Source organism: Gossypium arboreum, chromosome 11 (assembly GCF_025698485.1).
Source record: "Gossypium arboreum isolate Shixiya-1 chromosome 11, ASM2569848v2, whole genome shotgun sequence".
In the NCBI taxonomy this organism is placed as follows: domain Eukaryota; kingdom Viridiplantae; phylum Streptophyta; class Magnoliopsida; order Malvales; family Malvaceae; genus Gossypium; species Gossypium arboreum.
In genome coordinates, this window is record NC_069080.1 from 9,024,902 (window position 1) to 9,096,990 (window position 72,089).

The following is a 72,089-nucleotide window of genomic DNA, read 5'->3' on the forward strand; positions in this document are numbered from 1 at the left end:
CATGGGGTCCATCGTCACTAAATTTGTGGTTTTTATGGCTTCACTTTTTGTTTCATTAATATTGCTTTCACCTTTTCTTCTTCCTTGTTTTCTTTTTTGGTGGTGTAAGTTAAAATGAGTTTTTTGTCTTTTTATTTGATAAAAAAATATTTTAACTTTTATTTTTTATTTTTTTGTTTTTTTAACTCTTAAACTTATATTATTTATCAAATTATCCTCAAATAAATAAAAAAGTTAACACTTATTAACTTTACTGACATAACATACACGTGACAATGCCACATCAACAAAATCATTAACATAGAGTGTCACATCAGCATTGTTAACGACCTTGTCAACACTGTAAGTGTCAAACACAAAAAAAGGCTGATAAAAAAAACTTAATTGATATAATTTGAGAATTCAAAGAGCTTAATTAATCGTGTTTTTCTCGAAAAAATTTAATTAATTTTTTAACCAAATTTCAAGTAATTATATACCCCTTTAGTCTAATTTATATATATAATTATGCATTCATGCATCACATGATTCACAATAGTTCAAAGGTAGTTTTACAAAAGCAAGAATACCAAGTCAAATAAAATGTAATTCTGAACAGAGAGTAAGACATAGCCCGGGACAAAGTTCTATAGTAAAACGGAAAACATCATTACGGCTTTGCTTTTTGAAAAGTAGATTTCTTCAAATCAGCTTTGCATTGAGGGGATTTTTTTTTTCTATTCATTATTACATGGAATAGCAATTGAGATGGATCAATGACTTGTATTCAACATCTATAGATTTACACGGCCTGTCCTGTAATGAGTTATGCACTTGAACCAAATATTTGTTTTTTTATGAACCGCATGACCTATTACACCCAATCAAACAATTATAGATACCGCAAATATTAACTTGGGCGGCCTCGACCGAGTTTACTTTGGGTGGGTGGGTTAGTTAAAGGCTACAACCTACGTCAGCCAAGTCTTCGGGTCATCCTATTTTTTAATTTTTTAATGACACTCAAGCCTAGTTTGTTTTATCTGGTGGGGAGCGTAGTAGCGAGAGATCATATTCTCTGTAATGCTAAAATTATATTTTAATTTTTTAAAAAATAATAAAAATTTAATTTAATTCGATGAAAATTTAATTTAATTCTTTAAAATTTATAAAGATATGAATTATTAAAATGATAAAATTAAATTTTACTATCGTAAAAATATATAATTTAATTTTGACCCTCTAAAAACTTTTTAGGCTCCGACATTTATAAAAGATATAAATTGACAACATTACCCTTAAAATGGTTTAATTTACAATGTAAAGTAAGTGTATTTTTGTTATTACTCAACTGAGTTGATGCTTGACTGGCTTGTGATACCAACTCAGTCAAGTGTTTTATATATAGTATAGATGACACTATTAACACATCAAATATTAACCTATAGATTACATGCCAAAATGAAATTGCAAAAATAAAAAGAGATAATTGTCAAAATTATCCATGAACTTTAGGCTAATGTATAATTTGATAATGAACTTTAATTTAGTACAATTATACACTTAAAGCTTTGACGGTGGTTTAAATTTATACATGAAATTTTAATTTTAATTTAATCGTATACATTTAAAGAAATAAAGACATTAATGTATTTTTATGTTAGATAAGTATGATAATTTGTGTATGGAATATGTAGATATAAAATAGCGGTATATTAAACGCTATGTTGCAGCTTATGGACAAGGTGTTTAACTTCCTCGTAAATAGCCTAGGCTTAAATCATCACTTGTACAAAAAAAAAATTGATGGTATATTGACAATGATGTTCGTTGATTGTGAAATGGAATCAAATCAATATTTCATGTATAAAGTTGCACAAAATTAAAATTTATACATAATTTCACATATATTTTTGACTTTATCCCAAAAATAAAATTTACAATATTACGATCAAGAGAAATTTAATGAAGACATAATATTGAAAAATAAAAATAATTTAATTTAAATAATATTTTAATATAATTAATATTCATATACTTTTAAATGCTTTATAATAATTAATAAATTATTTGTAAAGTTATTAGCACATATATTTTAAAAATTTTAAATATGATAATAAATAATATGTAAATAATTTAATATAATGATATGTAAAATATAAATTCAATACATTTCAAATAATTAATAGAAATAAAGATATTTTGATAATTTACCATTTAAAAAGTAAAATTTAAAAGTATTTAAACCGTAAGTTCAAATTTAGAAGCGGTGTTTGATAGATTGAGTCTTAAATCAATTGATATGAGTATTATTATTAATGTAGGAGATGTAGGTTGAAATGTGCTTGAAACGTATTATTCTCTTATTTATGAGTTGAGAAATGATCATAAGTAATTTTAAGTATTATGTTAGAAAATAGATATGATCAAAATTTATAATAAATTTATTTAAAAAATAAATTTATATGTGGATCAACTTTAAATATTTCTATAAAATATAAATTTGAATATAATATAATTGCAAGATAGAAATACAACATGACACATCAAAATAAATTGAAAATGAACATATAATAATATTTATATATATGACGTAAAATGTTAATATATTAAAATATATAATACCTTGAGAATTTGACATAAGCTAAAGAGGACTCTCCTGTGACACTCAGAGCACAGAAAATGAAATGAGGAGCAGCAATTAATCGATGTAATTTACAAGAAAATAAAATAAGAAGAGAAGGCGGTCAATAAAGGGTTTTGTCGACTCAGTCAACTCTTGTTCATCTACTCTTTCATAGGATAGGTTAAACTTTGCGCGTAAACGTGTCCCGTCTAACTTTTCTCATTTGCATGGCGTTTTAAAGGCACGAAGAACGGCCTTGAAAAATAAGCACGCAACTAAATAGGTTATCATTTGTGATTTTATGGTTTGAAATTAATTTTGTTCAGGGTAGAGATGGTATTTAAATAATTTTTTAATAATAATAATTTTAAAATTAAATTTTAATTCAAATACTTTAAAAAATTTATTTTATTCTTTTCAATCACTTACTGATATTACGAAACTATATCAATTGTACCATGTATGCAATTTGCCAAAATTTAGTACTATAATATGAATTATTATAAACTAATTGTGAAAGATTACTTTGGAAATCTATATCAAATTCTTTTGGAGGCTAAAATGTTAATGGAAGAAGATAAGTTTGTTGTAATCAAGTTGTGACCTATTGATTGAGTATTGATCTATTTCAGAAATAGTTTGAATTGAATTATCATTGTATCAAAAGAAAATTATTTATCATACAAAAACTCGAACAAAGTAATGAAAATTAATTGTTATTTAATTTTAGTAATTTGCACGCTTTATATGTCAAATTTGTGATCATATGTACCAAAGTTCTTGTAATTTATATAATACTTGTGATTGAGTTAGTATCTCAAATTAATTGAATATTAAATATCAACTCATCCGTTAAGAAAAAATTGAAATATTTAAATAAAAATATTATTTTAAAAGCCTTCATGTCTTTTAATATTTTTATATAATATTTTAAAATTTTTATATCTAAAACCTTTTATTTAGTTTGTACCATTGAATTAATTAAACATCAATTCAAATAAAAAAGATAATACACATTTTTAAATTAACAAATATTATCATTATAATATTTTTTCTTTTACATAATATCATTGAAAAGCTTAAATAATTTTTAAGAAAAATCTAGCTTCTAAAAATTTACTATATTTTAAAAATTTACTATATTTTTAAAAATAATTGTCCACTCCATTTTAGGGATGATAGTGGAACAGATGTTGTCAAATCTACCACTACTCCATGAGTGAGATTATACCTGATGGCCCAACTAAAGGCTCATCCAAAAAGAGGGAGGGTTTTGACAAAAATATAAGCCTCAAAAATGAGTTTGGGAAAAAATGAAGCTCATTTTCTAAACAGGTAGGCCTTGGGTAAGTTTTTTTTTTTTTGCCTGACCCCAGCCCAACTCGGTTTGAATTTGCAAAAAAAAAAAATTGATGTGTTTTGTTGTTGTTTTTACTGTTTTCCTTCTGTGTTTTGTTGTTCTTTTGCTTGTTAAGTTATACTTATTTTAATGTTATTTAAGTATAAATATTTTTTAAAATTTATTTTTAACTTGTTGGGAAACATTTATTTTAATGTTTTTACTGTATTTGATGTATTATATTTTTTAAAATTTATAGAAAATGGGCCTAAGATTTTGTTAAGGCCCGACTCGACCCATGATCACCTCTAATTGGCATACTTTGCTCTACCACCCATCCCGCTCCACTATAGATGTATAATTTTAAAAATTATTACCAGCTTTTGTGGATATAGTGGATGTATCCATCTCCCATCTCACTCCACTCTACTCCAACCTAGTCTAATATTTTCAATATTTTTTTTAAATCAAATAAAAAATTTAACATAATTCTTTAAAAAATAAATATAAAACATATGTATTTTTCTATAATACATTATTTTAATTTTACTATTGTAATAGTTATATAGACAAAGGTAAAATGCAGGGGCGAAGCTAGAACAAATTTTTAGGGAGGGCCGAATGAAAATTTAATTTTTTATAGTCTATATCTTTATATTTTTTAAAGGATTAAATCGAATATTTATAATTTTAGGGGGGAAAGTACAATTTTACTTTTACTAATTTAAAATTTTAAGGGTCTAAATATAAATTTTCCATTTTAGGGGGGGCCAGGGCCACTGCCATCCTCCCCGGTATCTGCCTCTGGTAAAATGATAATTTTATATAGTTGATGGTCGAAATGGGGTAAGCATTTACCATAATTGCTGTGTATTCACTATAAAAAAAATCCATTAACTTCACCTTGCATTCAAATTTTTTTTATTTATAATCCGCTCCAATCAAAGTAGATCAATTAGAAATTCATCTGGCGGATTTAGTCTTGCCATCTATAATGTATTATATTGATGTGTGTAATTGAAAATGAAAATAATGAATTGACACAATGTCGATTATTGATTGAGTTATTTTGGGCCCTTACTGCAAACCAGTCTTGTAAGTTCGTTCAATTTAATCTTAATTTATTTTTGTAACATCCCCTAACCCCAAACCGTCGCCGGAATGAGGTTATGAGGCATTACCGGACATATCAGACAACTTACGAATAATTTACAGCCGTGCAAACATTGCTCTTAATTCAATTACAGCTTTTCTGCTTAATGCATCAGCTACAACATTAGCTCTTCTCGGATGATAGTCTATAACACAATCATAATTTTTCAGAAGCTCGATCCAACGCCTTTGTCTCAAATTCAATTCCTTCTGAGAAAGAAGATACTTCAAACTCTTATGATCAGTATAGATGTAGCATCTTTCACCATAAAGATAATGTCTCCAAATCTTCAATGCAAAAATCACGGCTGCTAACTCAAGATCATGAGTAGGATAATTCCTTTCATGTGGTTTCAATTGACGAGATGCATAGGATATTACCTTCCCATCCTGCATCAATACACAACCCAAACCACTCAAAAAAGCATCACTATACACTACAAAATCTTTACCCGATTCTGGCAATGTCAAAACTGGTGCCTCGGTTAACATTCGCTTCAATGTTTCAAAACTTTTCTGACACTGATCATCCCAAATAAAATGAACATTTTTCTGCAGTAGTTTAGTCATTGGTAGTGCTATCTTCGAGAATCCATTTACAAACCTCCTGTAATACCCAGCTAAACCGAGAAAACTGCGTACCACCGATACATTCTTTGGCGCCTTCCATTGAACAATTGCTTTGATCTTTTTCGGATCAACTCCAATTCCATCTGCAGATACTACATGTCCCAGAAATACCACTTCTGATAACCAGAACTCGTATTTACTGAGCTTTCTATATAGCTGTTTCCCTCGTAAAATTTGTAGAACTATTCGAAGATGCTGATTATGTTCTGCCTCTGTCTTCGAATATACCAATATATCATCAATGAAAACCACCACAAATTGATCTAAGTACGACTGGAAAATGCAGTTCATTAGATCCATGAAAGCAGCTGGGGCATTGGTCAATCTAAATGGCATTACCAAAAATTCATAATGGCTATAACGAGTACGGAAGGCAGTTTTAGACACATCACTTTCCTCCACCTTCAGCTGATAATACCCGGATCTCAAATCAATTTTTGAAAATACTGAAGCTCCATTAAGCTGATCAAACAAATCATCTATACGAGGCAACGGATACCGGTTCTTGATCGTCACTTTATTCAACTGTCGATAATCAATGCATAACCGCATAGAACCATCTTTCTTTTTAACAAACAACACTGGAGCTCCCCAGGGTGAAATGCTTGGTCTAATAAATCCACGATCTAGTAAATCTTGTAACTACACCTTCAACTCTTTCAATTCAGTGGGCGACATTCGATACGGAGGTATAGAAATTGGTGTTGTACCTGGATACACCTCAATAGCAAATTCAACCTCTCTGTCAGGTGGTAAGCCCGGTAATTCTTCTGGGAATACATCGAAAACTCACATACGTCCTAATCTGATCAAGACCGACTCTAACCGAATCGAATTAATAACATATGCCAAGTATGTTGGACAACCCCGCTGCAGTAATTTATTAGCCTTCATCATTTGAAATAATGCGTGTCGAACCACCGTACGGATGCCATTCACTTCAATTCTATTCCCATTTTCTGTCTAAATACTAAACCTCTTTTTATAGCAATCTAAAACTACCCCATGTTCATATAGCCAGTCCATACCCAAAATGATATCAAAATCACCAAAAGGCATGATCAACAAGTCCACAAGAAACATTTTATCATGTATTATTAACGGGGACCTCCGACATACTCTATCTACTAACACCGTTTGTCCTAAAGGGCTAGACACTTCTATAGAAACTTTAGACATTTCAGATTCTAATTTCCCCGATTCGACTAGTTTTGAATTTATATATGAATGTGACGAACCCGGATCAATTAAAGCATAAATAGGCTCAGAATACAATAGAAATATACCTGTAACAACATCATGTGCATCGCCTTCCTCACGGGTCCGGACTACGTACACTCGGCGGCGCCCGCCTCGATTGTTGTGTAACTATATCATTGTTTCTCCGACACCCCACCTCTGACACGAACCCGAACCACCCTACTAGATCCTCTCGCCACGAACAAGTAGGTAATCGATCTTTGAGATGTTGCAGGTGTGGCACTTTCACCTTTCGGACAATCTCGAATGAAATAATCTGTGGCCCCACATCGAAAACATCGTCGAGTTATCCTCCAACATTCACCTAAATATTTCTTTCCGCAATGCTCACAGTCTGGAATTTCTATACTTCGGGATGGACCTCTCACACTACTAGTAGATACTGTCATCTGTTTACCTCTGCTTCTACCACCTCTATCTGAATTAAAACCAGATCTCCAGTCACTTCTTGATTCTCTGAATCTCTTCGGTAATGGATTAGAACTAGTAGTTCCCATACGTTTCCCAGCTGATTTACCAATTTCTAATTTTTTTATCCAAACTCAGTACTTGTTATATCATTTTCGCTCGCTCAACCAGATCAACAAGTTCAGTAATTCTGAGACTTACTAATTGAATTTTGATTTCGTCTCGCAGTCCCCTTAGAAATTGTTTACAACTATCAGCCTCGGTTGGAACATATTCTAAAGCATACTTGCTCAATCTAGAGAACTCTCGCTCATAATCCAGTACTGACATATTCCCCTGTTTCAACACTAAAAACTTTTGCTTTTTCTCTTCGATGTACAATTCCCCAATATACTTCTTCTGAAATTCTTTTTGAAATAAGTCCCAAGTTACCTGATCATCCGGCAAATGTCTAACCACAGATTCCCACCAGAGATACGCTTTTTCTTGTAATAGTGATACAGCACATATCAGACTCTCTCGGGGGGTGCAGTCTAATTGTTGCAAAACTCTTTTTGTTGTTTCTATCCAATTTTCAGCAACGGATGGATCAACTCCTTTTAATCCCTGAAATTCCGTGGCACCATATTTTTGTAGCTCTTTAATCGGGGCTTGTCTGACAGTAGGTACAGATGTAGTAGCAAGTATAGCTCTCACTATATGCTGTAATGCATCAGTTATATCTCTTAACACTTGTGAGGTATTTCTTTCTCTCCCTACGTTAGGAGATTGATTATTTAATGGATTCACACCAGGTGTAACAGATTCAGTTTCTTCTAATTCTCGACTTCCAGTATACATTTCCTGTTCAACATTATCCATTATTTCATCTGACATTTTATCTATAAAACAAAATCAAATAAATACATTAGCATCCAAAAATCCCGACTCAATTTCGACTCGATAGTGGCATGTACTTCTAAACTCACTTCCGAGCCCAATTTAGCCCGAAAATCGGCTAAACCTGATAGCTCTGATACCAACAACTGTAACACCCCCTAACCCCAAACCGTCACCGGAATGAGGTTATGAGGCATTACCGGACATATCAGACAACTTACGAATAATTTACAATTAATATAACTTTCATAGTATAATATAATAATTAAGTCCCTATCTTGGACTCTCGAAGTTCAAACACGTATTAAAAGTAGAACGGGACTCGTTCGAGTATTCCAAATTTTTTTTTTATAAAAAAAATTTCGGCAGCATTTCTGCTTATTTTTACCTAAACCTCCTGCAAATTCAAACCAAAATCACCAACACCAATGTTTCACATTCATATAACTAATATTTATATCATTAACATAATTTTAACTTAATACCTATCATAGCATCATTCAAAATTGATTATAAACTTCATTCATTTAACAACTTAATGTTCATGTATCAAAATATCATGTACTTTCCTTACCATTTCATTTAACCATCTAAATCTTATAATTCATCATTCACTACTCAAAGTAATATACATATTCAAGTGACTAAACAGCACTTATGTACATGCCACCTTTACCCAAAAGAAAAATATACATCACCAAATTTGTGTTGGAGTCGAGATTGTTCGGATCTTTGGCGGGACACTTGACTTCTACTAACTTAAGCACGAAACAACCGTCTATTGAGTATGGATATACTCAATGGTATTACTATAAATCAAGACTATTTAACATTAATAAATTACAAACATCAACCATAAATTTTATAATTATTTAAACTACTTTTATATATAATTATTTTACTTCATAAATCTGAAATTCATAATTCATTTTTCTCATACTAACTCAATTCATAATTTAGTTCATACATTCTTTCTCGTACTTTTCAATAGTGCTAAAACAAATAATCTCATTTTCAAAATTTCATTTCAATTATTTACCCTATTAACAAAGCTCGGACTATGACAAATACGCGGATTTCCACCCAAACACACCATAATGTCCAACCCAAACACACCCAGAATATTTTAAATCCTCTATAACACACCAGTAAGGTATTAAGTGCCTCTTCGGATAAATCAAAGTATATAATAACAGAAACATCTTCTCGGCCGAACTACAATCTCCTCATCACATCACAAATCCAATGGCATGCCATTTGTATCAAATCTAGTCCGACAAGTTAATAGGGTATTATTTTAATTTTTCTAATTTCAATTTAATTTAACAAAAATTTTCAATACTCATTCAATTCAAATATCTATTATCTTAATTCATATACAAATTAATTTTCACACAAGTATATACCATCAACACCATACAATTGTCACCATTTATTTATTTTTCAATCAATACACTTTTCAAATAATCACATACTTACCTCAAGTCTTACTTACCATACATAACAATTAAAATTTCAGCAATCAATAATAATTAAATTTTGAATTATAGTAATATACACCGTAATTCTCCTGTTTTAGTCCTCGATGACTTTCTCCTTTCCTTTCGGTGCTGACGTTTCAGGTTCTTTGTTGGCTACGAAAATAATAGTAATTTATATTATTATTTGCAGCATTAATTATAATAAATAATTAAATTTCTAAACAATTTCTACCTTATTCCCAATTTAATCCTAACTAAACTTAATTATTTTCTTAGTCCAATTCACTCTCTTTTTCTATTCAAATTTTGTCTAAACTTATATTTAACTATAAATTTTCCAGCATATTTCCCTAATTTCGAAATTTCTTCAATTTAGTCCCTTCAACATAAAACTTATAGCCTAGTTTACAATTTAATCCCTTAATCAATTCTAACTTAGAATTCATTCAATTAAATCCCTAATTCCATAATTTATCCAACATGAACCATATTTGGAAACATATAAACTCTTGAATTATCAACTTAATTTCATCAAAACTTGTTTTAAAGCTTCTAAAATATCAAAATTAAGAGAAAATGACTTAATTAAGCTTACCAATTAAACTTGAAGCTTTAAAATCCCAATTTCCTTTTTTATTTTCTTTCCCTTTTTCTTCCCCTGTTTTCGTTTTGTTCCCTGCTTTGTTTCTGTTTCTTTTGTTTTGTTTCTTTGTTTCCTTAATTCTTTTTATGCTTTATTATTTTATTAACATAATATAATATTAATATCATATATTAAAATATCTTTTACTTTAATATTAAGTAAATTAATAATTATATAACAAGTGTACATATTTATATTATTCCAAATGTCATTATCTAATTTGCTTATCAAATAAAAATCTCATGATTTAATTAATACAATTAATAATTATAAAATATCTTTATACTTAAATTATAAGTAATTAAATATTTAAATTACAATTGTACCAATACAATTCTTACACATGCATATTTTATTACCATACAATTGTCTTCTATTTAATTTATTTAATAATAATGCTAATAATAGTAATCTAATATAAAACCATAATGTTAATTAATAATTATAATAATTTAATATAAAACCATAATAATAATCATTATAATATATAAAACCTAAAAAAATCTTTGATTTTATTTCACCAATATGCAGCCTCATTTGTAGTCAATGGCTTAATTGTCATTTTAATCTTTTTTATTTTCTATTGCTTTATAATTAAACTTTTACCCTTTATTCAATTTAATCCTTTTTATTACTTACTCTAAATTAAGCTAAAATCACCTAATTAGATCCTAATTAGACACACCACTAGGCTCATAAATATTTTTAATAATTATTTTCGAACTTATTTCACTAAGACGGAGGCCTTATAACTCACTTTTTCGGTGCCCGTGAATTTCGGGTTATTACAATTTTCTTAAATGTTTATTGTATGAACTATATTGTTGATTGTTAGATGATGTATTGACTCCATGAAATTGAGAATTGAAGTATTGGATTGATATAACATTGGTTACTGTTGATATCTCCTGAGCCGATGAACGTAGGATAGAGTACGATTGATATGCCAATAGGTTATTTTGCGTGCGGTACAGGATTGATATGAGATGTGACGATCATTTCTATATATCCTCTGTTCACTGAATATACCAAGGTCCTGCATTTGTTGCAAACTATCGTGTTATATTATAGTATTTTTTGGTGTGTTATGGGGGAGGATGGTAGCATGCGGGCTAGGCACTTAGTGCTGAGGTGTGTTACCGGTTGGTCTGGCTCGTATGTGCATTTGTTGTGCTGGATGGTACTGGCTCTTATGAGCATCTAGTGTGTTGGATGGTTAACCGTGTACTCGTATCTATTTATTGTTCACCGGGCATTATCTCTAATGATTAATTAATGTTATTGAAATATGGAAATTGATTGGTACTATTGATTTGAGCATTACTCACTGGTTCTAAACTATGATTGACAAGGACTCTGTTAAGAACCTTATTGCCAGGAACCCTGTTAAGGACTTTATTGTTGGAAATATTGTTTATAAATTTTATTAATTGAATTAATATGCATAATATAGTAAGTTTTACCGTTCAATCGGCAAACTTACTAAGCTTTAGAAAAGCTTACTCTTGTGTTTGTCTTGTTTAATTGTAGATACATTTTGTGGATTGGGAGATCGGATTAGCACGATAAAATCATACTATCCAGCTAATTATTGGTAACCCTTGAATCTATCTTGGCTTATATGGCATGTAATAGGAAATTTGGTTATGTTCTGTAATGTTCATAAGTACATACATTGTGTTTGATAGTGCATTTTGATGTTGCAGTAGTTCAAATATGGTATGTATGTTTAATTCCTTGTTATAGTATAAGTGAATAATCATGAAGGTGTAAGTGTGACTTGAATTAGGTACGATGTAGTGAATAGAAGGTAAGTTAAATATGAGTATGTTGAAACTTGTATGATGAAACTAAAGTAATGAACTGTTGGGTAATTGAGATGATGTGTCATTATTAACCCATTGGTTAGGTTTTAAATGGATTGAATTACCATGTTTTGATGTTCTTGTATGTGTTTGAAGCCTTGTGATCACATGTTATGTATTGATTTAGGTACTTATGCAATTGGGTGAAATTTGAGCTTGAAGTAGGACATTTTTGGGCTCACATGGCCTGGGACACAGGCTGTCACACAACTGTGTGATGCACACGGGCGTGTGCCCAGAGTGTGTTTAAAGACAGTATAGGTGTCGTTTTCATACAAGCAGACACACGGCCTGTGACACTATCGTGTGTTCCAAATCAAAGAGTTACACGATCCATGCACACGGGCGTGTGAGGTCGTACACGGGCGTGTAAGATAGTCACACGGTCATGTTTGGAGCCACACGAGCTCGGCTCTGCCACACGGCTATGTAACGCCCCCACGCCCGAAACCATCACCGGAGTCAAGCTTGAGGTGTTACTAAACTTATCTTACCTTTTAAACAACTCTAAATCACTTATTTTAATTTTCGGAATAAATTGTTTTTCTGCGTCATGGTTACTTAAAAATTCATTTCTCGAGTTTCAAAACTCGAAATTAAGATCCGTAAATTTTTCATGAAACTAGACTCATATATATATCTACTAATTTTTTTCTAGAATTTTTGACTTATCCAATTAGTACAGTTTATTAGTTAAAGTTTCCCCTGTTTCAAAACTCGACTGCACTGACCTCTTCTTACTACGAACCATTTTTCTTCTTGTACAAAATTCATATGACTAAGTCGTTTGTTTCTCTCAAAACTAGATTCAACAAGCATTCTAACCATATAAATTATACCTTCTAATTAGTTTTGTACAATTTATGGTGAATTTCCAAAGTTGAAACAGGGGATCCAGAAATCGCTCTGACCCTGTTTCACTAAAACTCAGATATATCATAAAATATAATACTTTTACCTGTTTTGCTTATTCCATAAGAAAATATACATAATAAGATTTAATTTCATATATTATTCATCTTCAAACTATGTTTCTACAATTTTTAGTGATTTTTCAAAGTTACATCATTTCTGTTACTTCTCAATTTCTATCTTCTTCTTTATTCCCTTACCTTCTTTCTTACCTGACCTTTCCTTTTTCATAACTATAATCTACTTTTCCTTTGCTGTTAATTCACTGTAATTTAACTCGTATCCTGACCCGTTGAACCACTCGGAATACTAAGGATACTAGGGTCGTTCTGTCTATCAATATCACGCCAATGCCATGTCTTTGACATGGACTTACATGAATTATTCTGTCTCTAATGCCATATATAATATGGACTTACATGGCTCAATCCTGTCTCCAAAGCCATATTTCTAATATGGACTTACATGGCTCATTTCATTACGTCTGTCAACCCTAATATCCTAACATTCCTAGGGTTCAACCGGGCTTTCTAACACTTTTCTCTGTCACTTCACCTTAAATTCGACTTTAAATATTTTCATAACATAATATATAAATGCTGAAATTGACAATAATAATGTAAAATAAAAGAATATTGCATTTATTTACTGTAAACTTACCTCGATACAAAATGTGACTAAACTTTACAATTTAGTCCTTTACTTTTTCTTTTCCCCGATCTACTCTCGAATTTCGCTCTTCTTGATCTATAATAGCAAATTTAGCTTATTTAATATCAACATTTATCAAAACAACCCTTTACTCAAACTTTGGCAAAATTACATTTTGCCCTAAACTTTCACATATTTGCACTTTTGCCCCAAGGCTCGTAAATTAAACTTCATCCTATTTTCTTATGTTTTATGACATGCTGATCATTTTTCCTTCTATGGCAACATCAAATTCACACACTAACATGTACTTATGACTATTAGGTATTTTCTGGATTAAGCCTTTTACTCGTTTTCACTTAAAACCAAGTAGCACAAGTTGTCTAACATAATTTAAAACCTCATATTCCATCATAAAACATCAAAATACACAAATTTCACCTATGGGTATTTTTCCAAATTTGATTCCTAACTTAAATTATTGCTAGCATAAGCTTTATCGAGCTAGGGACTTCAAAACGTAAAGATCATTAAAAGCAGGCTTGGAATCACTTACTATGAAGCTTGAAAGTTGAAGAAACCCCAGCTATGGAGAGAGGTAAGGTTCTGCTGGTAACTTGAAGAAGATGATACAATTTTATCATCTTTTTACCTTTTATTAATGTTAATAACCAAATGACCAAAATGCCCTCCTTACTAAACTTTCAAAATTCCTTCCATGTCCTAATTTTGTCCATGAACTTAAAATTGGTCAAATTACCATTTAAGATCTCCTAATTAATATTCCAAAATAATTTCATACTAAAACTTCTAGAATGCAAGTTTTGTAAATTATTCGATTTAGTCCCTAACCTCAATTTAAGCACTTTATGCATAGCATTTTATCACGAAATTTTCACACAATCATGTAATCATACCATGAACCTCAAAATAATAATAAAATATTTTTATTTTATTTTTTTAACCCCAATTTGTGGTTTCGCAACCCTTTGTTAGTTTAGGCCCTATTTCAAATGTTACATTTCTCCCCCTTTAGGGATTTTCGTCCAAAATCTTACCGTGAAGAGATATGGGTACTGTTTTCGCATAGCCTCTTCGGGTTCCCATGTAGCCTCGTCTACCCCATGTCATTCCATAGTACTTTCACAAGTACAATACTTTTGTTCCTTAATTGCTTTACCTCTCGAGCTAGAATCTTTCTGGGTTCTTCACCGTAAGTCATGTCTGGTGAATCTCAACCTCTGTTTGAGAAATCACATGTGACGGATCTGAACAATAACGATGTAGCATAGACACATGAAATACATTATGAATCTTCTCTAACTCAATCGGTAAAGCTAACCGATATGCTAATGGTCCGACTCTCTCAATCACTTCAAGCGGTCCAATAAAGCGTGGACTTAGTTTGCCTTTCTTGCCAAATCGAGAACTTTCTTCCACGGGATACTTTCAAAAAACTTTGTCACCAACTTGATATTCGATCTCTTTTCTTTTTAAATCGCATCGACTTCATGCATCAAGTCGCTTTTAAACAATTTCGATAACTTTCACTTTTTCTTCCGTTTCTTTAACTAGATCAACCCGTAAATCGGCTTTCTTTAAGCTCATCCAATATAAAGGTGTGCGGCATTTACGTCCATACAAAGCTTCATAAGGTGCCATCTTCAAACTCGATTGATAACTATTATTGTAGGCAAACTCTACTAATGGTAAATATTTTTCCCAAGCGCCTTGAAATTCCAAAGACACAACATCTAAGCATATCTTCAAGTACACGAATAACTCTCTCGATGACCGTCGGTTTGAGGTGGAAAGCGTACTAAAACTCAACTCGTGCCCAAAGCCTTCGTAATTTCTTCCAAAACCGTAAAGTAAATCTTGGATCTCTGTCTAAAATGATCGATAATGGTACCTTGTGTAGTTTGACTATCTCGACATATACAACTCGGCCAACTTGTCAAGTGAATAATCCATACTGAACGGGATAAAATGAGCCGACTTCGTTAACTTATCAATCACAACCTATCTGCATCTTTCTTTCTCGGTGTAAGCGGCAATCCTGTCACAAAATCCATAGTAACTCGATCCCATTTCCACTCGGGGACTAGCACAGTCGCAATAAACTGAAGGTACCGATGTTCGACCTTTACTGGACGAGATCAAACATCTAAAACAAACTCAAATGTCCTTTTCATTCCTACCCACCAGTACATTTTTTTTTAAATCATTATACATCTTTATACTACGGATGAATAGACAAAGAACTACTATGTGCTTCTGTAAAATCTTTCGAATAAGCTCATCATTCTTCTTGGTATGCATACCTGTCTCGGAACATCAAACAACAATCAAAACCGATCTGAAAATCGACTCTACATCCGACTCATGACCGATCTCTTTTGGTTAACAACTCATCGCCATTTTTTTTGAGCTTCACAAATTTCTTCAAGAAACATCGGTTTAGCTCTCAACTCAGCTAAGATAAAACCATCATCGATAAGGCTAGACTAGTGTTCAAAGCTCTTAATGCAAATAAAGATTTCCTACTCAAAGCATCAAGCAACAACGTTTGCCTTACAGGTGATAATCGATCACTAGCTCATAATCTTTAATCAACTCTAACCATCTTCTTTGCCTCAAATTCAAATATTTTGAGTCATCAAATATTTCAAACTTTTGTGATCGGTGAATATGTGGCACTTCTCACCGTACAAATGATGTTTCCAAATCTTGGTAAGAAAAACAATGGCGCTAGCTCTAAATCATGTGTCAGATAGTTCTTCTCATGTGGCTTTAGTTGTCTAGAGGCATAAGCAATTACCTTCCCTTCCTGCATAAGTACACAACCAAGTCCATTCATGGACGCATCACTGTAAATCACAAACTCCTTACCTGGTTCTAGTTGCACTAAAACAGGAGCTTTAGTCAACAATGCTTTTAACTTGTCAAAACTCTGTTGACACTTCTCAGTCCATTCAAACTTGACATCCTTTCGCAGCAATCTTGTCAGCGGGGTAGCTATCATGGAAAATCCCTCTACAAATCGCCTATAATATCCGGCAAGACCAAGAAAACTTCTAACTTTTGATACATTTCTAGGAGGCTTCCAATCAACAATGGCTGAAATCTTGCTCGGATCAACCTTAATACCTTCACCTGAAACAATATGTCCAAGAAAACCAACTTCTCGTAACCAGTACTCACTTTTGCTGAACTTGACATACAACTGATTATCTTTCAGAATCTGTAAAACTGTTCTCAAATGCTCGCATGCTCGGTCTCATCATGAGAATAAATTAAGATATCATCAATAAACAAAACTACAAACTTATCCAAGTGCGGTCGAAAATTCGGTTCATTAAGTCCATGAAAATGGCAGGAGCATTAGTCAAGTCAAATGGCATCACAAGGAACTCATAATGACCATACCTAGTCCGGAAAGCAGTCTTCAAGACATCTGACTCTTTAACTCACAACTGATAATATCCGGATCTCAAATCTATCTTGAAAAACACAGTAGCTCCCTTCAATTGATCAAACAGATCATCAATTCTAGGCAATGGATACTTGTTCTTTACTGTTACCTTGTTAAGTTGCCGATAATTTAAGCACAATCTCATCGATCCGTCATATTACCTTGTTTCAATTCCAGGAATTCCAATAAACCTCTGACTGATGTACTTTTTACGAAATTCCTCCTGAAAGAAATCCCAAGTGACCCTCTCCTTTGGTACAACTGATACAAGTGTCTTCCACCAGTAGTAGGCTGAGTCTCTAAGAAGTGATACTACACATTCCATACATTCCTCGGGTGTACAAGATAACTCATCAAAGACTCTGATAGTATTTTCTAACCAAAATTCTGCTCTTTCTGCATCATCATCTTTTGTTGCTCGGAACTCTTCTGCCCCTTGTTTCCTGATTCTATCAACTGGTGGCTTTTCTCTTATCACTGTACCTGTGATTGGGGGAGCTTGAGCTACATGGGTAGCCTGAGAATCATGAGGGGGTGGAGGTCTAACTACCGGATTCGTACGAACGAACTCGGCAAACAAATCATTCAAAGCTTGGAAGAGAGCTTCTCGAGTCACTCCTCCCTGATTAACTGTTACTGGCCTATTCTCAGATGGCGCTACCCCTTCTACGGGAGCAGGCGCATTACTTTCTACATCATCATCACCAGCTCACTCGGGATCCATTACAATAAAACAAAATATTTAAAAATCGTCAGGAGTCGTCACACTATCAAAATACAAGTATGGCATGTATAGCTAGACTTTTTCTCACACTAACTGTTCCGAGAACCGACTAAACCTGCTCGATACCAATAAATGTAACGCCCCACGCTTGAAACCATCACCGAGTCAAGCTTGAGGTGTTACTAAACTTATCTTACCTTTTAAACAACTCTAAATCACTTATTTTAATTTTTGGAATAAACTGTTTTTCTGCGTCATGGTTACTTAAAAATTCATTTCTCGAGTTTCAAAACTCGAAATTAAGATCCGTAAATTTTTCATGAAACTAGACTCATATATATATCTACTAATTTTTTTCTAGAATTTTTGACTTATCCAATTAGTACAGTTTATTAGTTAAAGTTTCCCCTGTTTCAAAACTCGACTGCACTGACCTCTTCTTACTACGAACCATTTTTCTTCCTGTACAAAATTCATATGACTAATTAGTTTGTTTCTCTCAAAACTAGATTCAACAAGAATTCTAACCATATAAATTATACCTTCTAATTAGTTTTGTACAATTTATGGTGAATTTCAAAGTTGAAACAGGGGATCCAGAAATCGCTCGACCTGTTTCACTAAAACTCAGATATATCATAAAATATAATACTTTTACCTGTTTTGCTTATTCCATAAGAAAATATACATAATAAGATTTAATTTCATATATTATTCATCTTCAAAATATGTTTCTACAATTTTTAGTGATTTTTCAAAGTTACATCATTTCTGTTACTTCTCAATTTCTATCTTCTTCTTTATTCCCTTACCTTCTTTCTTACCTGACCTTTCCTTTTTCATAACTATAATCTACTTTTCCTTTACTGTTAATTCACTGTAATTTAACTCGTATCCTGACCCGTTGAACCACTCGGAATACTAAGGATACTAGGGTCGTTCCTGTCTATCAATATCCTGCTAATGCCATGTCTTTGACATGGACTTACATGAATTATTCCTATCTCTAATGCCATATATAATATGGACTTACATGGCTCAATCCTGTCTCCAAAGCCATATTTCTAATATGGACTTACATGGCTCATTTCGTTACGTCATCTGTCAACCCTAATATCCTAACATTCCTAGGGTTCAACAGGGCTTTCTAACACTTTTCCTCTGTCACTTCACCTTAAATTAGACTTTAAATATTTTCATAACATAATATATAAATGCTGAAATTGACAATAATAATGTAAAATAAAATAATATTGCATTTATTTACTGTAAACTTACCTCGATACAAAATGTGACTAAACTTTACAGTTTAGTCCTTTACTTTTCTTTTCCCGATCTACTCGAATTTCGCTCTTCTTGATCTATAATAGCAAATTTAGCTTATTTAATATCAACATTTATCAAAACAACCCTTTACTCAAAATTTGGCAAAATTACATTTTACCCCTAAACTTTCACATATTTGCACTTTTGCCCCAAGGCTCGTAAATTAAACTTCATCCTATTTTCTTATGTTTTATGACATGCTGATCATTTTTCCTTCTATGGCAACATCAAATTCACACACTAACATGTACTTATGACTATTAGGTATTTTACCGATTAAGCCTTTTACTCATTTTCACTTAAAACCAAGTAGCACAAGTTGTCTAGCATAATTTAAAACCTCATATTCCATCATAAAACATCAAAATACACAAATTTCACCTATGAGTATTTTTCCAAATTTGATTCTAACTTAAATTATTGCTAGCATAAGCTTTATCGAGCTAGGGACTTCAAAACGTAAAGATCATTAAAAGCGGGCTTGGAATCACTTACTATGAAGCTTGAAAGTTGGAGAAACCCCAGCTATGGAGAGAGGTAAGGTTCTGCTGGTAACTTGAAGAAGATGATACAATTTTATCATTTTTTACCTTTTATTAATGTTAATAACCAAATGACCAAAATGCCCTCCTTACTAAACTTTCAAAAATTCCTTCCATGTCCTAATTTTGTCCATGAACTTAAAATTGGTCAAATTACCATTGAAGATCTCCTAATTAATATTCCAAAATAATTTCATACTAAAAACTTCTAGAATGCAAGTTTTGTAAATTATTCGATTTAGTCCCTAACCTCAATTTAAGCACTTTATGCATAGAATTTTATCACGAAATTTTCACACAATCATGTAATCATACCATGAACCTCAAAATAATAATAAAATATTTTTTATTTTATTTTTTTTTACCCTGAATTTGTGGTTTCGCAACCACTGTTCCGTTTAGGCCCTATTTCGGAATGTTACAGGCTATGTGACCCCTGACTTGAAAATTTTTAATTTCTTTTTAAATGTTCTTATTTGTTCTGAATTGGTCCCTGAATGTTCGTAACTTATTTTTGGAGCTTCGAAAGCTCGTTTTAAGGCCTGAAACTAAATGACCTCTTTCAAATTGAATATTACTTGTGATTATGGAATTGAATTGATTAAAAAAATGTAAATCGTTATTAACCGTTCCAACTTGACTGATAACATCTTATATCCTATTTCGGCAACAGAAACGGGATATAAGTGTTAAAGTGTGCCTTACTACTACACCCAATACTTGATGGTGCAATAATTTAAATTTTTTATATGCATATTTAAAAAAAAAAAACAGGAGAGACATAGGAATTTTTTTTGTTACCCATATAATAGATTTTTATTCACCTTCAACTTTGATTTTTATTCATATTAGTAACTCAGACTGTGAAAATTACATATTCATGTAATAAAACATATAATTTGTAGTTACAAAGAATATGATATATGCAATAAATAGAAGATTAGGGTCAAGATTTTACAACCAGCGGTTATAAGCAAAAGTGTAGTTTGATAAAAATGTGATATCAACATTCAATAATTTTATGCCTTTATTAGTTTGAATCAGCAAAACAAATTCAGACGAAGATTGAAATTTTAATAATTTTATTTAATATCAAGATATAATGAGAAATTATTAAAAGAATTTTAAAATTTTGGTATAATAATTTATATCACATGGATTATTTATATATTATTAATAGATGTGAAAAAAATTACAATTTATGTTTATAATAAATACAACCATAGCTCGGTTAATAAATATTATTTATCACCAAATAAATATTATTTAATTATCATAAAGATAACTAATTTCACTATTATTAAATTTATTTTATAATCATAATTATTAAATGATAACTTTCCAAAGCGATTTTAGGACTTCTACAATAATAGTACTAGCTAGGGATTTTGAAAAAGAAGTTATAGGAGCAGAAACTTATCTTTTTGAGGATGTTGTCGATGTTTTTGTGGCTGAAGCAAGGGCTTGTGAAAGGGCTATTCTCTTTGCAGTAGAAATGGGTTTCGGATGTTTGCTCGTGGAAGGGGATTCCCTGTCGATTATCAAAAAGCTCAAGACAAAAGGGGAAGACAGATCAATTCTTAGACCAATTATACATCATATTCGTACACTGAATTTTTTGTTTTTGAAGATGTATCTTACCTTTTTGTTCCCCCGACTGGTCAATGGAGCGGCTCATACTTTGACTTTGGAAGGAAGAAGACAAATCTCTGGTATTTTGGTTGATAGGGTTCCAGAATCAATAAGGACGGTGGTGGAAAATGATTGGATGGCTTGGAACCAAAATCACCAAGATTCTTTCTAGATTTGCTTTAAAGATGGAGCAGGTTCTTTGAACCTCCATAATTGGACTCAATGCTTTTGGCCTTTCTTCATTTGTGCTCATCTTAGAAACGTTTTTGCTACACAAGGCGAAGAAATATATTCGGTTGGTATTTTGATTGTGAATCGTTTTTTGGTATTGGCTTATGGTGGTTTTCTCCTTTGCATTTTAGGTTTTGTTTTTTCTTCTGTGCGGTTTCATTATTTGGCCGTTTGGTTTACTGTTGTTTCTGTCTTTTTAATTTGCTTTTGTTGTGACTTTTGTTTTGCTCCACCTTAAACTGTGTGCTTCAATAAATATCAGTCATTTATACTAAAAAAAATATAAGTTCATATATCTTATTTACCATATTGCATTAAATTATGTTTAATAGAAAATAAATTTAATAATAGTCAAATTATTTTTCCTTTAAATTTGATTTTAAAATCTTTTTAAAAATATTTATGCAATTTAACAATAATAATTTTAAATATTTCACTTCTATCTACAACATTATCCATACCACAAACAAAAATTAGTGAGCTATTTATTTAATTTTTCATAAATCAAATTTATACTTTTACATTATTTCAAACTTTATTTTATTCAAAATAAATTATTTAAAATTTATTTCTAAAATTAAAAACAAAAATTTAAACTTTATTTCTAAAATTTAATATTATTTAAAACTTTGTTCCTAAAATTAAAAATAAAATTTATTTTAAACTTTATTTCTTAACTTACCTATAATATATATTTTTAATATTTCAAATCATTAATTATATATACATATTATAACAATTTTATCTTTAAATTCCTTCCTTATAATGATATTGAAGAATCTTATTATAGGTTCTAGTCATGTCTATTCTTTTTAACACAATGTTTAAAATTACTCATAGCTCATCCCCAACCCATACAACAACTAAAAGGAAAACTTAATATATATTTAAATTGTTTATATCTTTCAAATATTGTTTCATCAATAATTTTAGTCAATATATCATTATTTAAATAGTAAATTTATAAAACACAAAAACAACTCATGGCTCACACGAGATAAAAATTAATATTATATATTACGATGTACACAATATTTAAGGAAGTAATTTTATCGAGGGATCTAAAACTATGTTAGTGGATGCCCTAATTGTTTGCCACATCACCGCTATTAATATTAAAATAATGTGTAGATATTATTATTAATTACTAGTATTTATAATATTTAACAACAATTTATTTTATTTTATTTTTAGTATATACCATATCATATTTTTATATTATATTACAAGGTACACAATATTTAAGGAAATAATCCTATGTGGAGGTTTAAAATGTGACAAGCTAATTTTGACATATCATCATTATTAATATAATCAAAATAATATTTAGATGCTATTATTAATTACCAATATCTATAATATTTAAAATAATTTATTTTGATTTATTCTTAGTATAAATCTATATATTATATATCAGTGGAAAGTATCTGTTCAAACTGTACATTTTAATGTTAGCTTATTTTTACCTTATTTTGAATACTGAGATAAAATTGCCATTATATTCAGCATTAAGATGTATTTTCTTAATGTAATATAAAATTGCAATTTTTAGTATGAAAAATCAGTGGAAATTGGCTGTTCACACTGTACTGTATTTTTATGTCAGCTTATTTCTTACTTTATTTGGAATATTCAAATCAAATTTTCTATTATATTCAGCATTTAATGTATTTTTATCGAATATAAATTAATAGCCTGAAAATGGGTGGAATTTTGATTGTGTAGATTGTAATGGCACGTGGCATTGTAGTATGCTGCCAAATGTTGGATAACCAATTATGCCATGTAACTAAAATTTTCTATTTTGTAAAAAACCTAGCTATAAATATATATATATATATATATATTTAAAAATTAAGAAAAAAAGTTATTATTTCTCAAAATATGATTTACATAAAAATGTTGTTTAAATATAAAATCTATATATTTTCACCCAAATGGATTCAGCCTTCTAATTTTACTGAATGTGTTGGTAAAACAACCGCTTACGCATATCAGAAAAGTGCGAAAATACCAAAAAACCAAAGAAATGAAACAGAAAAACGAGAAAGCTCAAACAGATTCTTATTACAAAAAGGCAGCAAATGCAAAGCTTTCTTCAGTTTAATTATGGGTATTTGCAATTGCCGTGCCTAAGCCCTAAGCCTAAACTAAACCCACCTCCTCCCTCCTCCCTCCTCCGTTTAGTTTAGGAAAAGAACTCTACTTCATAATTTCTAGGGTTTCGTTTCTTTGCTATCTCATTTCCTCGGCTTTTTTTGGTTTTAGGCGGGGATTGGAATCAATGAGAGATCAATTGAATTCGGATCTGTTTGACCCGAGAACTGAGATGGTCCCAGATTTTTCGCGTGGGGCGTCTAGCTCCGATGGTGATTTCGGTTTCGCTTTCAACGATAGTAATTTCTCTGACAGACTTCTTCGGATTGAGATTATGGGCGGGCCCCCTCAGTGCCGCCCCGATGGAGAGGGTTGCACCAGCATCGCCGATTGGGCTCGCCACCGCAAAAGGCGTCGAGAGGATATCAAGAAGGAAACCGGTTTGTTTGTGAAACCCTTTTTTCTCATTTCTCCTTTTTTTTTCTTATAACTCTCTCATATCTTCTGTTTGTTTAGCTGAGAAAATCAAAGAAAATTTTAAATTTCAAACCTACTAATTTCAATTTCTAAAATCGGTTCTCTGTGGACTTCTGTTAAAGTGAACAAATTCATAATCAAGTTATTAAATTTACTTGTTTAATTTTTTATAAATAAAAGATTGCGCTGAATTGTTTTTGTCCTAAATTAAGTCCCCCCTTCCGCGGCCTCTATCCATGCACGAAGACATTAAGAGCATAGAACTTAAAAGGGGTCAATGGGAGCCTGATACGATGTTGTTAGGGCGTAGATTTTAAAGAGTTGATATTTTCTCTCACTTTGACATATGAACATGTTAATAAGCTTTTGTGTTTGACTGACGTTCTTTTTTTTAACCCTGTGCTGTCTGTGAATCTTTGCGACTACATATGTCTTGTACAGGAACCTAGTCTATTCCGTAATGTGGCCTGGTTTCTAACGCTTTTGATTTTCTTTTCCAGTTTTGGATCTTAGTTTATGTCCTGAGGAGCAGATTTTAAATGACAACCAGCCTGATATGGACGATGGTGTAGGCTGTGAGAATCAAGACGAGGAGCCAGTGGCAATGGTTGAAGAAACACAATCAGGTTTTAATTTTGTTTAGACATCATACGATTTGGTTCATTTACTACCATTTTCCATGGTACACATTCTGATCTTTCCTGTATCTTTTGTAGGTGATGAGGATGCGAATAGCAATGAATCAAGCTGGAGCATGGATTGTTCTGCAGTTCTGAGAGTTAAAACATTGCATATCAGTTCTCCCATTTTAGCAGCAAAAAGTCCCTTCTTCTACAAGGTAAGAGATTGTTTTTCTTTAAAAGTTTTTCATGAGAAAATACTAAAAGAGACATCATGTTTCTGGAATTGAAATATAGTTTGCAAGAATGTTTGTCGCCTCTCTTCTTATTGATAATTAGTTTCTTTTAATTGTTTATTGACAAATTGTAGCTTTTCTCAAATGGGATGAGGGAGTCGGAGCAACGGCATGTAACCTTAAGAATCAATGCCTCTGGTATGCATAAACTTCAATATATGGTTCTTGGTTATGTTACTTATTCAAACAAGTGTCAGCGGGCTAAGTTAAATGACAACTTCTACGGTATTGATATACAGAGGAAGCTGCTCTCATGGAGCTTTTGAATTTTATGTATAGCAACAACTTATCTGTCACCACAGCTCCTGAATTGCTTGATGTGCTGATGGCTGCTGACAAATTTGAGGTTGCCTCTTGTATGAGATACTGCAGCCGGCTATTGCGCAATTTGCCTATGACACCAGAGTCAGCTTTGCTTTATTTGGATCTTCCCTCGAGTGTGTTAATGGCTGAAGCTGTCCAACCATTGACTGATGCTGCAAAGCAGTATCTCGCTGCCCGTTACAAAGACATTACCAAGTAAGCTCTTCTTCAAGCTTCATCTCCCCCCACCTCCCTTTTCCTTTTGACATGACATTGATAGTTTTGTTAGTCTTGTGATGTGATTACGTACCTTATCTAGTTTGAACTGCCAGTGAGACAGAAATCTGAGATGTTTAATAAGTTTCAAGTGTCCATCTTTACATGTCCTAGAAGTATTCTTTTGAGCTCCTTGGATCCATATGTTCTGAAAAATTGCATTCTTAGCTTGGACAACTAGCTTTAATGTTCTTTTTCAAAAAGAAAAATTACAAAGATTTAATTGTGATAGTTTTGGGAAAACTTAAGGATGAGTTGAAAGCTAATGTTAATGACAGTAGAAGAACCAAGCTGCGAATTTAGTTGTCCTTTTTCTTTCTCTCCCTCTTCTTGTTTTGGGCATAGTCAAAGTAAAAATCATGCATATGTAGATGCTTATTTATGCTTTTGGAGCACATTTTACCAGGTACCAAGAAGAGGTATTGGCTTTGCCACTAGCTGGGATTGAGGCAATATTGTCCAGTGATGATCTGCAAATCGCATCTGAGGATGCTGTGTATGACTTCGTGTTAAAGTGGGCAAGGGCTCAGTACCCAAAACTGGAAGAGCGTAGGGAAGTGCTTGGTTCGCGCCTTGCTCGCTTTATTCGCTTCCCTTATATGACCTGCCGGAAGCTTAAGAAGGTGTTAACAAGTAACGATTTTGATCATGAGGTTTCATCGAAACTTGTGCTTGAGGCCCTTTTTTTCAAGGCTGAAGCTCCACATAGACAACGAAGTTTGGCTGCAGAGGAGTCTGCCAGCTTGAACCGTCGCTTTATTGAGCGAGCTTACAAGTATCGGCCTGTTAAGGTGGTGGAATTTGAACTTCCCCGTCAGCAATGTGTTGTATACCTGGACTTGAAGAGGGAGGAGTGTGCAAATTTATTCCCTTCTGGACGAGTTTATTCTCAGGCATTCCACCTGGGTGGACAAGGTTTCTTCCTTTCAGCCCATTGCAACATGGACCAGCAGAGCTCTTTCCATTGCTTCGGGTTGTTTTTAGGAATGCAGGAAAAGGGTTCTGTTAGTTTTGCAGTGGACTATGAATTTGCAGCAAGGTCAAAGCCAACAGAGGAGTTCGTCAGCAAATACAAAGGCAACTACACATTCACCGGCGGCAAGGCTGTTGGCTACCGGAATTTATTCGCTATACCTTGGACTTCTTTCATGGCTGAAGACAGTCTTTACTTCATAAATGGTATACTCCATCTTCGGGCTGAGTTAACCATCAGGCACTAACCAACTCCTGTTTGATCCATCGAATTTCTGCTTTCTAACTCCCCTTTTGTTGTTGCTCTGCTCAGATAATGAGCCAAAGGGAATGTAAAAGTAAATGGATAAACTTTTGTTTTTGTTTCTTCAAGGATCGTGTTGATGGGTTTGTTTGGCTATGGAGGTGGATTAACGTCTATATTAACTTATTTTATCTGTATTTAAGCAACTACTTTAAGATAATTTTTATTTGTGTTGGAAGCCGTTACCTCAGTATTGCGGTGGTCTCTGTTATCAAAAGGTTTTGTTAGATGGTCTGAATCGCGATGTGACATCTTTGTAAGCCTTGACTCGGGGGTTATCAATATGACAAGGCTGATGGGGCTGGGGAGCGAAATCCGTAAGAAAGCAAAGTTGAATGAGAATGAAGGGGAAGACGATGGCACTGCCAATAATTATATTGATTTTGAGGATGTAGATAAGCTCTAAAAAGTTTTCTTTTTCCCTTTCATATGGTTAGGTACATTCTAATATTTAACAAGTTTTAGCTTTAACAATGCGTGTTATTGTTTTCTCCAAGAGTTGTACCTTTAGCCGTAGGGAAAGTAGAGATCTTCATGCTGTTGGACTCCATATATGTATGGGAAAAAGAGTCATGATTCCACCTTCCTTGGAGAAAACTGTTCAACTTAAGTTCAGGCAGACCCGCAGATTTACAGAGAGATATCAAGAAAGCTTATGCACGCTCGAATTTGTTACTTATTATCTGTGCGGCTTGAATTTGATTCATAGGCATTGTGCTAAGGGAATAAGTAAATATATCAGATTCAATATACATTTGAATGGAAGAAACGGGTTACTTTCTCCACATTAACATGATATATATACATATGTATAAGATGGAAGCTACAGTCGTACATAGCAAATTGACAAGTATCATCTCATTAACAGGCCAAATAAAACAATATTTCATGCACAGCAATCCTACAATTACAGGATATTGATGTGTCTTTTACAGGTTACAAAAAAGGAGCAAAAAGATAATGATAGCAAATAAGTGAACATGACATTCTTGGGCATCTATTCAGTTCCAGTAATCTTATTCTTCAGTGCCTCGATATCCGTGGCTAGTTCTTTCCTGCTTGACTGAGGAAATTAGGATGTTGTTAGCACATGGTTTTCAGTAATTATATGCATGTCTCAAACATAAGCCAATTTTTAATATTTAAAGGTCTCGTGTGTAACTCTTAAATATTTGGTTCAAATACATCATTATCTCTTCATGCACATGTAAATCTCCCCAGAGTTCTTGCTTAGAATGCCAATTTAGCACTTTGCTAGTATTTGAATGATGATTAACGCAGGATGGCTGACCCAAAAAGAACAAGATTATCAGGTACTAAGATTCATTAGTGAATCTTACCTTGAAGAGAAGGTATCTGTAGATAAACCATCCTGTGTATCCAACTCCTACCAACTCCATTATCTTCGGAAGCTGGTTATCACAGAAAATTGTTTCAGATTGGATGAGTAGCCTAATCGAAAGAGAAGACAGGTTGCAGCAAATTCATGGCTGAGTAGTGAAGTGTAGTGTTAAGAGTTCATTTACCAAAGGGACCGAGTTAATGGCACCAATAAGAATGGATGATAGCCAAACAGCAACTAATGCCCCACCACCGTAAAGAACAACTGTGGTCTTGTCCTCAACTTTATCCCACTAGTAAACATTGGAAAGAAGCCAAGTCAGTTCAGCCTAAGAAACTTTTAAAGCAAGAAACCATTTTATTTCTTTAACAAACGTGGCCATAGACTGGGGTTGAGGCTATTGAAGGGGTTACAGATATTGGAATCCGAATCTTAGATGTATAAGATGCAATCATTTAAGGGTGTTGCATGAACCAGTTGGATTAAACACTTGATTCCAAAAATTGATTATTTAGAAGATATAAAGACTGGAATTGTTAGTAGTACAGTAATAAGGCCATGTTCTCTCACCTTTTCCTTCAAGTCAGCGAAAAGGTCACCAGCATCAACAGAGGTCTCTTCTGAGGCTTTTGTCTGCAGTAGAGAAAACCTCTTGGATTCTGTTTTTGAAATAAAAAAGTGGACAGGGATTAAAATAATAAGCCAAGGCATACATAACCCAGAGACTTTTATGAAATGCACAGAATCTCAGCATATAAAAGAAAAAAAGAAAGACTGCGACAACCCAAACGAAAACAATTTGTTGGGCTTATTTATGCTGAATGCATTAGGAAGAAAGAACAATTAAAACATTTTATCTAAAGTTCTCTCCATAAGCAATTACTGAATATGCATTTTACATGGCTCCCTCCAAGTTTAAAAGTGAAAAAGGAAAGAAAAGAAACGAGATTTTTTTGAAACTTGTACTCAAATTCTATCCCAATCTTTGCTCTATTTCATATATTGAAATTTCAACTCCAATTTCAATGCCAGGAGACGTAAAAACAAATAAAGTAGTTGGCCTCACCCACTGCATCACCGTGTTAAATTGGGATAGCATATCCATTTCAAATATGGGTAGAAGAGCACAAGAGAAAGTCAACTCATAAGTATTGAAATGAATGCACATTATGCAAGTGAAGTGAGTGGTAAAAGGGAATCTAATAGCAGATTACCTGGGATTAGCTTAACGGAAGAGGAAAAAGACAAGGAAGCGGTCGAAACGCGAGGAGGGAGAGGCGGCAAGGCACTGCAGCGGGTAGTTCCAACGGAGGCTGCCGGAAAACGAGGAATCAAAACGGCGGTGGCCACCATGGAGGATGAAGAGGATGCAGCTGTCGCCATTTTTAAATGAATTTTCGCAGTTTCTGATATGTGGCCGCTCCAAACGCAACAAATCCTATACTTTAGCGGCCCTGTTTTACAATTTATTGAGGCTCTCTTCAAAGATTCTTTTTTCTTTTTCTTTTTTTTGTTTTACAAATTAATTTTGAAATTGGGAAAAAGAAAAGGACTGGAGTTTGCCAACTTAGAAACAGTGATTAAGGAGAAGGACACGTGGATAAGATTAGGATTATGAGTGGTTGGTTCTCTATCTGCAAATCTACGCTGGAGGTCTCTCTCTTCACTCATTTCTGCTTTCTTTCTTTCTTTTTTAAATAAAAAAAAAAAAAAGCCAAAAATCAGACGAACTCCCACATGCTGATGCTGTCTTGTTTCGTCATTTCGCTTTTCTCTGTTGCCCCAAAATTGTATTTTACTTTTGTTACTTGTTTCCTTTTCGTATGTATATTTTTAAATTTTCATATATTATTGGTATATATATACCTACTTGACTGTTTATACCTATTTAGTATTAAAATTTTTTTAACCTAATCGATACCTAAATTTAAAAATCATATGTTAATCTGGTACTTCCTTTGAATAGTTGATTAACATATTTAAAATACATTGATATGACACTTATATGGCATTAACAACGAAACGTGTCAACTGCACATTTTGACTTATTTATTTATTTGTCACGTGTTAAAATGTAATATTATCACATGTCATTTTTATATTAGTTGTAACATCCCAAAATAGAGGCTAAACTGAACAGTGGTTGTGAAACCACAAATTCGAGGTAGAAAATTTTATTTTATTATTATTTTGAGGTTCATGATATGATTGCATGATTGTGTGAAAATTTCGTGATGAAATTCTATGCATAAAGTGCTTAAGTTGAGATTAGGGACTAAATCGAATAATTTACAAAACTTGCATTCTAGAAGTTTTTAGTATGAAATTTCTTTGGAATATTAATGAGGAGGCCTTAAATAGCAATTTGACCAATTTCTAAGTCTATGGACAAAAATTGGACATGGATGAAATTTTTGGAAAGTTTAGTAGTAAGGGCATTTTGGTCATTTAGTTATTAAAATGAATTAAAAACAAAATTAAAAGCCAATTTTTGTCCATCTTCTTCATTAGGCCGAAATTTCAAGGGTTCTCCATAGCTAGGGTTTGTTTCAAGCTTTCAAGCTCCATAGTAAGTGATTCCAAGCCTCATTTTTAATGATCTTTACGTTTTTGGAGTCCCGATAACTTGATTAAGCTTATTCTAGCAATAAGTCAAACTAGGGTTCATATTTGGAAAAATACCCATAGGTGAAATTTGTGTATTTTGGTGTTTTATGATAGAATATGACGTTTTAAATTATGTTAGACAACTTGTGTTACTCGGTTTTAAGTGAAAACGAGTAAAAGGGCTTAATCGGTAAAAATACCTAATAGTCATAAGTACATGTTAGAGCGTGAATTTGATGTTGTCATAGAAGGGAAAAATGATCAGCATGTCATAATACATAAGAAAATAGGATGAAGTTTAATTTACGAGCCTTGGGGCAAAAGTGCAAATATGTGAAAGTTTAGGGGCAAAAATGTAATTTTGCCAAAGTTTGGGTCAAGGACTGTTTTAATAAATGTGAGAACTAAATAAGCTAAATTTTTTATTATAGATCAAGAAGGACAAAATCCGGAGTTAGACCGGGGAAAGAAAAAGATAGTGGACTAAATCGATATAGTTGATCGTATTTTGTTTCGAGGTAAGTTTATGGTAAATAAATGCATTATTCTATTATTTTATGTTAATTTTGTTAATTTCCAGCATGTGTATATTTATTTTATGAAATTATTCAAAGAAGACTCAAGCATGAATTGATAGAGAAGTATTTCAGAAAGTCCCGGTTGAACCTTAGGAATGTGTAGGATACAAATGTCATGACATTAGGGTTTAAGGATACCGTGTAAGACCATGCTAAGGCATGGCCATTGGTAAGGTTTTTAAGGCAAGGAAATCATGTAAGACCATGTCAAGACATGGCATTGATAAGTTACTATAAGGCAAAGGTCCCATGTAAGACCATGCCAAGGCATGGCATTGGTGAGTTCATAAGGCAAGGCTACCATGTAAGACCATGTCAAGACATGGCAATGGTAAGTTTCAAAAGGATACCACGTAAGACCATGACAAGTCATGGCAATGGTAAGGTACCGTGTATCCTTAGTATTCCAAGTGGTTCAACGGGAAAATTTAAAGAGAATATCAAGGTAAGGTAAGGTAAGGCGAGTTATACTAAAAAGGTAAGACAAGTTCATGCTAGAAGAGTAAAGGTAAGTACATAATGTTCATGTATGCTTCATAAGGAAAAAGGTAAGTAAAATGTATTAATAAATTTGATTAAGTAAGTAAGTATTTAAGTAAGTGAGTAAGTGAAGAAGTTTAAAATATGTCTATGACAATTAATGAAGTTGCATTATGTAGTATCATGCCAAGTAGTAAGAAAGTTCTTATGAATGTTGTTATTTATTTGCATGCAAACTTACTAAGCTTAATGCTTACCCCTTTATTTTCCTTCTTTTATAGTTTTTCAAGCTAACTCGGGATCGTAAAGCACGTTGGAGGTCCCGCACACTATCACGAGGATTATTTTGGTATAGCTAGACGTTTCATTTTGAGTATGGCATGTATAGCATTGTAGCCATTTTGTGTGTATGATCTTATGATATGGCTAATGATTGGTATGTAAATGCTTGATAATGATTAGCTGTTGGAATGGCTAATCAAAGACATGTTTGGTGTTATGTATGCCTAAATGCTAGTTATTCCATGGAAATTATGAAAAATGGTGAAATTAGCACAATCAGACAGTAGCATTGACGTGAATTTGAAAAATCACTAAAAATAGTAGAAATGGAATTAAATGATGAATAAGTTATGAAATCAAATATTATTATGTCTATTTTCAAATGGAAGAAACAAAATAGGTAAATGAGATATATTTTATGAGATATTTAAATTTTTGTGAAACAGGGCCAGAGCGATTTCTGGATTCCCCTGTTCTGAATTTAAAAATTCATCATAAATTTTAAAAAAATAATTAGAAGTCATTCTTTATATGTACAGATTCCTTATTGAGTCTAGTTTTAAGAGAAACAAACTTCATAGTCATTGAAATTCTATACAGAGAGATATCTGATTCAGTAATATACAGAGGTCGAAGCAATCGAACCCTGAAACATGGGAGACTTTAACTAATAAACTGTACTAATTGGCTTGACCAAAAATTCTAGAAACAAATTTTAAATAGATATATGAGTCTAGTTTCAGGGAAAATTTACGGAATTGGATTTCGAGTTTCGGAACTCGAGATATGAATTTTAAGCTTAATCGTGACGTGATTGCTAGCTTGACTGGAAAATTTAAAAATAAATTGTTTGAGCTGTTTAAGTAATGAATTAAGTCGGTTAACACCTCGTGTTCGACGCCGGCGACGGTCTCGGGTATGGGGCGTTACATTAGTCAATAGTGCCACATCAACATTTTTTAACGATATTAATCAAGTACTTAAAAGAAGTACCAAATTGGCTTAAGGTTTTCATGTTTAGATTCTAATTAGGCTCAAGAAAAAAAATTTAAGTATCAAGTAGGTATAATTTGTCAAGTTTAAATAATTCCATATATATTAACCTGATATCATTCTACGTATATACATAAACAATATAATTTGACTAAAAGCTCAATAATTTTAGTGATTTTTATGTATACTATATATTTAAAAAAGTAGAACCCTAATATTTCACTAAAAAAAAGTAGAACCCTATGTGTTGGCATGATAGTCAAAGGAGTTCAACGTGCCAAGTGTGGTCTGGGTTCGAGTCATGCTAGTCGTGTTGCTATTAGGATTTTACCCTACTCTTGTAATTCACACAAAAAAAAAAAAGAGTAAAACATGCAACATGTTATAACCCTGTCTGTATAAGGACACGTGGCAAGCTGGAAGGACACCTGAGTGACAAGCCAATCGACAACAAAATGAGAAATCATTCACAAGTCTTACTTTCTGGCACAACCATTTGGACAAGCGTAAGCCATTTGATACCCAGACTTTTAGGCTTTCGTTAGGAACGTGATGTCATTTGTCACCAAACACGATATGGGTTCAACTTCTATATACCATCAAGTCAGAATGAATGAGATGATTTGTCCCATTAGAGACATTTTCATCCCATTGAAGATATCCATTCCACACATTCCACAATGATGTCTAGATGGCAATTTCAACATGTTAACACCATCCCACACGAGACCCCGTAACACCATTTCACATGGCAAGCCCCTATATTCTTTTATATTTTTAGAATTTAGTCCCTTTTTATTTCAAAAAGTTTTGTCCATTTACTTTTTAAATTTAAAAATGCAATTGTTATTTTTTTTTGTTAACTTTAGGTTTATTTTTTGTTACATGACTATTAAGTGAGTTGTTTTTTATTTTAATTTCACAATATTATGCTAGCAAATTCAACAAAAATATAATAATGTTAATAATTCACCTTAAATTATAAATAAATTATAAAGTTTGAAAAGTAAATTGAATAAATTTAGCATATTTTAACCTAAATTTTAACATTATCCTTGAAATATTAACCTTAAATTTTTTATTTCTTTTAATATTATCCTTGAAGTATTTTATAATTTTAAAAAATATCAAACATATTTTTAACTTAAATTCAATTCTTAATATTATAATTTATCAAATTGACACCAAATCAAATTTTAATAATATAAAAAAAAATAGTATTAAATTGTTGATGTGGAATGGATTGATGGGTTTAAAGAAGCAGAAACTGTAGTAGCTGAGTGAGTCTAGCGTGGATGCATGGGATTAATTGTCTAATAATTAACCTACTTGATCTGTGTAAGGCGAATTTGTTGGTCCAGGAAGTTGACTGTACTACCATTGATCACTAGATAAGGTAAATGTTTAGATCTTGCAATTCAATTTGATTAATATTGGACCATAGCTTAGATTTTTTTATTTAGTATCACGTTAAAAAGATTTGTCTTAGTATCAGGATTTAGCTAAGCATTTTTTTGATAATCCAACTAAACACTAACTTTTAATCAAATTAGTTAAGGAGTTGTTTTGGGTCAAGATGGAATTAGTGAAAAGTCTGTTTTATTTAATGAACTGCATTCGTTTGATTCCTCTGCTTCTATACATCTAATTGGTACGACCTTTTTGACTAACATATTTCTTTTACAAAGAGTCTCTCTTAATGAAGATTGAAAGAGCAACTCCTCTTGCTTATACTATCATCATCAACTTAGGCTAATGCTGCAATACTCATTAATGGATCATTATGTTCAATGAAGAAAAAGGCTTCAAACAAGCACGAAAGCTGCTATATTTTTACATTCACAAATTATGCTCTCAACAGGAATGAGAATCCGAAACTGGCCGTTGAAGTTCATTGGTTTTTTGATAATCCAAGTAAGCAGTTGAAGTTGATCATGATGATTATTCATGGACAGAGAGGACTACTGTCAACCTACAGGGTGTAGATAACAGAGCTTGTGAAGTGGAAATGGAGGATCAAAGTAAGAGCCATTAAGAATGGCTAATGTAGTAAGTTTGTTGGCAGCTTCAGTAGCATGTATCCCGTCCCAGCTAACATAGTTGTTGGGGTCTTTACATGCCGATGCTGTCACCTTGGTTCCATTCATCACCTTCGTATTCCCACAATAAACCTCTGGGTGAAAATTATAGTTGCCACCACCATATCCACAACAAGCTTTAGTACCATATCTAAGACCTGTTTCAGAAAAAAAAGACAGGGGTTCATCCAATGTATATATTGAACTAAAATACTATAAAACCCAACTTTGCAATGTGGAAATTCACTTTATTCGAAGAATGTAAATTACCATGGGACGTGGGATCCTGGAAAAGCTGCAAAAGTACAGCATGAGTGTCCACATATATTAAAGAAACATTGGAAAGTTCTCGTCTGGTTTGGCTTAGTGCCTCCTTTAACATGTTATTATAATCGACCACAGCCTTGTTGTAAGAGATAAGGCAACCAAATTTGTCCAAGTCCGAGGTTTCGTGAGGCAGCTGCACTAATAACGCTGGATAACAACCAACTGGTGCAAGATTTAGAACAAAAAATGTACGCCCCCCTAGACCAAATAGCTCCTGGAAAATCCAGCCACGAAATTCAATCCCAAATTAAAAATTTTGAGCTTGTAAAACTATCACTATCTTTCTCAGTTCCCTACCTTGACAGTGGCAGCAATTTGCGAAACCACTTGAGGAAGATATTGCTTCACTCCCTCGATATCAATGGCTTTCAAATTTGAAGTAAAATCATTCTGACCAATATAAAAGGTGTAGATTGATTTCCCAAAGATATCCGGTGAAGGCAGCTGCGTTGATCCTAACAGTGTTTAACACTTAACGATCTTTAGTAAAAGGAAATGTTGTCAACATTTTATTATCATTTGCGTAACGAGACATGTGCTGGTGTGGTACCTTTTGTATTCTCAGAATGATATTCAACAACTTTGGCCTTGAATTCCTTCATCTGATTAAGCTGAATGGCCAAAGAAAAAGGACTGATCCCAGTAACAAATAATGAAGTGTTAGGCAAAAGCACTGTGGAAGCCAGCGTTGCAAAGTTAACTCCATGCCTATAATCAGATACTATTGATTGCAAGTATGGGCTGATAAATGGCATTCCCAGTGCTTGTGCTGCAAATATTAGAAACAATCATTAAAAATAACTAGTTCTGTTAAAAGGAGCTAACATATCTGATTTCCCAGATCTTCTCTCTCAGGGCAGAGGTTGAAATTTAGTAATGATGGCAAAATCAGAATCTAAAAGAATAAGATGATAAATAAATAGAAGCTTATCAGAGTTTATACCCAAGAAATCAAGTATAAGTCTGCCATCAGTAGCACGACCAGATGGTTTGTGGAAGAAGGTCATGCCAAAAGGTCCCGACTGAGCCGGGAAAGCAGCCCAAAAGCCGCCCGTATCAGAATTTGAATCGCCAAAGTTGAAGATTGCTTTGAATTCACATTTGGAATCTTGGGTTAAACAAGTTGACAACATTGCCATCCCCACCGACAGTACCACCAACACATGCCTGAAATGAACAATGATTTTGGGTAAAGACAGCGGCATCTTTGATTGAAAGCGGAATTGGATTTGCTGTTTGGATAGTCGAGGTGTGTAGACAAGAGAGCTCACTGGCTGACTGAGCCTGACATTATATATATGAAAATATATAAAAAGTGAAAGTGAAAATTGAAATCCAAATGTGGAAGTGAACCTCTCTGACACGCACGCCCAACACAAAAATAAAGATAACAAAGCATCATTGAAAAAAGGCTCAATTTTGGGCGGCTCATCAGTGTGGGCGTAGCGGTTGCATAGCCGAAAGGCTTTTCCTTTTAGTTACAGGCGTGCTTCCCTTGTATGTCATGGTGGTCCACTGAGCCATGGACCATAACCCTGACCGGTTGCGAACCGTATAACTCCAGTCGGCATTACAATCCATCACCAAAAACATGTTTTAGACCATGTTTTTGTTTAGACTCGGCTCATATGTAAAATAAAACGTTTTATTCTTGTTACACATAATAAACACCTCATGCCTCATATTCCATGGTACGAAGAGCATCACTATAACACTATCAAAGACAATCTTTACATGAGATTCAATTTTCAAGTACATAAATCTTGTATTAAGATACATGCAAATCATGATTTAGGCCTAAATTTAAATTTTTATAAGAATGATTCTAAATCTTTCTTTTTCTAATAAATATCCTTCTTTCAAAAATAAAAGAATATAAAGGGAGACAATGCAAGATTAACCATAAACTATCACTTGCTAAAACATCATTTGAGACCTTTACCTTCAATGACTTTTTGTACTACACGATGTGAATTATTATCATAGTCTATCCAAATACCTTATATAACTTAATTGTTATAACAATTGGCATCACATAAGAGTACTTGAATGGAAAATTATGACTCAACCAACTTAAAATATCTTAGAAATATAAAAAAGCAAAGCGAACTATAAGTTGATGATCAACAATATTAAAATTAATATATTATGATTAATATGGATAGTGGATACGAAAATAATCGGTATGTGCAAGGAAGTATTAGTACTATTATGATCAACGACAACTTTGTTGCTGCTTTGAAAGCTTCTTGATGCACCGTTTGCCTTCGATTAGTTTTTGCCTTGTCGATATCGTTTCAATTTTTTACTGTTAGGTTGTCTCCTTCCTTGATTATTGCCTTGATGTTAGTTCAAAGTTGTTGAATTGATTGATTGTTTATGGTATTAAAACTTATTTGGATAAGTAGAATTAGATGTATTGAAATTTTAGGAAGGTTGGTTAGCATTTCCTGGCACATATCTTTTGTGTTCTTTTCTACTAACCTCTCAAAGAAATAAAAAATTTTAAGAAGGTTGGTAAAATGGAGTATCAAACTTAGGGAATTTGGATTGGAATTAAAGTTCAAGCATCGGTCGATTTTATAGTTGAATGCTTGAAGAGCCAGTCATAGTAAGTAAGAATGACTATGGAACGAAGCGAGGACATATATTATTAAATTTACCATCACTCCATAATTGACATGTTTTGTTCTACCACCCACTTCACTCCATTATTAATGTATAATCTTAAAAATTACTATTATTTACATAGATGTTGGATCCATCCATTCTAATCTACTCCACCCCGCTCTACTTCAATTTAATTTTTGCTATTTATCTTTAAAGTTTTTAATCATTTTAAAGTCAAGCGAAAATTTAAACATAATTCTTCACAAAAAATATTTAAACATAAAATATAAGATTTTTTTCTATATTACATTATAATATTTTTATTTTTTAATAGTTTATATATACAAAGATTAAATGAGAATTTGAAATAGTAGAGCAAGTTGGAGCGAGGTAATACTCACTATCTAAAAGAAAAAATTACCCTATATCGCTTCACATCCACTTTTCTAATTGTTAATAATAAAAGGATGAAACTTTTAACACAAAGAATTATTTTATTGTTTAATCTAATATATATGGATTAATTTATTATTTTTAAAAAGAAAAAATAAAATTAAATATGGTATCCATAATTTTGTTTTTGGTTGCGTTGAAACTTGAAAGCTTATCAGCTGTACATCTTTGCATCTTGATGTTTGAATCAATAGCCTTTAGGTATTAAAATTGTCTTGTTTTAAATCGATTTTCTATGAGGTCTAGTCCAATTTGCTTGCATTTTTTTAATAATGAAATGAAATATTTAAAATATATGGATATGATCGGTTATTTTTACTAAAATAATTTAAAATAACATTTATTTATTAAAATAACATGGGTCCTGAATTATTTACTAAAATCTTTTGAATAATAATTAAGATTTTTATATTCAAATCATCACGATTTGAGATCTTTAGCTGATAAAGATTTTATGTCTTGTCAAACTAATGTCTGATATGTCACTTTGAGATTTTTTTTTTGAAATATAAATTCATTAATTCATTTAATTAATGGAATCATATAATTCAAGTGAAAAAAAATAACAAACACTCGTCGTAAATGGTGAATGACAAACTCCATCAACATAATAAAGGTTTTAGCTTAAGTATCAATAGAACATTATCACATGTTTACAATTGGTTTTGTCACAACTAAAGCATGACATATCTGGAGTGATTGCAATCACCTAATACAATAAGGAAATCAGCCCCGGATGGTCCAAAGTGGTGGGCTAAAATTGACAAAAGAATCAAGCATTCACCAAACTAGAGAGGACGCCAACAAAATCATCCCTAAAATCACTTGTAAAACTAAGATTATATGTATAAGCGAGACTAAAAAATGTGCTACAATAGCATACAAAGCCTTCTAAAACTGAAGACTTATTAAATAATGAAAAAATAAACAAAAAAACATATAAAACTTAAGACAATATGAGTTCAAATCAACTTGTGAAATCATTTATTATTTTGAAATACTCTCAAACAGATTAAGAAGTTTACAAAAGTCACCCACTTTCAAAGAAAAATTACTAGTGGTCGGTGGAGTTTTAGCAAATAACAAACATCGTCATCTGACTATCACAACTTGTGAAGATAATAAAGATACCCAAAAAATAAATCTGTAAACTGAAAAAAGAGAAGATATGTATAATAAATGAGAAGAATAAAGAAAGAAAGGGTTGATGGGAGGGACAAAAGGTAAGCGATAGCCAACTCAGAAGTTGGCACCGTTGTTGGGCAAAATAAAAGATATAAAACAAACGACTTGGAGAAAATGAGAAAAATTTTTAAGATTTTTCCACTATCTTATTTCGCCACTTTGAGATATTAAATTGCCACCAATTGGAATAAAATTGGGTAAAAAATTACCTTTTGGATTCTCAAATCGCTATAAATGGTGACAATGTAATAGCTGACTTTCAATGATGTCGAGAATAGTGGTTCGAGACCACTAAATTCGAAAAATAAACTCTTTAATTTATTTATTTAATAATTACGAGTCAAATGTGATTTTTGAGAGATTTTTAAATTAGTAATTTGTGTTTTATAAAGATTAATTAAGTCAAGAAATTGAAGAAAACAATTATCGAGATCTCAATTTTATAAATCGAGCCGTAAATATTTTTATAAATATTGATGGAGTATCAATAAGGTAGTATTAAATTTTAGTCAGAAAATTTTAATGTTTGGGTGGTTAATTAAATAAAAAAGACTAAATTGAAAAAGGTGTAAAAGTTGCTAAAAGGATTAAATAGCTCAATCGTCAAATGAGGAAGGACCTAAAGTGCAAATAAGCCCAAAGGAGGGAAATAGCTGAGAAAAATCAGGAAAAGGGTGAAATGAGGGCAAAATTGAAAAATTGCCAAAATAAGCTAAATAAAAATGGGACCAAATTGGAATATCTAGAATTCTCTTCATTTTTCTGTATTTTCATCAGCTGAAAAACAGCCATGGAAGAGGGTTCAAGCTGGTTTTCATTCTCTAGCTACATGTAAGTTTAATTCTTGCTTTCTCCTTGAAATTTCTATGCTTTTGGACTTTTACAATTGGGTCCAACTTACTATTTCATTAGTTTTTTATTTCATGGCTAATTTTTAAAGTTATTATGGATGAGTGCCGGAAGAATATGATGAATAAACATAGAATTGAATTTTGATATATGATAATTTTCTCAAGTAAAATTGATGGAAATTGATTTTAGGACCTAATTGTGAAAATGTGTAGAATTAAAGCCTAGTGCTGAAATTATGATTTCCAAAAGTTGTAAAGTAGTTTAAAGTGATAGAATAAAGTGTTAATTGAGAAAAATCAGCTCAATTAAGTGGCTAATTGAGTAGGGACGAATTGTTATTTATTAAAAGTTTAGGGGAAAAATGGTAATAAACAGATTGCACTAAAACAATATTAGACAGCAGCAGTAAACTAACTTTAAAAAATCACCATAAATTTTATAAATCGAATTAGAAGATGAAAAAAATATGAAGCTTATTGAGTCTAGTTTCTCATAGAAGAAACGATGTAAGCAATGAATTTGGAAATCATGAGATATAATGAATTTTGTGAGACAAGGTCAGAATGAATTCGGGTTCCCCTGTTCTGACTTTGGAAAATCATCAAAAATTGGAGAAAAATAATTAGGGAATTAAATTTATATGATCAGAATTTTGAATGAGTATATTTTCAATAGAAATAAACGATAACATTATTTAAATTATGTACAAGGAGATAATTAATTTTTAGTGAAGAAGGGTCGGAATTGTCAGATAGCAAAAAAGGGTGACTTTAATGAATAAACTATACTAATTGGCTAAACCAAAAATTCTGAAAATTTTATGGTAAGAATATAAGTGAGTCTAGTTTCAGATAAAATTTTTGTATCTTAATTTGGAGTTCTTTAGCTTAAGATATAAATAATTTAGTGACTATGACTCAAATGGACAACTTTGAATATACATATAAGTAAATAGTAAAATTATTGATAATGTTACGTATAAGCATATTATATAAATTTAAGGATGTGGAATGGAGAGGAGGAGGAGGAAAATATGTATGAATATTCATCTAGAATGGCTAATTTGCATGTTTTAGGCTTAGGGACTAAATTGAATAAAAGTAAAACTTTATGGATAGTTTTGTAAAAATGTCAGAAATGACCAAATTGCGTGAAATGGGTTATTTTATTATTTAAATTACAAAAATTGAATGAATTATTAATTTAGTTCAAGATCGGGGAAAAACATGTTTTAGGGATTAAATTGAAAAGTGTTGAAATTATGGAAAATTCTGATATTTTATAGAATTCATGGGATATTATCAATATGTATGAGAATAATAGCTGGAAATAAGGATTAAATTGCAAGAATTTTATTTTGCTGATTCTAAGGATGAAATCGTCATTAAATAAAAGTTTAGGGGCAAAATGATAATTTTTCCTAGAGCATTAATTAAATGCATTAGAATATGAAATGAATGAAAATAATGATTAAATTTATTTATAAAGATCCGGACGACTCAAATAAGAGACTTGATCGTAGAAAAGAAAGGATATCGGATTAATGAAATTATAAAAACAAACAAGTAATGAGGTAAATTTGTGTAACTTGAATTGTATTTTTAAATACTTGAAATATGTGGTTATGTGATGAAAATATGATTTGAATGTTCAATTCATGATAATTGATGAAATATTGATAATACTTGATATAAATTGAAAATAAATCCCAGTTGAATGGAATGGAATTCGATGGCTCATTGGAAAAGGAATTGACGGTAAAAAGGATCGAGCCCGGACGGGTGATCCTATTCTGATATAGCCCTCCCGAAGAATATGTGGAAAATGGATTTAGCCTGGACGGGTAATTCGAATTAGAGTCTGAATTTAGCCTCGATGGTAATTCAGATCAAGCTCATTAGAGTAATTGTCGTTGCAAGGATTTAGCTCGACCGGTAATCCCGACAATACTCTATGAGTTTATATTCTGGGATTTAGCTCGATGATAATCCCATTGTAAGGATGAGGTTCAGGGAGTGTGCTTTCTGAAATGAAATGTGTAAGACCATAGTTGAAAGACACTATGGCAACATGATATGAAATGTGTAAGACCATGGTTGAAAGATACCATGGCAACGTAACATGAAAAGAATAAGACCATGGTTGAAAGATACCATGGCAACATGACGGGAATGAATAAGACCATGATTGAAAGATACCATGGCAACATGACGGGAATGAATAAGACCATGGTTGAAAGATACCATGGCAATGTAACATGAAATGAACAAGACCATGGTTGAAAGATACCATGGCAACCTGATAGAGAATGAGTAAGACCATAGTTGAAAGACACTATAGCATCATGTCGAAGATAAATAAGACCGTGGATGGGAGATGCTATGACATCATGTAACGCCCCAATTTTCGGGAATTCTGTGAATGTTGACAAAATTTCATGCTTTGATTTTGTCATTTGTGAGTGAAATTATGAAATAGGACTTATGTGAAAATGTTTGAAAATGCTATAGGCTAAATTGAAGTGGCCAAATAAATAGGAGTGCAAAATAGGAGGATTTGCATGATAAACCTTCCATTTTACATGAAGTGGCTAGCCATCATGTTGTTGTAGACAATATGAGTACTTGATATCCATAATTTATGGTACAAATTGATACAAATTGATAACGGGTTAGGTAAATGTTCCATGATAATGGATTAGGTAAATATTCCATGATAATGGGTTAGGTAAATGTTTCATGATAATGGTTTAGGTAAATGTTTCATGATAAGAATTTCATGTCTTTTGTATTAAAAATTAAATGGATGAAATATGAAGTTTTATTAAAAGAAAAGGGTGAAAAGAACAAAGTTTTGTCCATCTTTGTTCATCATAGCTGAAAGTTAGAGAAGAGAAAGAGAGGAGAAAGCTCTTGAGTATTTGGTCATTAGGAGGAGGAAAATTGAAGGTAAGTTCTTGGTACCTTGCTTCTATTTTGAGGTTCATGAGTTCTTCTTGATTCTACCTTAACTCTTGAAGTATATTTTGATTTTTAGTTGTGTTGTGAGCATTTAGTCATGAATTAAAATGAAGGAAATGGTTGTTGTTTCATGTTCTTTTGATGAAAATGGAAGATATGTGAAGTTGAGCCAAACAAATGAGCATGCATGTGCCTTAGATGTTAAAGGAAAAATCAGCTAACATGTTGTGCTTTAAAATGATGAAATGGAGATTATACTTAAGTAAAATCATAGATATGTGATGATTGATTGGTGATATACATGTTTAAATAACAAGCATGCAAGTTAGGTGTGAAAGAGTGATTTGGTAATAAATCTGCTTGGGACAGCAGCAGTAACGTGACTTTGGAAAATCACCATAAATTGTGGGAGATGAATTAGAAGCTGAATAAATTATGTAATTAAAGCTTATTGAGTCTAGTTTCTAATGAAATAAACAAGAACATATTTTAAATTCTGTACAATGAGAAATTTGATTCGTAATAAAGAGTGGTCAGATTAGTCAAACAGTGAAACATGGGAAACTTTGAGAAAAATCTGATATTGATTGGATAAACCAAAAATTCTGAAAATTTTATGGATATAAGATATATGAGTGTATTTTCAGGGAAAATTAACGGAACTTGGTTTGGAGTTTCGTAGCTCTAGTTATAAATGATTTAGTGACTGTTGCTCAAGAAGACAGCTTGCAGTGAAATTATGATTATGTGGTAAACATTGACAAAAATTTGTTAATGGGTTGCTTATTGATTTCTTATAAGCTTACTATGATCTGTAGGTGTGGTTGGCCGAATATTGTAAGGGGTTAATACGTAGTTTGTATTTGAATAGTTAGATTAACGTGTTAGTAATCCAATTGTAGGCGGTTCGTGTGTGGATCTCGTCAGCATATCGTCGCAAACAGGTGTGTAACTAACACCCTCTTTCTTAGTCTGGATCGGTAAAAGTCGAAATGCCGAAATGCCGAAAACCGGTATTTTGTAGATTTGCGAGTGTGCGAATGCTCGTGAGATAAATCGATTAATGTTTTTGGTAAGCTGCAAATTTTGGACCGTAAAGTGCATGATTTCGTGCCTCGATATTTTTGGGCTTAATGGGCCAAAATTGGAATGATGGGCCAACGGCCCAATTTGTAAGAACCCTCGACGTGATTCGTTAGTACGTGAAAAGTAAGAAAATGCATTAAAAACCCTAAAATAGATAAATTACTGAAATACCTTTAAAAGTGGAAAATTTACAGTTTTAACCCTACGAGATTAATTACCAAATACCCCTAGGTTAAATTGACCTAAATGCATGTTTGATGTTGTTATTTATCGCATGCCATGTTGTTATTATCGATGCATGGGATGGGATATTGACGGAGGAATCTTGAAAGTGACTTGTCCACGTCTTGGAGGCTTTGCCTCAATTATCGATAAGCGAGCAAGGTCGCAATCGTGGAGTGTTGGGTGGGTGGATTGAGCTATTCCCACATGGAGTGTATGGCTGGTACGGTGGAGTATAGTGGTTGGTGGGTTGAGTAGTCTCCCAAATGGGCTTGCATATGTTTACCGATGTTGCATGTATTTTGAAATGGGCCTATGGGCCATCTTATTATCTGAATAAGGGCTAAGGCCCGCTTTATTGTAATCTGAAAAGGGCTCGCCCAAGACCACTATTACCCAAATGGGCTTGCATATGTTATTGATGTTGCATGTATTTTGAAATGGGCCTATGGGCCATATCGTTATCTGAATAAGGGCTAAGGCCCGTTTATTGTAATCTGAAAAGGGCTCGCCCAGACCACTATTACCGAATAGGCTTAGGCCCAATAGGCTTGAGTGACTTGGGCTTTGAAGGGTTTTCCTTACACACGAGTTTCCCCAAACTCATCCCTTTTATTTTCATCCACGCAGAAATCCCCAACCATAGTGGGCTTGGAGTCGTGAGGGAATTGAGTGGCCACCCGCTCGAAAGTTTGATTTTCTTCGGTGAACTGGACATCCTTTTAATTACGTTTGAGGTTTTGGGCTTTTAAATGTAATAAGGCCGCTTATTTATTTTTGATGGTTTTATATGTTTTATTAAGATAGATAATATTTATTTTAACTGTTGAAATTGGATAGCTTTAGGCGCGTTTTCAAAAACAACAGTTGATTTCAAAATAACACGACAACAAGCAAAGCTTCCATAATAAAAGTATTTTCCAAAATTAATCACTTTTCCTAAAATGACTTAATCAAATCAGTTTCTAGAAATATCCATGACGTTAAAGTGTGGCAATGGCGGTATGCATGTCAGGATTGGATCCGAAGGAGCTTGGTACTTAAGGAGTCCGATGGACTCACCACCTCTTTTCCGGTTTCCTACCGGTGCATGACTTCCATTCACTTTAACCCTTAATGAATTAATCTTTTGAACGTCAAGTACGATTTTCTGGACTTAGAATGGAAATTTTTTTTTAACGTTTTTGATGTGGCATGCCGGATCCTGCCATAACTTCTGGGCCGGGTTTGGGGTGCTACATTTAGTGGTATCAGAGCCTAGGTTGCAACAACTCAGCTGTGTAATGGGTTTACAAAAACAAAGATTTTCGAAAGCGAAAATTTTATAAAGAATACGAAAAACTCGATTTTCAAAATTTAGATCTTTAGAAGGTGGCATTCCGAATCTCCGGCTCAAGTCTGTAAGTATTCTGAATTTTTCTGAATATTTTCCTAAATTATCTGTCTGTACTAAAATCCTGCTAGGATATTCTAGATAGGATGATACTGAAACCATAGAAAAATTTTATAAGAGACTGAAATTGTAGCTAGACTTCGATTCTGCGAAAACAAACTCTGAATATCTATCTGATTCATAAAACATCTGTAATAAACACTGGAATATTAATTGATGTATAAAAATTCGTAATTAAGATAATACGATATGAGTACAAGAGGCCGTGGACGGAGCCGAGGAAGTGCTCGAGCGAGATCTTCGTCTTCGAGACATATGCCGGCGGTGGATGCACCGTACCACCGGCAATGAGGTAGAGTCTCATGATCATGCGTGTCGAGGATGATGTCCTGTCACGTGCAATGCTTCGTGTTCGGAAAGGGTTACTGGGACAAGTTCGCAACGAAATTCGAGGATCGACGAATGACTCGCTAACTAGCGGAGATCGTTAGGGGCGTGTCGGTATAGCCCGAATGTGGCGAAATATTGGTTGGAGGCCACAGAACGGATTATGGACAACTTAGACGCTCCGAGGAGATTGTGAGTGGGGTATATGTACTAAGTCCTTTAGGTCACTTTCGGTTAGGGTAGACAAAGCGTATAGGGATGTACCCTTAGAAACTCAAGGTAAGATTTTCCTGGAGATCGATGGAGTTACCGTTCGGAGAGTTTGATCTCATTTTGGGAATGGGTGGCTTGTTAAGCATAAAGCGACTCGGATTGTCTTGCTAAACGAATGGTGTTAAGGACCACAAAGGATGAGGAGGTTATGGTGATAGGTGAGCGAAGGGATTATTTGTCCAATGTGGTGTCGGCATTAAGAGCCGAAAAGTGGATTCGGAAAGGTTGTGAGGCCTAATTGGTATTTGTAAGTCAGTCGGAAGAGGAGGGACTGACAGTGGATAAGGTTAGGACCGTAAAGGAGTTCCAAGATGTTTTTTCAGAGGAGCTTCCAGGATTGCCTCCGAATCGAAAAGTTGAGTTTGGAATAGACTTGTTGCCTGGAACGGCGCCATGTCCATCGCACCGTATAGGATGGCACCGAAGGAGTTAGTGGAGTTAAAGGCTCAAATTCAAGAGTTGTTGGATAGGGGCTTCATTAGGCCAAGCGTGTCTCCATGGAGAGCACCAGTGCTATTCGTGAAAAAGAAGGATGATACGATGCGGATGAGCATTGATTATCGCCAGTTGAACAAACTGACGATTAAGAATAAGTATCCACTACCAAGGATTGACGATCTATTCGACCAACTTAGAGGAGCTTCTGTATTTTCCAAGATCGACCTTCGATCTGGATATCATCAGTTAAGGTTTAAGGAGGCAAATATCCAAAAGACGACATTCGTGACTCGGTATGGTCATTACGAGTTTCGGTTATGCCATTTGGACTAACGAACGCCCGCAGCGTTTATGGATCTGATGAATCGTGTGTTCCAACCATTTTTGGATCAGTTTGTAGTCGTCTTTATTGACGATATCCTGGTATATTCTGAAAATGAAACGAAACATGATGAGTATCTCCGTATAGTGTTGCAGTATTAAGGGAGAAGGAACTCTTTGCGAAGTTCAGCAAGTGTGAATTTTGGTTGAAGGAGGTAACCTTTTTAGGACATGTGGTCTCTGCTGAGGGGATTAAGGTGGACCCTCGGAAAATTGAAGCGATTTTGGAGTGGAAGCCGCCTAGGTCAGTGTCAGAAATACGGAGTTTTTTAGGACTGGCATGATACTACAGAAGGTTTGTGGAAGGTTTTTCTGTGATGGCAGCACCTTTGACAAAACACATAAGGAAAGGAGTACCGTTTGCATGGACTAAGAAATAGCAGGAAGCTTTTGAGAAGTTGAAGAAAGTTCTGACTGAAGCACTTGTGTTAATTCAGTCGGAGTCTGGGAATGATTTTACTGTGTACAGTGATGTATCACACGTGGGTTTGGGCTGCGTGTTAATGCAAGAGGGTAAGGTGGTTGCATATGCATCACGATAGCTTAAGCCTCATAAGGGAAACTATTTGACTCATGATTTAGAGTTGGCAACAGTGATATTTGCACTTAAGATTTGGAGACATTACTTGTACGGAGAAAGGTGTATTGTATACACTGACCATAAGAGCCTTAAGTATTTGTTGACTCAGAAGGAGCTGAACCTTAGGCAAAGGAGATGGATCGAGTTGCTTAAGGATTATGACTGTACAATCGAGTATCACCCAAGCAAGGCTAATGTGGTAGCCGATGCTCTAAATCGTAGAGCTGTATCTGATCTGAGAGTAATGTTTGCTCGTCTGAGTCTGTATGATGATGGAAGTCTGTTGGCTGAGTTGCAAGTGAGGCCAACCTGGGTGGATCAGATTAAGGAAAAACAGTTGAACGATGAGTCTTTGGTCGCTCGTTTTCAACAAGTTAAGGAAGGAGGAACTTCTGAGTTTGGGAGCCAGAAGAGACGATGCAACAGCAATACCCTCATCTATTTGGATTAGGTAAACTTCGAGGACGAAATTTCTTTAAGGAGGGTAGAGTTGTAACGCCCTAATTTTCGGGAATTCTGTGAATGTTGACAAAATTTCATGCTTTGATTTTGTCATTTGTGAGTGAAATTATGAAATAGGACCTATGTGAAAATGTTTGAAAATGCTATAGGCTAAATTGAAGTGGCCAAATAAATAGGAGTGCAAAATAGAAGGATTTGCATGATAAACCTTCCATTTTACATGAAGTGGCTAGCCATCATGTTGTTGTAGACAATATGAGTACTTGATATCCATAATTTATGGTACAAATTGATAATGGGTTAGGTAAATGTTCCATGATAATGGATTAGGTAAATATTCCATGATAATGGGTTAGGTAAATGTTTCATGATAATGGTTTAGGTAAATGTTTCATGATAAGAATTTCATGTCTTTTGTATTAAAGAATTAAATGGATGAAATATGAAATTTTATTAAAAGAAAAAGGGGTGAAAAGAACAAAGTTTTGTCCATCTTTGTTCATCATAGCTGAAAGTTAGAGAAGAGAAAAGAGAGGAGAAAGCTCTTGAGTATTTGGTCATTAGGAGGAGGAAAATTGAAGGTAAGTTCTTGGTACCTTGCTTCTATTTTGAGGTTCATGAGTTCTTCTTGATTCTACCTTAACTCTTGAAGTATATTTTGATTTTTAGTTGTGTTGTGAGCATTTGGTCATGAATTAAAATGAAGGAAATGGTTGTTGTTTCATGTTCTTTTGATGAAAAATGGAAGATATGTGAAGTTGAGCCAAACAAATGAGCATGCATGTGCCTTAGATGTTAAAGGAAAAATCAGCTAACATGTTGTGCTTTAAAATGATGAAATGGAGATTATACTTAAGTAAAATCATAGATATGTGATGATTGATTGGTGATATACATGTTTAAATAACAAGCATGCAAGTTAGGTGTGAAAGAGTGATTTGGTAATAAATCTGCTTGGGACAGCAGCAGTAACGTGACTTTGGAAAATCACCATAAATTGTGGGAGATGAATTAGAAGCTGAATAAATTATGTAATTAAAGCTTATTGAGTCTAGTTTCTAATGAAATAAACAAGAACATATTTTAAATTCTGTACAATGAGAAATTTGATTCGTAATGAAGAGTGGTCAGATTAGTCAAACAGTGAAACATGGGAAACTTTGAGAAAAATCTGGTATTGATTGGATAAACTAAAAATTCTGAAAATTTTATGGATATAAGATATATGAGTGTATTTTCAGGGAAAATTAACGGAACTTGGTTTGGAGTTTCGTAGTTCCAGTTATAAATGATTTAGTGACTGTTGCTCAAGAAGACAGCTTGCAGTGAAATTATGATTATGTGGTAAATATTGACAAAAATTTGTTAATGGGTTACTTATTGATTTCTTATAAGCTTACTATGATCTGTAGGTGTGGTTGGCCGAATATTGTAAGGGGTTAATAAGTAGTTTGTATTTGAATAGTTAGATTAACGTGTTAGTAATCCAATTGTAGGCGGTTCGTGTGTGGATCTCGTCAGCATATCGTCGCAAACAGGTGTGTAACTAACACCCTCTTTCTTAGTCTGGATCGGCAAAAGTCGAAAAGCCGAAATGCCAAAAGCCGGTATTTTGTAGATTTGCGAGTGTGCGAATGCTCGTGAGATAAATCGATTAATGTTTTTGGTAAGCTGCAAAATTTGGACTGTAAAGTGCATGATTTCTGTGCCCTCGATATTTTTGGGCTTAATGGGCCAAAATTGGAATGATGGGCCAACGAGCCCAATTCGGTAAGAACCCTCGGTACGTGATTCTGTTAGTACGTGAAAAGTAAGAAAATGCATTAAAAACCCTAAAATAGATAAATTACTGAAATACCTTTAAAAGTGGAAAATTTACAGTTTTAACCCTAGGAGATTAATTACCGAAATACCCCTCGGGTTAAATTGACCTAAATGCATGTTTGACTGTTGTTATTTACTGCATGCCATGTTGTTATTATCTGATGCATGGGACTGGGATATTGACGGAGGAAGTACTGAAAGTGGCTTGTCCACGTACTGGAGGCTTTGCCTCAATTTACTGTTAACTGAGCAGCAAGGTCAAGCTGTGGAGTGTTAATTTGGGTGGGTTGAGCTATTCCCCACATGGAGTGTATGGCTGGTACGGTGGAGTATAGTGGTTGGTGGGTTGAGTAGTCTCCCAAATGGGCTTGCATATGTTTCTTGATGTTGCATGTATTTTGAAATGGGCCTATGGGCCATCTCATTATCTGAATAAGGGCTAAGGCCCGGTTTATTATAATCTGAAAAGGGCTCGCCCAAGACCACTATTACCCAAATGGGCTTGCATATGTTATTGATGTTGCATGTATTTTGAAATGGGCCTATGGGCCATCATCGTTATCTGAATAAGGGCTAAGGCCCGTTTATTGTAATCTGAAAAGGGCTCGCCCAGACCACTATTACCGAATAGGCTTAGGCCCAATAGGCTTGAGTGACTTGGGCTTTGAAGGGTTTTCCTTACACACCGAGTTTCCCCAAACTCATCCCTTTTATTTTCATCCACGCAGAAATCCCCAACCATAGTGGGCTTGGAGTCGTGAGGGAATTTGAGTGGCCACCGCTCGAAAGTTTGATTTTCTTCGATGAACTGGACATCCTTTTAATTACGTTTGAGGTTTTGAGCTTTTAAATGTAATAAGGCCGCTTATTTATTTTTGATGGTTTTATATGTTTTATTAAGATAGATAATATTTATTTTAACTGTTGAAATTGGATAGCTTTTAGGGCGTTTTCAAAAACAACAGTTGATTTCAAAATAACACGACAACAAGCAAAGCTTCCGCAATAAAAGTATTTTCCAAAATTAATCACTTTTCCTAAAAATGACTTAATCAAATCGGTTTCCTAGAAATATCCATGACGTTAAAGTGTGGCAATGGCGGTATGCATGTCTAGGATTGGATTCGAAGGGAGCTTGGTACTTAAGCAGTCCGATGGACTCACCACCTCTTTTCCGGTTTCCTACCTGGTGCACAGCTTCTATTCACTTTAACCCTTAATGAATTAATCTTTTGAACGTCAAGTACGATTTTCTGGACTTAGAATGGAAATTTTTTTTAACGTTTTTGATGTGGCATGCCGGATCCTGCCATAACTTCTGGGCCGGGTTTGGGGTGCTACACATCAGGTGAACAATTGGTATTCAGATAATATGTATCAGATGATGAATGGTTATATGAAATTGTTTTGTGAAATGTTTACAAGAATTGGTCATATGGAAATATATGTACAAAATAGTTGAATGAAATAATTAAGAAGATAGATAAATGAAATAAGTATAGGTACATGGAATTTAATTTATGTTAATTTTAATATGAACTATTACCGAAATAAATATACATAAGATATATGGAAATTATGGTGCATGAAATAATGATATAACGAAATGAATGATATATGCTTATGAAGATTATGAAGAAACAGTGAGAGAATAATATGTCTCGTGACATATACATATATGTTTATCTTTGATATGTTGATACAAGGAAATTATGTAAGTAAAGACAATTATTAAACTCAAGTGTGACACGTCGAGAAAATAAGTATACCAATGTTGAATTTATATGAAATATGTACTAGTATACTAACAATGTTGATGTTTGATGCTTATACAAGTGTCAAGCTGTTGATTGAATGGTAATATATTTATTTATATGATGCGTTGAATCGGTAAGTATTTAATTGAATTTTTTTTAGTGATCTGCAAATTCTAGTAATGCTCCGAAACCCTGTTTCGACGACGAATACTGGTTAGGGGTGTTACAGACAATTTGGTGTTAAATTTAGTAAAATACTATGAATTTCATATTATTTTGATAAATAATTTAAATACATATTATTTAAGCAAATAATTTATTTGTATAATATTTAAGTAAAAACACCGGATATTACTTATTTCCTAATAAAATGATTTTATTATAAAAATAAATATAATAAGCTTAAAAATGTTATAAAAAGTTTTAAGTAATTCAACATGTTACAAGTTAACAACATTTTTTTTATATTTTTCATAATTTTTGAACTCATATAATTTATAATAATCTGTCATAATTTTTAGTATGTTTTCAAAATTAGGTTTTGGCATCATAATTTTTTATATGTTTTTAAAAAGTACAAGAGAATACCAAAAATTTTAAGAAAATACGGGAAATATGTACAAAAATTATGAAGAAGTATATAAGCCCACGTATGAAAATCGGAAGAATTGCTCGAAGACAATTGCCACTCAAAACAAAAAAAGAAAACTGCTTAATATTTATAAGAAAAAAATTACATTAAATAAAAACAATTAAGTTAATTCGTCACGCCCAGGTAGAGTGATAATAACGGGGTAACTCCCCGCCAAATAAACAAACTTGTTTAGGTAAAAGCGGATAAGAATTGCAATATGTAAATTCTAAAGATTACAACATTAAAATATGTTGTTTCATTACTTTGAAATGATAGTTATAAGAACTTGGGACATTCCCTTAAAAGCATAGATTAATTAAAGGTTAACTACATGTATTGATTAAAGACATTCATCTAACCCTAAATACATGCATAATTAGGAAATTCATGCTTGCATTAAATGCTTATTCATTCAAGTACTAACATCTTAATTCATGGATTCTACCTCAATGAAAGCATTACAATTAAATAAATTTAAAGGAATCTTCTATGCTCTTGCAAACCGGAAATGAAATGAACTTGCGCGTGAATTCATCTCCTTTGGACTTTTCTATTTGACTCGAATCTTCTTACAAGTATAATATAATTTTAACTTGCATTTATTCGACCTTAGCACGGATCATTGATCCAAAACTATCTCCACGATTCTCATCAATGTACAAAATATTGTTTTATCTTCAAAATTTTTGTTTAGTTTATTTATTTTTCAATATTTTTAATTTTATTAGTATATATAATAATTTTTTAGTATGCAAAAACAATATTTTTATACCAAATATTGATTTCTCAAGATAAAATTTAATTTCGAAACATACAATTTTTTTAGATACCAAAATTATAAAAGTATACCCAAAATCATGAAAGCGTACAAAATATTGGCTTGACTTTAAATTTTTCTTTATTTATTTAATTTTTAATATTTTAAAATTTATTAGTATATAACAAATTTTATTAATATGAAAAAAGAATATTTTTATACTAAAATTGATTTCTCATGTCAAAATTTAATTTTAAAAGCATACTTAAACTTTTGAGCCATACCAAACATAATAAAAGAACCATAACTTTCGAGTTTTTTTTATCAAAATAATACAGAAAAATTTAATTAGGAACATGGGATAGTTTGTATATTAATTGTGAAAATAGAATGTTTTCTACCATAAAATTAAGTGTTGTGAATGTGTTAAGTGATACCAACTTAAACAATAATATTTTAATAAAAATAAATAAAATAATTAATTTTAAAAATAATATTTTAATGTAAAAGAGGTGAAGCTAATGAGGCGTCATCCCTTTTTTCCCTCCTCACATTTAGCTTTTCTTTAAAACAGCATTGGGCACGTACCTTTAATTTATGGAAATTAGAAGTTAGTCCTTTTATCAACATAATTAATAAAATCATCAATTCAACAATTTATATGCAAGAAATTAGAAAAGAATCAACAATTCAAGTTTATATGTTTTTATCAACAATTAAATTAGTTTTAATAACGTACAATGATTAAATTTTAACATATTAAAGTAAAATGATTAATTTCTCAATTTTTTATAAAGTAAAGAGATAAAATTCATAATTAGACTTTTAAAAAAACTTAGCAATACTAAGCATTATATGATTATAGAAAACATATATCATACAGAACAAATAATTAAAACATGAGAAAATAACATAAAATTATCAAAATTTCTAATTTGCCAGATATAAATTGTTGAATTGATGATTTTATTAATTATTTGCATATGATTTTGATAGATGGTTCAGAATAGTATTAAATAAATTGATTAACTTTTTAACTCGAAACATACAAAAGTCAAATTACGATAAATTAAAATAAAATAATTAACTTATAATTTTGTAAAAATAAATGTATGAAATTCAAAATTATACCACAACCATCCCAAATTTAAAAAAAAATGAGAAGGAAATAGAATGTTGCCTGAAAAATTGGCTTCAGCCTTTTTTTTATTAAAATATTATTTTATTTATTTTATTAAAAGATTATTTTTATAACTGGTACTATCTGACAGATTGGTGATACTTAATTTTATTATAAAAATATTTCATTTTCATAATTAATCTAAAACTTATTTTATTTTTGTAATTGAAATTTTATTTGTATTATTTTGAATAAAAACCCAAATCTTCCTTTATTTTTCTTTTACTGCATTATCCCGTATTCTACTTTTAGCTTGTGGGAAGCTCACGAGCTAACCACATAAAAAACGAGAAAAGATATGAAAAAGAAAAAGCGGATCAAACAAATCATTCCTACATGGCAAAAGCACGGAAAAACAGGTGGGGTCAGTGGTGGATTTAAAAGGATCAATTCATTTTAGTTAAATCTCAGACATTCATACATGGATCTAAACGATAGGCATGTCATTGAATTAATATTGTGTATCAAAATTAAATGTAAAACAATTGTTATGACAATCTATTTATTTTCATATACACGGCACCGTACATACATAATATAGAGAGAAGTGTACTATTAACGAATTTTCAAACGTGGATACATACAAATTCTTATCATATTAAAACATTATCGTTATTAGTATTAAATTAATATCGATTCATGCAAATTAAATTTTTAATCTATAATTGAGCTAAAGAAAGAAATCTTTTATTATTGTCAAGATGTTTGTTTTAATTAAAATTTGACCACAATTTTTACATTATTTAAAAACATTGCATTTCTATGTGTATCTTTTTATCTCTTTAAGTAAAAGAAATTTAAATTCATAATTTTCACCGATGATTAGGGATAAAATATTTTTAAGAACAAATCTTATATTCAAATTCGAAAAAATCATTTTATTAATCTTCTTTTATCATATTATTTATAGTTCTTACTAATTAAAAATAAATATAACATCTTTTTCCACTTAATTTATGATTTTTTTTATCGACTGTACCTATTACATGAAAAAAATGACTTTACTTTTAGTTAATAAAGACCATAAAAAAATGTTCATAAAATAACTTCTCCCAAATTCTTTTAATTAATGAAACATGAACATGTAAGCCCACATGACGGAAAGGACAGGTTGGACTTGGACCCCTTACCCAAGATGCTTCATCCACTAATCGACGAACACGTGTAAGGCACAGGTGACGTTGGAATAAATGAATGGGCAGCGCCAGAATCGATGGGCCAACTCAACCACCAACTGTGCCCTCCCTTATATACGGTGGATTTGTACACTTGTTTGTTTCAACGACACGTTTTTGGTGATGTGGATGTTGCCTTCACTTTGGCACTCCCTCTTTTCTTCTCCCACACCCTCCTCCTCCTCCTGTATCTCTCTCTTATTCTCCGCGAATTTTAAAAGAAAAGAATTCCCGATCTTTTTCAGTGAAGAAGATAATGCAGTCTTTTTGACTAATATTTCTTTTCAAATTCTCTTCTGTACTTCTTTTTTTCCCTTATTGAAGATAATCTAATATTGATTTGTATTATTATTTTCCAGCCAAGAGAAGGAAGAATCTCGGGTTTCAGATTTTAAGGTACGTTGAAATTAGAGATACATGTTAAATTTTCTGTTTTCTTATTATTATTGGCTTAGTTGATTAATACGTGAAGGTTTTGTTTGGTTCAACTGATGAACGTGCTGGAAAATATTCTCATGTATATTTTTGTCCTTTAATTAAGACAGATTAATCTTTCGGATTCCTTTTTCTTTTTAAATTGCATCGTTTCTTTTGCTATCATCCTTTACCATCTCGATATGGTGTGGGTGCTTGAAATATGGTTATACCTTCGGCTTTCCATGTATTTTCCGGGCTATCCATCTTTCACATTCACTGTTTTTCTCTTCCTCCTTTCGTTGCGGAATTTTATGTTCATGAAAATTTTGTATTATTCGAAACTGGATTAAACCTTTTTTTTCTTGGAGAAAAATTAAAATCCTCTGTTCAGTTGTAAATACTTTTGAAAGCAGCCTATTTGTAATTATACGTTTATGTCATATTCCCCGAGCTTGCTAGTATAGGCTTTAACTCATAAGATGAGCACCTAAGGTAACAAACAATTTTAAGTTTCAATTGTGCAATTAAAATCCATATTCTAAACTTTCCAACATAGTTTGGTGAAAGTTGAATAAGTTAATATCAATGAAGCACCAAATATTTACGTCAGACTGCACTTGTTTTGATTTCTATAAAGTTGTTTATGATAAGCTGGTTAGAATTAGATCAAACATGCTAAGCATCAGGAAGTAGAAATCTGTAAATCTTAACTCTTTGTAGAGAGCATCAAGCCAATTCAAGGAACACGAATGTGACTTTCATTGATTTCTTGGTGTTCTTTTGAGCATTGAAGAAGGCAGTATTCGTTGCACCTGTACAACCATTTGTCTGCTTTGTGAGAGTAATATGGAAGTAGAATGATTTGCGATGATATCTGCATACTTTAAAGCATTTATTCAGAAATTTTAATATTAAATCAAGTGGTTGGATCTAATTAAATATCAGTATTGATTTGCTTGTATGATTTTTTACTGAGCCATTCTTATTGCTGTCTAGAAAATTTGCTTCATGTTTCTCCTTGATTGCAGTTGACAGAGAGAGGTGAACCAACTTCTATAAAAGGTTTCACCTTTGGTGCTTTGACCATGGGAAACAACGATGAAGGGAAGTCTTCTAAGTCTGACAAATCATCTTCACCAGTGCCAACGGTAAGCTAAGAGATTATGCATGTTTAACTGTTGAAACTAGAAACAAGCTAGAATAGTTTATGTTTATCTTGTTTGGAGCAATGATTAGAGTTTTCATCTGTGACCTAGATGACACAGGTCCAGACCCTATCATCCCCAATATTGTATTTTTTTAAGGAATAGATCTTTAAAGTAGCTGTAGTAGAACTTGCTTTGCATCTAATCTTTCAATAGAGATTACTTTTTGAAGCTGATTTCTAAGTATTGACCAAACTTTTTCTATTCATAGGATCAGAATAATATTCATGTCTATCCTGATTGGGCTGCTATGCAGGTTATCTACTTTATGCATGCACTTATTTCCCTCTTTTGTGCTGCCATTGTCAAGGCATTGCAATTCACAATCTATTTTTCTTAATAAAATTGCTAATGGGGACTTCATGGTTCTAATTACATATGTAGGCATATTATGGTCCTCATGTCAATATGCCACCATATTACAGTTCAGCTGTAGCATCAGGCCATGCTCCTCCCGCCTATATGTGGGGTCTAACACAGGTATTACCCTTAGCTCCTGTGAAGTTACCTTTATTCAAGCTTTTCACTGAACTAGTCTGCAAATAATTATTGATATACTAATTTATTGGCTCTTCCAGCCTATGATGCCACCCTATGGAGCACCTTATGCAACAATCTACTCTCATGGGGGAGTTTTTGCACATCCCGCAGTTCCTCTGGTAAGTTTACTTTCTCTTAATTAGAGCACCACTTTACTTTGTTTTATAATTTTTGGGATGAGTTCCGGTTATGTATAATTTATGACGTCTGAGTATGTATAGTATGCATGCAGTTTATGATACTCTTCTTCTTCCTGGCCTATGTTTCAAGTGTAGACAGTAGCTCTTTTTTATGGTTACCTACTAGATAGTGCTCATTTGATTCTTTAGCTCTACAACTAGAAAGTTGCATTCTTTCACTAACACGGGTGAAGCCAGAAATTTTTTCTTTTTCTTTTTTTTAAGGGGGGAGGGGGCTAGGGCCCCCACCCCTCTGCCCTTTCCCCTGTTCGCTAAATAACACTCTAGAATGCTGCTTTTATTGTATCATATTATGTACTAATTCATTTTGTATCTGTTTGCTCCTGAAATCCAGGCATCACACAGTCTTGATGTTCCATCATCACTGGCAGTAAGTGATGCTTTTGTTGGATGAATGCTTCAAAAATGTTTCTGTTTAATCCAAATTTATTGTTCATGCGCATGCAGATACACTGCTTCAATAAGATAACTACGAAGTTGTCAGTCTATGCTTTATGCTTTAAACAGGTGTTGGATATAACTTCAAGCATTTTAATGCAGGCTGCAGGTCCTGTGGAGACACCTGTGAAGTCCCCCGGAAATACTGAACAAGGTTTAATGAAGAAGCTGAAAGGATTTGATGGTCTTGCAATATCAATAGGCAATGGTACTGCTAAGAACGCTGAAGGAAGAGCTAAACCTAGACCATCCCATAGGTTTGTTGATCTTTTCAGGCCAAATTAGTATTATTTAGGACATCAAAGCTATGCTTTAGCAGCCTATTTGTAGGAGATTGCACAACCAAGTGACATTTTCCTAGTTTATCCCTTGTTGTTAGACTAATTTTACAATCATGTGTGCAGTGTGGAGACTGCAGGTTCAACTGATGGTAGTGATGGAAATACAACTGGGGTGAGATCTCCTTCCTATCTGTTTTAAGCTGCTTCCAACATCTTTTTTGATTTTCTTAAGAGTTATTTTAGACAATGATGAAGGAAAACATGCTAAAGCTTATCTTTGTGACTTTGCATCTTTTGACAGACGGATCAAAGTAGATGGAAAAGAAGCAGGGAGGGGACACCAACTCTTGGTATGACTCCATTCTTCAGTATGTATATTCTTGATTGGCTAATTCATAGTATACTACTTTTGTGTCGAAATGGTGGCATCTATTTATTTTAACTATTTAGAAACACTATTGAGATTTCCCTACTATGAGGAGATCTTATTAGAGATCTGCAGGCGCACCTTTGGAAATTCTTGATGTGGTATTTAGTACATCTTGAACTTGATATGCAAAAGCTTTTTGTGACATGTCAGAAAATTGAAAGAAAGATAAACATATTATTGAATCTTCGGATACAGTTGACCCACTTTCGTATGTGGAGTTCTAGTGTTATTGATATATGGTCTATGTCTTAGCAGTTGAAGATGAGAAAATTGAGGCGAAGTCTTACCAAGTTGCTGCGGGAGAGGTGACTGCAACCATTTCTCCTAAACCAATTGGAACTGTAGTTTCTCCTGGCATGACCACAGGAACAATATTGGAGCTTAGGAACACCCCCAACAAGAATGCTATGTCCAGTGCTATGGGTGTACATTGTGGAGTAATGCCCACTGAAGTCTGGTTGCAGGTATTTGTGAATTGAAGTATTGTATATCTATTATTCTTTCTTATCATGTCTTCATTTTAGTATGAGAGGGGAGGGGGTTGTGCTGTCTTAAACTGTTTCTGAGTTTTAAATGAAATTTAACTAGAATGAGCGGGAGCTGAAACGGGAGAGGCGAAAACAATCTAATAGAGAATCCGCTAGAAGGTCAAGGCTGAGGAAGCAGGTACAAGAAATACAGCTTTTTTTTTTCTCCTGTGCTTAAAAAACTTTCTTTGAGCCTTTTTACCAGAAAATGAAGTATATATAGCAATGAATCATAATGAAGCTAATGTAATAGATTCTTATGTAGGCTGAGACTGAAGAGCTTGCCCGTAAAGTTGAATCCTTAACTTCAGAGAATGCAGCACTCAGATCTGAAATAAACCAATTAACTGAAATGTCAGAAAAAGTAAGGCTCGAAAATGCGATATTAGTGGTAAGCGGGCACTTTTAGGCTTTAGCCTACTCTTTTCTGGTAGTTTAACTTGCTACATGTGTGATTGCCCCTGTTGACTCCATACTTGTAATTAACTTGCAATTCAGGAGGAACTGAAAAATGCTCAACTCGGACACGGACAGGAGAATGTTTTGAACAAAAAGGAAGACAAGGAGGATGAAATGTGTGAGAAAAAGTCAGACTCCGGTGCCAAGCTGCATCAACTCTTGGATCCGAGTCCTAGAGACGATGTAGTGGCTGCTGGCTGAATGAGGAGAAGAGTTGTGGCCTAGTGATTTTGGTATTAAATTGGAGGAAATCAGGTAGCTTTGGCATAATTTAGAAGCCCAAGGCTACTACTGAAAGTTAGCATAGGGATGAAATAGTTGGTTAGGGATTGTGATGGACGGCACTTTTTGCATTTGTAAGTTAGGTTTTGTAATAGCAGAAGTGATGTAATTTTATTTGAAAATTAGAGTGAAAGAGGAAGTCGTGTAGGTTAACGGGAATTGGAGTGTAGCAGAGGATAGTAGAATAGAAACCTGTAATACGTAATCTCTAATGATTATTCAAAATTTTATTGTCATAAACATTTGAAATTTGAAAATGCTACAAATCACCGTTGGTTCTCTTTCATTTCATGCTTGAATGGATTTTGCTGTCACTTTCAGATTAAAGTATTTGTACATAACTGTTACGTACCGATGAAAAAATTTTAATCTCCTGTGTACAATCAATATATCCTCCTTTTAATCTTCCACGGACTTGAATTTTCAGTCAAATTCTATATATCATTTTTGTGCCATGCTTTTTTAGTAGATTTAATTTATCTATTATGCATTTTCATTTCAACTTTTTTTTTTCTTCTAATTATGTCTTTTGAACAAAAATTTTATAACTAAGGGCTATTCAAACTCAAAAGTAAAAGTTAAAAATCTCTGCCTTGAAGTATTTTTTTGTTCAAAACTACTTTTGAAAACTCAAAAGTATCTTGTTAATAACCTTAAATATAAGATGGATTGAATACATAGCAGAGGACCTTTCTTACAGTTTTACCTACATTTTCCAACGAATTTGTAATATTTTGTGGTAGTTAGTAGCGAACTTTGATTTGGATAGAACATTTTCTCTGGTATAAGTTGAAGAATAAGCAACAAAGAAAAGCCCTTTTTGTTTGGTTGACATTCTAAAACTAATGTGTAGTCTAGTCATTTAGTTACGAAATAACTAATTCCTTGTCAAAAATCGAAATAGCTAATCCTATATAACATAAATTTAGTATAAGATTCCAACCAAACTGCGTCAAAGTTAATGTGTGAAGAAAGAAAGTTGCTTCACAAAAACAAGAGAACAAAATAAAGAAAAAGGGAGCACATGACATGACATGAGACATAGGAGATGGGAGGAGGCAATGAAATGGGTGAATGAAGACCAACATAGAAAAAAGTCCAAAATAGGAGGCTGCCTGCCCACATGCTTTCAAAAATCAAAATTTCGAACCCTAAATCTCCTTCCAACACTGCCAGCTTTTTTTGTCCTGCACATGTCCCCCCCCCCCCCCCCTCCTCTCTCTCTTACCTCCACAATAGAATATTAAGACATCCAAATTCATTTTCTATAATAATTAAATATATTCTATTGTATTCATGTTACAAGAAATTGTTAGACTATACGTGGCGAGGACCATTTTGAATAAAGGCTTCATTACATGCACGTAATCTCCTATTATAGCCATATAATACAGAAAAATGGGATACAACGTCTTGATTTTACCATGTTTTATTTTGAAAATGGCACGAGGTAATTAATCATCACCTCTCTTTTCTTTTTTTGGCTGCTTTTATGCCCAGAACTATTTGTTTCTGTAATTTGTATAATTAGATTTAAAATTAGGAAATTTCAGAAAAGGCTTGTGAATTTATTTTGGGTAAATTATAAATATAGTTATTTGAATACACATTTAGTTTTATTTGATTACCTGATTTTTTTTTTCGATTTAGACATTCTCCCATTAGTTTCTTTTAGAGGAGTGACAAAAAATAATATCGGTTTCTTTTTATTGGACTAATAATAAATTTAATTCACTGGTATTTATATATTTTATTAATTTAATCATAAATTTAAAAATTCAACAAATTTAGCCCTCAAGGTTAATAATTTTTTTAAATATTTGACCTTATTTTGATTTTTTTTAGTATTTCCTTTTTAAAACTTTTAGAATTAGAACTAAAATAATAAATTTTGTAAGCATTGAGGGTTAAATTTGTTATTTAGGAACAATTTGATAGAATATGCAACCATTAGATGATTAAATTTATTATTGCTCTAATAAAAAACATACGTCAACTGTTTTATTACTCTCTAACCGCAATTAACAGGAATGTGATTAAAATATTTAATTTAAAATTTTAAATAATTAAATTAAAATAATTAATGATTGAGCGACGAAAATAAAACTAAATACATAATTAAATGTTTATTTTTATTTCTAGACCAACCAAAATTTTCCAGTTTAGTTGATGTTTTAATTAATTATTTTTGTTTGAAAGTAAAGGTGAATAACCCCCAAAAAAGCTAATAGAAGCTAAGTAAAATAAAAATATGTAAAGTGATGTGAGTAAGGCTTTTTATGGAACTTGGAGTGTATTGTAATTATACCAATTGTCTACTCTACTCTTGGGAGTTGTAGAAGCTAAGGTATTGAATTGGATCCTGCTTTTGACCAAAATTCTACACTTTTTTTTATATTATTAATTAGTAGTAAGAAATAATTTTAAAATAATATTAATATTATTTATTTTAGATTATAGTAATAATACTAATATATTCCACGTTATTAATTATCTAAGATTGTGTAATGAAAAATAATTCAAATACAATATAGAAAGTAAAATGAGTATGATTAAAAATAATTAAACCTCGATTTAATTAGATTTAATTTTTTAAGTTAAAAAAAAACAACCTTATATTGACTTCATTCTACAAATTTCTCAAAGGTTGAAATTTGCAAGTGTCTCATTATTATCAGGATATATTTTTATAATAGTATATTTATTGATGACAATGTTATAATACAAGCTAACTTTTTTTTATCCAGTAGGTCTTAGATTTTGGAGTGAATTTCTAAAAGATCCTGATTTTTAAAGTAATTACTGAATTAGATTGGTTTTTTTTTTTTTGTAAAATTACGAGATTTGACCGAAATAACGAAAATGCTTCCAACTAAAGACGTTTTCAGTTTGTCCTTTTTTTAGGATTTAGGTTTAGGGTTGTATAGGGGTTCGAGGTTTTCTATATTTTTTAAGTTTTTTATATTCTTTAGTTTTTTAATAATTTTTTTAGATGTAAAGTTAATAATTATTTAATTCAATATTTAGAAGCATCATATTTACACCAACCGTATATTCAAATTATAAAATTTAATTTGATTTATAATCGAAACTCGAACTACTCGATTTGGTTAAATAATAATTTTTTAATTATATATATACTATTAATTTTAGATCAACTAAGTTAATATTATATAATTCAAATTTAAAAATACATACATCCGCTTCTGATTGTTAGTCTAATAGAATTTGTAACATCCCGAAATAGGGCCTAAACGGAACAGTGGTTGCGAAACCACAAATCCGAGGTAGAATGTAACGGCCTAATTTTCAGTGGTGTCAAAAATGGTGATTTGAGATCACTAAATCGGACAAATAAGATTGAACAAGATAGTAACTTAATATTTATGAGTCAAGTAAGAATTTAGAAGAATTTGTGAAATGGTGAAATTAGTGAATTAAAATAATTTATTAGGTCAGACGGGTCAAAAACGAGGTATTGAGACCTCGAATTTAAAATCGAGCTATAAATATTTTTATAAATATTTATGAAGTGTCATTGAGTTAGTATTAAAGTTTAGTTAGAAAATTTTGATGTTTGGATAGCTAATTAATTAAAAAGGACTAAATCGAAAATAGCTCAAAATTTGTTAAATTGTGAGTAAATAGCTTAAGTATTTAAAAGATGGATTTAAAGAGCAATTAGACCCAAAGGTTAATGGCGGACGGTTTGGGTATGAAATAAGCAAGAAAACAATGTGAACAAGGGACAAAATTGGAATTAGCATAAAAGTTAATAGTTAAAAATGATGTAATTGAAAATCTAGACATTTCTTCATCTTTCTCAGCCAGAAACGCCGTAGCAGGTCTCCTATGCTGGTTTTTCATATTTTTGCACCATGTAAGTTCAATTTTTACTATTTCTTAGTAATTTTATGTTTTGTGACTTTTACAATTAGGTCCAATCATCTAATTCATTAGTTTTTGATTTTGTGGGTGAAATTGGAAGTTACCCTGGCTGAGTAAGGGTAGTTTATGATGAATTATTATGAAATTGAAGTTCTAATTTTATATTAAGGTTGTTTTATTAAGTCATTTTGATAGAAAATGGTATTTAGGACCTAATTGTGTGCAAAATTGTGAATTAGATGTTGGTGTTGAAATTCAGAATATCAAAGGCTGTGAAATAGTTTATAATGATAAAATAAAAGTGTTAATTTATAAAAATTAGTTCAATTGATGGGTGAATTGAGCAGGACTAAATTGTAAAACTGTAAATTTTGGGGTAAAAGTGCAATTTTGAATTTTGAACAGCATAAATTGTGAAGTGAAATAGAAATCAAATAAATGCTAATGAGTAGAAATATTTTATATTATAGATCAAGAATCCAAAGAAGAACGAGGAAAAGAAAAGTAAAGGACTAAAGTGTAAGGTTTAGTCACATTTTGTATCAAGGTAAGTTTACAGTAAATAAATGCAATATTCTTTTATTTTACATTATTATTGTCAATTTCAGCATTTATATATTATGTTATGAAAATATTTAAAGTCGAATTTAAGGTGAAGTGACAGAGGAAAAGTGTTAGAAAGCCGGTTGAACCCTAGGAATGTTAGGATATTAGGGTTGACAGATGTACGAGAAATGAGCCATGTAAGTCCATATTAGAAATATGGCTTTGGAGACAGGATTGAGCCATGTAAGTCCATATTATATATGGCATTGGAGACAGGAATAATTCATGTAAGTCCATGTCAAAGACATGGCATTGGCGAGATATTGATAGACGAGAGCGACCCTAGTATCCTTAGTATTCCGAGTGGTTCAACGGGTCAGGATACGAGTTAAATTACAGTGAATTAACAGCAAAGGAAAAGTAGATTATACTTATGAAAAGGAAAGGTCGGTAAGAAAGAAGGTAAGGGAATAAAGAAGAAGATAGAAATTGAGAAGTAAAGAAATTTATGATGTTAGATGATATTATGCATAATTATCCATTATGTTGAATGTTGTGATTTATTTGCTTGTAAGCTTACTAAGCCTAGTGCTTAATCTCTTTATTTTCTTCTTCTTATAGTACTTATCTAGTCACTCGGGGATCGAAGGAAATGTCGGAGGCCGATCACACTATCAAAGAAATAACTCGGTATAACTAGACGTTTTGTTTTGGGTATGGCATGTATAGAAACTTAGCTACTTTTGGTATAATATGAATAATGAATGATGTGTAAATACTTGCTAGTGATTAGCTAAGAAAATAGCTGATGATATACATGTTTATTAATATGTATGATTGAATGATGATTATCACATGAAAATTATGAAAATGTGAAAGTAACCTAAAACAGATTCAAGTAACAGAAATGATGTAACTTTGAAAATCACTAAAATTGTAGAAACATAGTTTGAAGATGAATAATATAAGAAATTAAAGCTTATTATGTATATTTTCTTATGGAATAAGCAAAACAGGTAAAAGTATTATATTTTATGATATATCTGAGTTTTAGTGAAACAGGGTCAGAGCGATTTCTGGATCCCCTGTTTCAACTTTGGAAATTCACCATAAATTGTAAAAAACTAATTAGAAGGTATAATTTATATGGTTAGAATTCTTGTTGAATCTAGTTTTGAGAGAAACAAACGACTTAGTCATATGAATTTTGTACAGGAAGAAAAATGGTTCGTAGTAAGAAGAGGTCAGTGCAGTTGAGTTTTGAAACAGGGAAACTTTAACTAATAAACTGTACTAATTGGCTAAGTAAAAATTATAGAAAAAATTAGTAGATATATATATGAGTCTAGTTTCATGAAAAATTTACGGATCTTAATTTCAAGTTTTGAAACTCGAGAAATGAATTTTAAGTAACCATGACGCAGAAAAACAGTTTATTCGAAAATTAAAATAAGTGATTTAGAGTTGTTTAAAAGGTAAGATAAGTTTAGTAACACCTCAAGCTTGACTCGGTGACGGTTTCGGTGTGGGGCGTTACATTTATTGGTATCGAGCAGGTTTAGTCGGTTCTCGGAACAGCTAGTGTGAGAAAAAGTCTAACTATACATGCCATACTTGTATTTTGATAGTGTGACGACTCGACGATTTTTAAATATTTTGTTTTATTGTAATGGATCCCGAGTGAGCTGGTGATGATGATGTAGAAAGTAATGCGCCTGCTCCGTAGAAGGGTAGCGCCATCGAGAATAGGCGATGAAGTTAATCGGGAGGAGTGACTCGAGAAGCTCTTCCAAGCTTTGAATGATTTGTTTGCCGAGTTCGTTCGTGCGAATCCGCAGATTAGACCTCCACCCCTCATGATTCTTAGGCTACCCATGTAGCTCAAGCTCCCCAATCACAGTGCAGTGATAAGAGAAAAGCCACCATTGATAGAATCAGAAACAATGGGCGTAAGAGTTCCGAGCAACAAAAGATGATGATGCGAAAGAGCGAATTTTGGTTAGAAAATACTATCGAGTCTTTGATGAGTTATCTTGTACACCGAGGAATGTATGGAATGTGTAGTATCACTTCTTAGAGACTCGACCTACTACTGGTGGAAGACACTTGTATCGGTTGTACCAAAGGAGAGGTCACTTGGGATTTCTTTTAGGAGGAATTTCGTAAAAAGTACATTAGTCGAGGTTTATTGACCGTAAGAGAAAGGAATTCTGGAATTGAAACAAGGTAATATGACGGATCGATGAGATTTCGCTTAAATTATCGGCAACTTAACAAGGTAACAAGAAAGAACAAGTATCCATTGCCTAGAATTGATGATCTGTTTGATCAATTGAAGGAGCTACTTGTGTTTTCAAGATAGATTTGAGATTCGGATATTATCGGTTGTGAGTTAAAGAGTCGATGTCTTGAAGATCGCTTCCGGACTAGGTATGGTCATTATGAGTTCCTTGTGATGCCATTTGACTTGACTAATGCTCCTGCCATTTTCATGGACTTAATGAACCGAATTTTCGGACCGTACTTGGATAAGTTTGTAGTTTTGTTTATTGATGATATCTTGATTTATTCTCATGATGAGACCGAGCATGCGAGCATTTGAGAACGCTTTACTGATTCGAAAGATAATTAGTTGTATGTCAAGTTCAGCAAAAGTGAGTTCTGGTTACGAGAAGTTGGTTTTCTTGGACATATTGTTTCAGGTGAAGGTATTAAAGTTGATCCGAGCAAGATTTCAGCTATTGTTGATTGGAAGCCTCCTAGAAATGTATCAAAAGTTAGAAGTTTTCTTGGTCTTCCGGATATTATAGGCGATTTGTAGAGGATTTTCCATGATAGCTACCCACGACAAGATTCTGCGAAAGGATGTCAAGTTTGAATGGACCGAGAAGTGTCGCAGAGTTTTGACAAGTTAAAAGCATTGTTGATTAAAGCTCTGCTTTAGTGCAACTAGAACCGGTAAGGAGTTTGTGATTTACAGTGATCGTCCATGAATGGACTTGGTTGTGTACTTATGCAGGAAGGAAGGTAATTGCTTATGCCTCTAGACAACTAAAGCCACATGAGAAGAACTATCCGACACATGATTTAGAGCTAGTGCCATTGTTTTTGCGTTGAAAATTTGAAGACATCATTTGTACGGTGAGAAGTGCCACATATTCACCGATCACAAAAGTTTGAAATATTTGATGACTCAAAAGATTTGAATTTGAGGCAAAGAAGATGGTTAGAGTTGATTAAAGATTATGAGCTAGTGATCGATTATCACCCTGTAAGGCAAATGTTGTTCTTGATGCTTTGAGTAGGAAATCTTTATTTGCATTAAGAGCTTTGAACACTAGTCTAGCCTTATCGGATGATGGTTTTATCTTAGCTGAGTTGAGAGCTAAACCGATGTTTCTTGAAGAAATTTGTGAAGCTCAAAAAAAAAATGACATGATGAGTTGTTAACCAAAAGAGATCAGTGCGAGTCGGATGTAGAGTCAGATTTTCAGATCAGTTCTGACGGTTGTTTGATGTTCCGAGACAGGGTATGCATACCGAAGAATGATGAGCTTATTCGAAAGATTTTACAGGAAGCACATAGTAGTTCTTTGTCTATTCATCCGGTAGTATAAAGATGTATAATGATTTTAAAAAAAATGTCTTGGTGGGTAGGAATGAAAAGGACATTTCGAGTTTGTTTTAGATGTTTGATCTGTCGCCAGGTAAAGGCGAACATCGGTACCTTCAGTTTATTGCACTGTGCTAGTCCCCGAGTGGAAATGGGATCGAGTTACTATGGATTTTGTGACAGGATTGCCGTTTACACGAGAAAGAAAGATGCAGATAGGTTGTGATTGATAAGTTAACGAAGTCGGCTCATTTTATCCCAGTTCGTATGGATTATTCACTTGACAAGTTGGCCGAGTTGTATATGTCAGAGATAGTCAAACTACACAGGGTACCATTATCGATCATTTTAGACAGAGATCCAAGATTTACTTCACGGTTTTGGAAGAAATTACGAAGGCTTTGGGCACAAAGTTGAGTTTTAGTACTGACTTTCCACCCTCAAACCGACGGTCGATCGAGAGAGTTATTCAGTACTTGAAGATATGCTTAGATGTTGTGTACTGGAATTTCAAGGTAGTTGGGAAAAATATTTACCATTAGTAGTGTTTGCCTACAATAATAGTTATCAATCGAGTTTGAAGATGGCACCTTATGAAGCTTTGTATGGACGTAAATGTCGCACACCTTTATATTGGATGAGCTTAAAGAAAGCCGGATTCTGAGGTTGATCTAGTTAAAGAAAAGAAGAAAAGTGAAAGTTATCGAAATTGTTTAAAAGCGACTTGATGTGCGAAGTCATATGCTGATTTAAAAGAAAAGAGATCGAATATCAAGTTGGTGACAAAGTTTTTTTTTGAAAGTATCCCCGTGGAAGAAAGTTCTCAGATTTGGCAAGAAAGGCAAACTAAGTCCATGTTTTATTGGACCGTTTGAAGTGATTGAGAGAGTCGGACCATTAGCATATTGGTTAGCTTTCCCGATTGAGTTAGAGAAGATTCAAAATGTATTTCATGTGTCTATGCTACGTCGTTATCATTCAGATTCGTCACATGTGATTTCTTAGACAAAGGTTGAGATTCAACCAGACATGACTTACGGTGAAGAACCGGTAAAGATTTTAGCTCGAGAGGTAAAGCAATCAAGGAACAAAAGTATTGCACTTGTGAAAATACTATGGAATAGACATGGGGTAGACGAGGCTACATGGGAACCCGAAGAGGCTATACAAAAATAGTACCAAAATCTCTTCACAGGTAAGATTTTCGGGACGAAAATCCCTAAAGGGGGGGAGAAATGTAACATCCCGAAATAGGGCCTAAACGAACAGTGGTTGCGAAACCACAAACCGAGGTAGAATGTAACGCCTAATTTTCGGTGGTGTCAAAATGGTGATTTGAGATCACTAAATCGGACAAATAAGATTGAACAAGATAGTAACTTAATATTTATGAGTCAAGTAAGAATTTAGAAGAATTTGTGAAATGGTGAAATTAGTGAATTAAAATAATTTATTAGGTCGACGGGTCAAAAGCGAGGTATCGAGACCTCGAATTTAAAAATCGAGCTATAAATATTTTTATAAATATTTATGAAGTGTCATTGAGTTAGTATTAAAGTTTAGTTAGAAAATTTTGATGTTTGGATAGCTAATTAATTAAAAAGGACTAAATCGAAAATAGCTCAAAATTTGTTAAATTGTGAGTAAATAGCTTAAGTATTTAAAAAGATGGATTTAAAGAGCAATTAGACCCAAAGGTTAATGGCCGGACGGTTTGGGTATGAAATAAGTAAGAAAACAATGTGAACAAGGGACAAAATTGGAATTAGCATAAAAGTTAATAGTTAAAAAAATGATGTAATTGAAAATCTAGACATTTCTTCATTCTCAGCCAGAAACGCCGTAGCAGGTCTCCTATACTGGTTTTTCATATTTTTGCACCATGTAAGTTCAATTTTTACTATTTCTTAGTAATTTTTATGTTTTTGTGACTTTTACAATTAGGTCCAATCATCTAATTCATTAGTTTTTGATTTGGTGGGTGAAATTGGAAGTTACCCTGGCTGAGTAAGGGTAGTTTATGATGAATTATTATGAAATTGAAGTTCTAATTTCATATTAAGGTTGTTTTATTAAGTCATTTTGATAGAAAATGGTATTTAGGACCTAATTGTGTGCAAAATTGTGAATTAGATGTTGGTGTTGAAATTCAGAATATCAAAGGCTGTGAAATAGTTTATAATGATAAAATAAAAGTGTTAATTTATAAAAAATTAGTTCAATTGATGGGTGAATTGAGCAGGGACTAAATTGTAAAAACTATAAATTTTGGGGTAAAAGTGCAATTTCGAATTTTGAACAGCATAAATTGTGAAGTGAAATAGAAATCAAATAAATGCTAATGAGTAGAAATATTTTATATTATAGATCAAGAATCCAAAGAAGAACGAGGAAAAGAAAAAGTAAAGGACTAAAGTGTAAGGTTTAGTCACATTTTGTATCAAGGTAAGTTTACAGTAAATAAATGCAATATTCTTTTATTTTACATTATTATTGTCAATTTCCAGCATTTATATATTATGTTATGAAAATATTTAAAGTCGAATTTAAGGTGAAGTGACAGAGGAAAAGTGTTAGAAAGCCGGTTGAACCCTAGGAATGTTAGGATATTAGGGTTGACAGACGTAGCGAAATGAGCCATGTAAGTCCATATTAGAAATATGGCTTTGGAGACAGGATTGAGCCATGTAAGTCCATATTATATATGGCATTGGAGACAGGAATAATTCATGTAAGTCCATGTCAAAGACATGGCATTGGCGAGATATTGATAGACAGAACGACCTAGTATCCTTAGTATTCGAATGGTTCAACGGGTCAGGATACGAGTTAAATTACAGTGAATTAACAGCAAAGGAAAAGTAGAT

The 72,089-nt window shown here is 32.8% G+C and overlaps 5 protein-coding genes and 1 long non-coding RNA gene across 12 annotated transcripts; 3 read left to right on the plus strand and 3 right to left on the minus strand.

The window, feature by feature from the left end:
- Positions 1–7,538: 7,538 nt before the first annotated feature.
- LOC108471354 (uncharacterized) lies at positions 7,539–8,270 on the minus strand. The gene has a single exon (XM_017772986.1). It carries the CDS (start codon positions 8,268–8,270, stop codon positions 7,539–7,541), a length of 732 nt encoding a protein of 243 aa, XP_017628475.1.
- A 15,422-nt stretch (positions 8,271–23,692) lies between these two features.
- Positions 23,693–28,155, plus strand: LOC108473631 (BTB/POZ domain-containing protein POB1-like). The gene is made up of 6 exons (XM_017775305.2): positions 23,693–24,292; positions 24,830–24,955; positions 25,046–25,167; positions 25,320–25,383; positions 25,485–25,764; positions 26,231–28,155. Exons 1-6 carry the CDS (start codon positions 24,040–24,042, stop codon positions 27,042–27,044), a joined length of 1,659 nt encoding a protein of 552 aa, XP_017630794.1. The 5' UTR covers positions 23,693–24,039; the 3' UTR covers positions 27,045–28,155.
- Positions 27,878–30,081, minus strand: LOC108473632 (protein CURVATURE THYLAKOID 1A, chloroplastic). The gene is made up of 5 exons (XM_017775306.2): positions 29,657–30,081; positions 29,013–29,101; positions 28,627–28,734; positions 28,441–28,512; positions 27,878–28,163 (listed from the first exon to the last, which is right to left on the minus strand). Exons 1-5 carry the CDS (start codon positions 29,823–29,825, stop codon positions 28,098–28,100), a joined length of 504 nt encoding a protein of 167 aa, XP_017630795.1. The 5' UTR covers positions 29,826–30,081; the 3' UTR covers positions 27,878–28,097.
- A 5,071-nt stretch (positions 30,082–35,152) lies between these two features.
- LOC108472595 (GDSL esterase/lipase At4g01130) lies at positions 35,153–37,337 on the minus strand. Its single transcript, XM_017774137.2, has 5 exons — positions 36,731–37,337; positions 36,338–36,556; positions 36,085–36,242; positions 35,731–36,001; positions 35,153–35,618 (listed from the first exon to the last, which is right to left on the minus strand). Exons 1-5 carry the CDS (start codon positions 36,990–36,992, stop codon positions 35,350–35,352), a joined length of 1,179 nt encoding a protein of 392 aa, XP_017629626.1. The 5' UTR covers positions 36,993–37,337; the 3' UTR covers positions 35,153–35,349.
- A 19,141-nt stretch (positions 37,338–56,478) lies between these two features.
- On the plus strand, positions 56,479–61,461 carry LOC108470683 (common plant regulatory factor 1-like). Of its 6 annotated transcripts, XM_053022208.1 has the most exons (14): positions 56,479–56,583; positions 56,756–56,792; positions 57,842–57,961; positions 58,230–58,274; positions 58,403–58,498; positions 58,597–58,677; positions 59,093–59,128; positions 59,299–59,453; positions 59,601–59,649; positions 59,779–59,845; positions 60,160–60,371; positions 60,496–60,573; positions 60,700–60,825; positions 60,933–61,461. In XM_053022208.1, exons 3-14 carry the CDS (start codon positions 57,899–57,901, stop codon positions 61,092–61,094), a joined length of 1,170 nt encoding a protein of 389 aa, XP_052878168.1. In that variant the 5' UTR covers positions 56,479–56,583; positions 56,756–56,792; positions 57,842–57,898; the 3' UTR covers positions 61,095–61,461. The 6 variants fall into 6 exon arrangements, with proteins under 6 accessions (XP_052878168.1, XP_017627586.1, XP_017627587.1 ...); XM_017772097.2 differs by having other exon boundaries at positions 56,498–56,792; positions 59,779–59,827; XM_017772098.2 differs by having other exon boundaries at positions 56,498–56,792; positions 59,779–59,827; positions 60,163–60,371.
- Positions 61,462–64,980: 3,519 nt separating this feature from the next.
- Positions 64,981–66,385, plus strand: LOC128283438 (uncharacterized). Of its 2 annotated transcripts, none has more exons than XR_008273780.1 (2): positions 64,981–65,055; positions 66,231–66,385. It is a non-coding gene; the product is annotated as an uncharacterized LOC128283438 (long non-coding RNA). The 2 variants fall into 2 exon arrangements; XR_008273781.1 differs by lacking the exon at positions 64,981–65,055 and adding an exon at positions 65,564–65,610.
- The last annotated feature ends 5,704 nt before the right edge of the window (positions 66,386–72,089 follow it).

Excerpts from the sequence above, each read along its gene's own strand:
- LOC108472595 (XM_017774137.2), bottom strand. The coding sequence starts at position 36,992 with ATGCCGCTGTCTTTACCCAAAATCATTGTTCATTTCAGGCATGTGTTG. Across the intron at positions 36,557-36,730 it reads ACTTATACTTGATTTCTTGG|CACAAGCACTGGGAATGCCA; the intron begins GTATAAACTCTG and ends TAATATTTGCAG. Across the intron at positions 36,002-36,084 it reads AAATTGCTGCCACTGTCAAG|GAGCTATTTGGTCTAGGGGG; the intron begins GTAGGGAACTGA and ends TGGATTTTCCAG.
- LOC108471354 (XM_017772986.1), bottom strand. The coding sequence starts at position 8,270 with ATGTCAGATGAAATAATGGATAATGTTGAACAGGAAATGTATACTGGA.
- LOC108470683 (XM_053022208.1), top strand. The coding sequence starts at position 57,899 with ATGGGAAACAACGATGAAGGGAAGTCTTCTAAGTCTGACAAATCATCT. Across the intron at positions 57,962-58,229 it reads CATCTTCACCAGTGCCAACG|GATCAGAATAATATTCATGT; the intron begins GTAAGCTAAGAG and ends TTCTATTCATAG. Across the intron at positions 60,372-60,495 it reads CCACTGAAGTCTGGTTGCAG|AATGAGCGGGAGCTGAAACG; the intron begins GTATTTGTGAAT and ends AAATTTAACTAG.
- LOC108473632 (XM_017775306.2), bottom strand. The coding sequence starts at position 29,825 with ATGGCGACAGCTGCATCCTCTTCATCCTCCATGGTGGCCACCGCCGTT. Across the intron at positions 29,102-29,656 it reads TTCCGTTAAGCTAATCCCAG|AATCCAAGAGGTTTTCTCTA; the intron begins GTAATCTGCTAT and ends TTTCAAAAACAG. Across the intron at positions 28,513-28,626 it reads CCATTAACTCGGTCCCTTTG|CTTCCGAAGATAATGGAGTT; the intron begins GTAAATGAACTC and ends TGTGATAACCAG.
- LOC108473631 (XM_017775305.2), top strand. The coding sequence starts at position 24,040 with ATGAGAGATCAATTGAATTCGGATCTGTTTGACCCGAGAACTGAGATG. Across the intron at positions 24,293-24,829 it reads GGATATCAAGAAGGAAACCG|TTTTGGATCTTAGTTTATGT; the intron begins GTTTGTTTGTGA and ends TTTCTTTTCCAG. Across the intron at positions 25,765-26,230 it reads CGTTACAAAGACATTACCAA|GTACCAAGAAGAGGTATTGG; the intron begins GTAAGCTCTTCT and ends ACATTTTACCAG.